The sequence below is a fragment of the Rattus norvegicus genome, chromosome X, assembly GCF_036323735.1.
Source record: "Rattus norvegicus strain BN/NHsdMcwi chromosome X, GRCr8, whole genome shotgun sequence".
NCBI classification, from domain to species: Eukaryota; Metazoa; Chordata; class Mammalia; order Rodentia; family Muridae; genus Rattus; species Rattus norvegicus.
The window spans coordinates 7,304,256-7,376,344 of record NC_086039.1 but is presented as its reverse complement, the minus strand read 5'-3'; the positions used below and the strand labels follow the sequence as shown (position 1 = coordinate 7,376,344).

The following is a 72,089-nucleotide window of genomic DNA, read 5'->3' as shown; positions in this document are numbered from 1 at the left end:
GGAAGAGTTAGAAAGGGGAAATATTAAGTGGACATGACCAAAATAGAGTGTAAAAGATGTATGAAATTCTCAAAGAATGAATTTAAAATTTTAAGAATAGAGAAAACTAAAGCACAAAATTTTGATCACTTTTAATAGAGAGTAAATAGAATTGGTTTTATACACCTTTGGGATATTATAAACCCCAGGTTAATGTTTCCCTCCTGCTATGAACTATCCAAAACTCATAGTCCAGAGTGCACTGCCATTACCACTGTTGCAAAGGAGCCATGCTAGTAGAATAACTATTGCTTATTTGTAGGGTTGTACTTGTTTAAAAAAGGGAAATAGAAAAAAAGGAAGGACACAACTGTTCCTAGATATGGTGGAGGAGGTTGATTCTAGATAAAGGGGGAAGCACAGCCAGAGGCAGAGACTTCTGCTCATGATCGTACTAAGTTGAGCCATGTGAGGAAACTGGGGAGGAGAGAGGAACAGAAGACCAAGAGGGGCAGACTGGGCCAAGAGGCTGGCACAGCCAAATGGCTGAGCGATATAGATACTAGGAAAGCTGTGGAGGGAGAATTCAGGGTATGGAGCAGGGTATGCCAGCCAGAAGGGCCTTGTAAAAGGTAGAGATAAGGATTCTGTGAGAATCTGGGTGCCAGCATCTACGTTGATATGTTAAGGGACACCTCAGTTAACCATTTGTCTTGGGTTTGAGACCTAAAAGTAGTTTAAATGTTAAATGTCCCCCATAGGTTTGTGGATTTGCACACTTATTCCCCAGCTGGTGGCACCAGTTTGGGAGGTTATAGAACATTTGGGAGGTAGATCCTCTCTGGAGGAAGTAGGTAGCTCATGTCAGGTTCTTGAGGTTTTATATTCTGGTCTGACTTCTTGTCAGCTCTGCTTCTTGACTCTGGATACAATATGACTAGCTCCCTTATGCTACTGATACCATGCCTTCTCCAACAGAATGGACTAGATCCTCTTGAGAGAGGATCTATAAGCTGAAATAAACCCATCTATCCTTAAGCTCCTTGTCAGGGTTTGGTCACAGCAAGAAGTTCATGGGATAAGTCAAGCTGCTACATAAATTGATTACTAAACTCTTAGCTGAAAAGAAAGAAAGAAAAAGGAAGAAAGTGGAGGCAAAGAGATTGCCTTGTGGTTTGTTAGTTTGGAGCTTTTTCTTTTTCTTATTTTAATGTTTTGTGCTGATCCTGAATCTATTATTGACTTTTTCCTCTTGGGAACATTTGGCGTGATAACTGGGCTAAAAAGGATGGCTCAGCAGATAAAGGCACATGCTGACAAGCCTGATAACCTGAGTATGATCCCTATCATTCTCAAATACAAGAAATACTGAGGTTTCTGAATCCACTCAACCTTCCCAGTTTGTGTCTGGTGACACAGTTCCACTTGACCCACACTCTAGCATGTCAATAAATATTTGAAAAGAAAGACAAGGAAAGCATATATTAAAAACATTAATTTGTCACCCAAATACCATATCCTATTTAACATTCCAATCTAATAGTTCTAGTTATTTTTTCACGGAAATTCTTGTAACTGATTCACTGGTTTGTCAAGGTAACTGAAGCTACAGTATTATTTCACCCTAGATATACTTCATTACTTTGGTTTTGGGTAAAGGAGGTGCTTAAAGGCAGCAATCATGGATTGATTTAAATAACAAAGACAAGAAGTACTTTGTCCAGCATGATAATGTTGGAAGCGCTGAGGACCCATCCCTAGAAATTTAAGAGTACACTGAGCTCCATGGAGACTGCCAGGGCAAGTCAGAGTTGGACAGGCACTGGGCGACTCTGTGCCTCGAGAAGGAAAATCAACTAAACATGGGCAAAGGAGATCCTAAGAAGCCAAGAGGCAAAATGTCCTCATATGCATTCTTTGTGCAAACCTACCGGGAGGAACACAAGAAGAAACACCTGGATGCTTTTGTCATCTTCTCAGAGTTCTCCAAGAAATACTCAGAGAGGTAGAAGACCATATCTGCTAAAGAAAAGAAGAAATTTGAAGATATGGCAAAGGCTGACAAGGCTCATTATGTAAGAGAAATGAAAACCTACATTTTCCCCAAAGCAGAGACCAAAAAGAAGTTCAGGGACCCCAATGTACCCAAGAGACCTCCTTCAGCCTTCGTCTTATTCTGTTTTGAGTACCGCCCAAAAATCAAAGGCAAGCATCCTGGTTTATCCATTGGTGATGTCTCGAAGAACTAGGAAAGATGTGGAACAACACTGCCAGGAATGACAAGCAGCTCTATGAGAAGGCTGCCAAGCTGATGGAGAAGCATGAGAAGGCTATTGCTGCCTACAGAACTAAAGGAAACAAATGAGGCAAAAAGGGGGGTGGGGTGGGTGATCAATACTGAAAAGGACAAGAAAAAGAAGGAAGAGGAAGACGATGAGGAGGATGAAGAGGATGAGGAAGAAGACAAAGATGAAGAAGAAGATGATGAATAAGTTGGTTCTAGCGCAGTTTTGTTTTCTTTTCTATAAAGCATTTAACTCTCCCCACCCCCGTACACAACTCACTCCTTTTAAAGAAAAAAATTGAAATGTAAGACTGTGTAAGATTTGTTTTAAAACTGTACAGGGTATTTTTTTTCATATAGTTAACACACTATCGAATGTGTCTTTAGATAGTCCTGTACTGGTGATATTTTCAATAGCCACTAACCTTACTTGTTTTTTGTTTTATGTTTTTTATTTTATGGTTTTTTATCTTTTTTTTCTTCTGATTTTTTTTTCTTTTGGTTTTATTTTTGGGGTTTTTTCATCTTTAGTTGTTTCTGATGCAGCTTATATGAAGAAAAATGTTGTTTTTCTAACTGAATACCACTCTGTAATTGCAAAAAAAAAAAAATTGTGGCTATTTTGTTGACATTTTAAATGCTTCTAAGTAAATACAATTTTTTTATTTTAAAAAAGAAAGAAATTAGAGTAACTGGCTTTGCAAAACCCTCTTGAAAGCCTTTGCCATGCCTGAAGGGCACATATATCAAGTAAACATATATTCTAAAATACCTTCTAAAACTAGGAAAGGACAAGATTTGCTCCCATCTCCCTTCTCAGTTCAGATCACTATGGTCAAGTACACAGAATCTCACTCTCCATAGCAACCAGTCATGGCCTAACTTCCTCGGAGGGGCAAGGTATGAATGTGTATGATTCAGTTTCTAATTATCTACTGCTGAAGATGAGTTCCTGGTAAGTGAAGTCAAAAGTCAGCCTCTTTCCTTACAGCAGCCTCCCTTTGTGGTATAGAGGTTTTGACACTGAGAGGACTGAGAAAGGATGACTGACTCCATGACAGGCTTCAAATTGGCAGTTTGGGAGACTAGGCCTAGATCTCTGTTTCTAAGATCTGGGCAAGTCTAGGCAAGTCAGTTACTGGAAAAATCCTAGGCCTAAGGCAGCCAATCAGAAACTGTGCATCATCAGTAGCTGCCCAGTCACCTGGCCTAAGGCAAGGTCAATGGGTCCGCAATAGTTTCCTGGCTTCCCCATTAACAGTTTCCAGCCTCTCACCCAAGCAGTGGTTCTGGAATGTCCCTAGATATACATCCAATCAGGCTAGATAAAGGTCACCTTTTCCAACTCTGGAATTCCCCTAATGTGCTTTAAATTGGGCCTGTGAACTCACTTGGAGGTCTCCATCTCAGTAATGGTAGACCCCAGCATGCTGGACTTCTGCAGAATAAAATGCTCTTTGCTTTTGCATACTGTGTCCAGGATGTCATCCTTCAGTGAATCATGGAGCTTCAAAGCACATCACTGAGAATATTGGGGCCATGATCCTCTTTTGCAATAGACCATGAGTCCTTGTATGTGTACATGCATGCATATAGAAAAAAGTAGAGAATAACCAAGGCTGCTGCTCTCCCACCTTAAGCTTCTAAAATGGGCATATATCAGTCTATATAGTACATTAGCATTCAGGGGAGAAATTTTGCCCTGGGAGGAGAGGTAGAAGACAAGCTATAAGTTAGGGTTAGGTACTTGGATAGAGCTTAGATCCCCAGAAACCATGTAAATGTGGTGATGAGGGGGTATGGTAACCCAACTATAATCCCAGCTTCAGAAGACAGAATTAGAGTATTGTTAAATCAAGATGGCTAATGTATCTATGATCTCTGGGTTTGACTGAGAAACTTTGCCTCAAAGGATAATGGCAGAAGAGCTGTAAAGATTCTTGACATCAACCTCAGGCTTTTGAATGCATGGTTGCATACATACATACATACATACATACATGCATACATATACACACAGACACACACACATACACACACATACACACACCACATACACTTGTGTCCACACAATACCAGCATGCACACATATACATACATTTAAATGTGGAAAAAGTCGTTCTTTATAAAAAGAGCAGAAAACACTCATCAGTAACAGCCTGGATCCTGGCAGGTCTTGAATCTATGTTTTCCCTATTCTCTTCTATCTTTTGTACCTCTCTATAACATGAGTACTGCAGAAATGGGTCATGCTTTTCTTGAAATCCTATTTAACCCCAAATTCTAAGTATATTTAAAGTTGTGTAAGACTATGCACAGGGTTCATAAGTATCTTTAATGTTAAAAAAATTACAGGGTGAGAGGGTAATGGCACTTGAAATGGTTTCCTAGAAATGATCTCATATGGTTGAATTCTTGGTCCCCAGTTACTGGGACTGTTTGAAAAGGATTAGTTGTGGCCTTATTGAAGGACATGTATAACATGGAAGGGCTTTGGGGTTTCAAAAGACTAGAAACATTCCTGTGTGCCCTTACTAGCTTTCTGTTGTGGTTTGTCATATGAGCTCTCAATATTCTGTTTCTGCTACTAAGCCTTCTCTCCTCAATCATGGACTCTAACCATGTTAAACCATAAGCCCAAAAAATTCTTTCTTTTATAAATTCCTTGATCATGGTGTTTTATAACAGAAATAGAAAAGTAACTAAGACATGAGAAAAGGTTTTTTTCCCAACTTCTAATTCCACATCACAGTCCATCATCCAAAGAAGTCATGGCAGGAACTCCAGGCAAGCACCTAGAGGTAAGAACTAAATCAGCCCATCACATAATAGTCAAAACACCAAATGCACAAAATAAAGAAATAATATTAAAAGGATTAAGGGGAAAAGGTCAAGTAACATATAAAGGCACAACTATCATAAACACACCAGACTTCTCACCAGAGACTATGAAAGCCAGAAGATCCTGGACAGATGTTTACAGAACCTAAGAGAACACAAATGCCAGTCCAGGTTACTGTATCCTGCAAAACTCTCAATTAACATAGATGGAGAAAACGAGATATTCCATGACAAAACCAAATTTACACAATATCTTTCTACAAATCCAGCACTACAAAGGATAATAAATGGTAAAGCCAAACATAAGGAGGCAAGCTACACCCTAGTAAAAGCAAGAAACCAATCATCTCAGCAACAAAACAAAGAGAAGGAAAGCACACAAACATAATCTCACATCCAAATATGAATATAAAAGGAAGCAATAATCACTATTCCTTAATATCCCTCAACAACAATGGTCTCAACTCTCCAATAAAAAGACATAGATTAACAAACTGAATATATAATAAGGACCCTGCATTCGGCCGCCTACAGGAAACACACCTCAAAGACAGACACTACCTCAGAGTGAAAGGCTGGAAAACAACTTTCCAAGCAAATGGTGTAAAGAGGAAAGCTGGAGTAGCCATTCTAATATCGAATAAAATCGATTTTCAAAAGTCATCAAAAAAGATGAGGAAGGACACTTCATATTCATCAAAGGAAAAATCCACCGATATGAATTCTCAATCCTAAATATCTATGCTCCAAATACAAGGGCAACAACATACAAAAAAGAAACCTTACTAAAGCTCAAAGCACACATTGCACCTCACACAATAATAGTAGGAGATTTCAACACCCCACTCTCATCAATGGACATATCATGGAAACAGAAATTAAACAGACTGAGAGAAGTCATGAACCAAATGGACTTAACAGATATTTATAGAACATTCTTTCCTAAAGCAAAAAAATATACATTCTTCTCACCACCTCATGGTACTTTCTACAAAATTGACCATATAATTGGTCATAAAACAGACCTCAACAGATACAGAAAGATAGAAATGATCGCATGCGTCCTATCAGACCACCATGGGCTAAAGCTGGTCTTCAACAACAGGAAGGGAAGAATGCCCACATGTACATGGAAGTTGAATAATGCTCTACGCAATGATAACCTGGTCAAGGAAGAAATAAAGAAAGAAATTAAAGACTTCTTAGAATTTAATGAAAATGAAGGTACAACATACCCAAACATATGGGACACAATGAAAGCTGTGCTAAGAGGAAAACTCATAGCTCTGAGTGCATAAAGATAGAAACAGGAGAGAGCATATGTCACCAGCTTCACAGCACACCTAAAAGCTCTAGAACAAAAAGAAGCAAATATACCCAGGAGGAGTAGAAGGCAGGAAATAATCAAACTCAGAGCTGAAATCAACGAAGTAGAAACAAAAAATTGGTTCTTTGAGAAAGTCAACAAGATAGATAAACCCTTACAAGACTAATGAGAGGAAACAGAGAGTATGTACAAATTAACAAAATCAGAAATGAAAATGGAGACATAACTACAGAATCAGAGGAAATTCAAAAAAATCATCAGATCCTACTACAAAAGCCTATATTCAAAAAAAACTTGAAAATCTGGAGGAAATGGACAATTTCCTAGATAGATACAAGGTACCGAAGTTACATCAGGAACAGATAAACCATTTAAACAACCCCAAAACTCCTAAGGAAATAGAAGCATTCATTAAAAGTCTCCCAACCAAAAGAGCCCAGGTCCAGACGGGTTTAGTGTAGAATTTTATCAGACCTTCATAGAAGACCTCATACCAATACTATCCAAACTATTCCACAAAATTGAAACAGATGGAGGGCTACCGAATTCCTTCTATGAAGCAACATTTACTCTTATACCTAAACCACACAAAGACCCAAGAAAGAAAGAGAACTTCAGACCAATTGCCCTTACAAATATCAATGCAACAATACTCAATAAAATTTGGGCAAACTGTATCCAAGAGCACATCAAAACACTCATCCATCATGATCATCCCATGGCTTCCATCACATGGCATCCATCATGGGCTTCATCCCATGCATGCAGGGATGGTTTAATATACAGAAAACCATCAACATATTCCATTATATAAACAAACTGAAAGAACAAAACCACATGATCATTTCATTAGATGCTGAGAAAGCATTTGACAAAATTCAACACCCCTTCATGATAAAAGTCCTGGAAAGAATAGGAATTCAAGGCCCATACCTAAACATAGTAAAAGCCATATACAGCAAACCAATACCAAATATTAAACTAAATGGAGAGAAACTTGAAGCAATCCCACTAAAACCAGGGACAGACAAGGCTACCCACTCTCTCCCTACTTATTCAATATAGTTCTTGAAGTTCTAGCTAGAGCAATCAGACAACAAAAGGAGATCAAGGGGATACAGATTGGAAAAGAAGAAGTCAAAATATCACTATTTGCAGATGATATGATAGTATATTTAAGTGATCCCAAAAGTTCCACCAGAGAACTACCAAACCTGATAAACACTTTCAGCAAAGTGACTGAGTATAAAATTAACTCAAATAAATCAGTAGTCTTCCTCTACACAAAAGAGAAAGAAGCCAAGAAAGAAATTAGGGAAACAACATCCTTCATAATAGTCCCAAATAATATAACATACCTCGGTGGGACTTTAACCAAGCAAGTAAAAGATCTGTATGATAAGAACTTCAAGCCTCTGAAGAAAGAAATTGAAGAAGACCTCAGAAGAAGGAAAGATCTCCCATGCTCATGGATGGGCAGGATTAACATAGCAAAAATGGCCATTTTACCAAAAGCGATCTACAGATTCAATGCAATCCCCATCAAAATACCAGTCCAATTCTTCAGAGAGTTAGACAGAACAATTTGCAAATTCATCTGGAATAACAAAAAACACAGGATAGATAAAACTATCCTCAACAATAAAAGGACTTTCAGGGGAATCACTATCCCTGAACTCAAGCAGTATTACAGACCAATAGTGATAAAAACTGCATGGTATTGGTACAGAGACAGACAGATAGACCAGAGGAATAGAATTGAAGACCCAGAATGAACACACACACACCTATGGTCACTTGATTTTTGACAAAGGAGCCAAAACCATACAATGGAAAAAAGATAGGATTTTCAGCAAATGGTGCTGGTTCAACGGGAGGTCAGCATGTAGAAGAATGTAGATTGATCCATGCTTATCACCCTGTACAAAGCTTAAGTCCGAGTGGATCAAGGACTTCCACATCAAACCAGACACACTCAAACTAATAGAAGAAAAACTAGGGCAGCATCTAGAACACATGGGCACTGGAAAAAAATTCCTGAACAAAACACCAATGGCTTGTGCTCTAAGATCAAGAATCGACAAATGGGATCTCATAAAACTGCAAAGCTTCTGTAAGGCAAAGGACACTGTGGTTAGGACAAAACGGCAACCAACAGATTGGGAAAAGATCTTTACCAATCCTAAAACAGATAATGGCCTTATATCCAAAATATACAAAGAACTCAAGAAGTTAGACCACAGGGAGACAAATAACTATATTAAAAAATGGGGTTCAGAGCTAAACAAAGAATTCACGATCCCGGCCCGCAGCAGCTCTCTGCTCCCAGACCCCGTGAGAGAGAGAGACCCAACTGCCTGGTCAGGTGGGCACTCCTGAGGCTGCAGAGCAGAAGAGACCACCAACGCTGCTCACCCCTGCCCACATCCCTGGCCCAAGAGGAAACTGTATAAGGCCTCTGGGCTCCCGTGGGGGAGGGCCCAGGAGCGGCAGGACCCCTGCCTGAGACACCACCAGAACCTGAAGGAAACAGACCGGATAAACAGTTCTCTGCACCCAAATCCCGTGGGAGGGAGAGCTAAACCTTCAGAGAGGCAGACAAGCCTGGGAAACCAGAAGAGACTGCTCTCTGCACACACATCTCGGACGCCAGAGGAAAAAGCCAAAGACCATCTGGAACCCTGGTGCACTGAGGCTCCCGGAAGGGGCGGCACAGGTCTTCCTGGTTGCTGCCGCTGCAGAGAGCCCGTGGGCAGCACCCCACGAGCGAACTTGAGCCTCGGGACCACAGGTAAGACCAACTTTTCTGCTGCAAGAAAGCTGCCTGGTGAACTCAAGACACAGGCCCAAAGGAACAGCTGAAGACCTGTAGAGAGGAAAAACTACACGCCCGAAAGCAGAACACTCTGTCCCCATAACTGACTGAAAGAGAGGAAAACAGGTCTACAGCACTCCTGACACACAGGCTTATAGGACAGTCTAGCCACTGTCAGAAATAGCAGAACAAAGTAACACTAGAGATAATCTGATGGTGAGAGCCAAGCGCAAGAACCCAAGCAACAGAAACCAAGACTACATGGCACCATCAGAGCCCAATTCTCCCATCAAAACAAACATGGAATATCCAAACACACCAGAAAAGCCAGACCTTGTTTCAAAATCATTTTTGATCATGATGCTGGAGGACTTCAAGAAAGACGTGAAGAACTCCCTTAGAGAACAAGTAGAAGCCTACAGAGAGGAATCGCAAAAATGCCTGAAAGAACTCCAGGAAAACATAAATAAACAAGTAGAAGCCCATAGAGAGGAGACACAAAAATCCCTGAAAGAATTCCAGGAAAACACAATCAAACAGTTGAAGGAATTAAAAATGGAAATAGAAGGAATCAAGAAAGAACACATGGAAACGACCCTGGATATAGAAAACCAAAAGAAGAGACAAGGAGCTGTAGATACAAGCTTCACCAACAGAATACAAGAGATGGAAGAGAGAATCTCAGGAGCAGAAGATTCCATAGAAATCATTGACTCAACTGTCAAAGATAATGTAAAGCGGAAAAAGCTACTGGTCCAAAACATACAGGAAATCCAGGACTCAATGAGAAGATCAAACCTAAGGATAATAGGTATAGAAGAGAGTGAAGACTCCCAGCTCAAAGGACCAGTAAATATCTTCAACAAAATCATAGAAGAAAACTTCCCTAACCTTAAAAAAGAGATACCTATAGACATACCAGAAGCCTACAGAACTCCAAATAGATTGGACCAGAAAAGAAACACCTCCCGTCACATAATTGTCAAAACACCAAACGCACAAAATAAAGAAAGAATATTAAAAGCAGTAAGGGAAAAAGGTCAAGTAACATATAAAGGCAGACCTATCAGAATCACACCAGACTTCTCCCAGAAACTATGAAGGCCAGAAGATCCTGGACTGATGTCATACAGACCCTAAGAGAACACAAATGCCAGCCCAGGTTACTGTATCCAGCAAAACTCTCAATTAACATTGATGGAGAAACCAAGATATTCCATGACAAAACCAAATTTACACAATATCTTTCTACAAATCCAGCACTACAAAGGATAATAAATGGTAAAGCCCAACATAAGGAGGCAAGCTATACCCTAGAAGAAGCAAGAAACTAATCGTCTTGGCAACAAAACAAAGAGAATGAAAGCACACAAACATAACCTCACATCCAAATATGAATATAACGGGAAGCAATAATCACTATTCCTTAATATCTCTCAATATCAATGGCCTCAACTCCCCAATAAAAAGACATAGATTAACAAACTGGATACGCAACGAGGACCCTGCATTCTGCTGCCTACAGGAAACACACCTCAGAGACAAAGACAGACACTACCTCAGAGTGAAAGGCTGGAAAACAACTTTCCAAGCAAATGGTCAGAAGAAGCAAGCTGGAGTAGCCATTCTAATATCAAATAAAATCAATTTCCAACTAAAAGTCATCAAAAAAGATAAGGAAGGACACTTCATATTCATCAAAGGAAAAATCCACCAAGATGAAGTCTCAATCCTAAATATCTATGCCCCAAATACAAGGGCAACTACATATGTAAAAGAAACCTTACTAAAGCTCAAAACACACATTGGGCCTCACACAATAATAGTGGGAGATTTCAACACCCCACTCTCATCAATGGACAGATCATGGAAACAGAAATTAAACAGAGATGTAGACAGACTAAGAGAAGTCATGAGCCAAATGGACTTAACGGATATTTATAGAACATTCTATCCTAAAGCAAAAGGATATACCTTCTTCTCAGCTCTTCATGGTACTTTCTCCAAAATTGACCATATAATTGGTCAAAAAACGGGCCTCAACAGGTACAGAAAGATAGAAATAATCCCATGCGTGCTATCAGACCACCACGGCCTAAAACTGGTCTTCAATAACAATAAGGGAAGAATGCCCACATATACGTGGAAATTGAACAATGCTCTACTCAATGATAACCTGGTCAAGGAAGAAATAAAGAAAGAAATTAAAAACTTTTTAGAATTTAATGAAAATGAAGGTACAACATACCCAAACTTATGGGACACAATGAAAGCTGTGCTAAGAGGAAAACTCATAGCGCTGAGTGCCTGCAGAAAGAAACAGGAAAGAGCATATGTCAGCAGCTTGACAGCACACCTAAAAGCTCTAGAACAAAAAGAAGCAAATACACCCAGGAGGACTAGAAGGCAGGAAATAATCAAACTCAGAGCTGAAATCAACCAAGTAGAAACAAAAAGGACCATAGAAAGAATCAACAGAACCAAAAGTTGGTTCTTTGAGAAAATCAACAAGATAGATAAACCCTTAGCCAGACTAACGAGAGGACACAGAGAGTGCGTCCAAATTAACAAAATCAGAAATGAAAAGGGAGACATAACTACAGATTCAGAGGAAATTCAAAAAATCATCAGATCTTACTATAAAAACCTATATTCAACAAAACTTGAAAATCTTCAGGAATTGGACAATTTCTTATACAGATACCAGGTATCGAAGTTAAATCAGGAACAGATAAACCAGTTAAACAACCCCATAACTCCTAAGGAAATAGAAGCAGTCATTAAAGATCTCCCAACCAAAAAGAGCCCAGGTCCAGACGGGTTTAGTGCAGAATTCTATCAAACCTTCATAGAAGACCTCATACCAATATTATCCAAACTATTCCACAAAATTGAAACAGATGGAGCCCTACCGAATTCCTTCTACGAAGCCACAATTACTCTTATACCTAAACCACACAAAGACACAACAAAGAAAGAGAACTTCAGACCAATTTCCCGTATGAATATCGACGCAAAAATACTCAATAAAATTCTGGCAAACCGAATTCAAGAGCACATCAAAACAATCATCCACCATGATCAAGTAGGCTTCATCCCAGGCATGCAGGGATGGTTTAATATACGGAAAACCATCAACGTGATCCATCATATAAACAAACTGAAAGAACAGAACCACATGATCATTTCATTAGATGCTGAGAAAGCATTTGACAAAATTCAACACCCCTTCATGATAAAAGTCCTGGAAAGAATAGGAATTCAAGGCCCATACCTAAACATAGTAAAAGCCATATACAGCAAACCAGTTGCTAACATTAAACTAAATGGAGAGAAACTTGAAGCAATACCACTAAAATCAGGGACTAGACAAGGCTGCCCACTCTCTCCCTACTTATTCAATATAGTTCTTGAAGTTCTAGCCAGAGCAATCAGACAACAAAAGGAGATCAAGGGGATACAGATCGGAAAAGAAGAGGTCAAAATATCACTATTTGCAGACGACATGATAGTATATTTAAGTGATCCCAAAAGTTCCACCAGAGAACTACTAAAGCTGATAAACAACTTCAGCAAAGTGGCTGGGTATAAAATTAACTCAAATAAATCAGTTGCCTTCCTGTATACAAAAGAGAAACAAGCCGAGAAAGAAATTAGGGAAACGACACCCTTCATAATAGACCCAAATAATGTAAAGTACCTCGGTGTGACTTTAACCAAGCAAGTAAAAGATCTGTACAATAAGAACTTCAAGACACTAAGGAAAGAAATTGAAGAAGACCTCAGAAGATGGAAAGATCTCCCATGCTCATGGATTGGCAGGATTAATATAGTAAAAATGGCCATTTTACCAAAAGCAATCTACAGATTCAATGCAATCCCCATCAAAATACCAATCCAATTCTTCAAAGAGTTAGACAGAACAATTTGCAAATTCATCTGGAATAACAAAAAACCCAGGATAGCTAAAGCTATCCTCAACAATAAAAGGACTTCAGGGGGAATCACTATCCCTGAACTCAAGCAGTATTACAGAGCAATAGTGATAAAAACTGCATGGTATTGGTACAGAGACAGACAGATAGACCAGAGGAATAGAATTGAAGACCCAGAATGAACACACACACACCTATGGTCACTTGATTTTTGACAAAGGAGCCAAAACCATCCAATGGAAAAAAGATATCATTTTCAGCAAATGGTGCTGGTTCAACTGGAGGGCAACATGTAGAAGAATGCAGATCGATCCATCCTTATCACCCTGTACAAAGCTTAAGTCCAAGTGGATCAAGGACCTCCACATCAAACCAGACACACTCAAACTAATAGAAGAAAAACTAGGGAAGCATCTGGAACACATGGGCACTGGAAAAAATTTCCTGAACAAAACACCAATGGCTTATGCTCTAAGATCAAGAATCGACAAATGGGATCTCATAAAACTGCAAAGCTTCTGTAAGGCAAAGGACACTGTGGTTAGGACAAAACGGCAACCAACAGATTGGGAAAAGATCTTTACCAATCCTACAACAGATAGAGGCCTTATATCCAAAATATACATAGAACTCAAGAAGTTAGACCGCAGGGAAACAAATAACCCTATTAAAAAATGGGGTTCAGAGCTAAACAAAGAATTCACAGCTGAGGAATGCCGAATGGCTGAGAAACACCTAAAGAAATGTTCAACATCTTTAGTCATAAGGGAAATGCAAATCAAAACAACCCTGAGATTTCACCTCACACCAGTGAGAATGACTAAGATCAAAAACTCAGGTGACAGCAGATGCTGGCGAGGATGTGGAGAAAGAGGAACACTCCTCCATTGTTGGTAGGATTGCAGACTGGTAAAACCATTCTGGAAATCAGTCTGGAGGTTCCTCAGAAAATTGGACATTGAACTGCCTGAGGATCCAGCTATACCTCTCTTGGGCATATATCCAAGAGATGCCTCAACATATAAAAAAGACACGTGCTCCACTATGTTCATCGCAGCCTTATTTATAATAGCCAGAAACTGGAAAGAACCCAGATGCCCTTCAACAGAGGAATGGATACAGAAAATGTGGTACATCTACAGAATGGAATATTATTCAGCTATCAAAAATAATGACTTTATGAAATTCATAGGCAAATGGATGGAACTGGAAAATATCATCCTGAGTGAGGTAACCCAATCACAGAGAAACACACATGGTATGCACTCATTGGTAAGTGACTATTAGCCCAAATGCTTGAATTACCCTAGATGCACAGAACACATGAAACTCAAGGATGACCAAAATCCTAATGCTTTACTCCTTCTTGAAAAGGGGAACAAGAATGCCCTTGGGAGGGAATAGGGAGGCAAAGTTGAGAACAGAGGCAGAAAGAACACCCATTCAGAGCCTGCCCCACATGTGGCCCATACATATATAGCCCCCAAACTAGATAAGATGGATGAAGCAAAGAAGTGTAGGCCAACAGGAACCGGATGTAGATCTCTCCTGAGAGACACAGCCAGAATACAGCAAATACATAGGCAAATGCCAGCAGCAGACCACTGAACTGAGAATGGGACCCCATTGAAGGAATCAGAGAAAGGACTGGAAAAGCTTAAAGGGGCTTGAGACCCCATATGAACAACAATGCCAACCAACCAAATCTTCCAAGGACTAAGGTACTACCCAAAGACTATACATAGACTTACCCTGGGTTCCAAACTCATAAGTAGCAATGAATAGCCTAGAAAGAGCACCAGTGGAAGGGGAAGCCCTTGGTCCTACTGAGACTGAACCCCCAGTGAATGTGATTGTTGGGGGGGAGGATGGGGAGGGGGACACCCATATAGAATGTGAGGGGGAGGGGTTATGGGGATGTTGGCCAGGAAACCGGGAAGGGGAATAACAACCGAAATGTAAATTAGAAATATTCATGTTAATAAAGATAAAAAACAAATAAAATGTAAATGAAATATATCTAATAAAAAAAAGAACTAAATCAGAAGCCTTACAGGAACACTGGCTTACTAACTATAGATTGTCCAGTTTACATTCTTATGTCATTCAGGACAACCAGGCCAGTGGTGTTAACACACACAGTGATTTGGGCTCTTCCCCATCAATCATTAATCAAGAACATGTTCTACAAACTTGCCCACAGGCAATCTGGAGGGAGGCATTTTTTTTTTAAATTTTGGTTTCTCTCCCAAGATAAATCTAGTTTATATCAAGTTGTCAAAATCTGACCAGGGCATCCACCAAGCACTAAGAGGTTGAAAATCTCCTACTATCTCTGGGGCTTCTGCTCAGCTTGGCCCTTATTGTTGATACAACATAATCAACTGCCACCTGCCTATTCTACTGGTTACCTGTCAGGAACTCTTGTTCCCTTGCCTGTACCCAATCCTGCCCTTTCATCTCTGCAATTGTACTGAACTCTGCAGCTTTGCCCTCAACCCTGTGGTCCACTGTAGTCTGACTCTACAGCAGCAGCTTCTTCTCTCATAGTAGTTTTGGATTTCTTTTCTTACCTTATTAATATATATTCTATGTACATTTCTATCGGGTTACTTCTGTGACTACTTGAAAGTCTATTGCAACCTCTTGAATATTTTTAAGTATTATGCTACTCCCATCCAGATAGATAGGTAGGTAAGTAGATAGATAGATAGATATATAGATAGATAGATAGATAGATAGATAGATAGATAGATAGATAGATAGATAGATAGACAGACAGATAGATACATTTTTTGTGTAATATATGGTACAAGAGTTAATATTAATAATTAAGGTTGGCAAGCTAGTGAAAGATCTGTATGATAAGAACTTCAAGCCTCTGAAGAAAGAAATTGAAGATCTCAGAAGATGGAAAGATCTCCCATGCTCATGGATTGGCAGGATTAATATAGTAAAAATGGCCATTTTACCAAAAGCGATCTACAGATTCAATGCAATCTCCATCAAAACTCCAACCCAATTCTTCATAGAGTAAGACAGAACAATATTCAAATTCATCTGGAATAACAAAAAACCCAGGATAGCTAAAACTAACCTCAACAATAAAAGGACTTCTGGGGGAATCACTATCCCTAAACTCAAGCAGTATTACAGAGCAATAGTGATAAAAACTGCATGGTATTGGTACAGAGACAGACAGATAGACCAGAGGAATAGAATTGAAGACCCAGAAATGAATCCACATACCATCCAATGGAAATAAGATAGCATTTTCAGCAAATGGTGCTGGTTCAACTGGGTAGAAGAATGCAGATCGATCCATTCTTATCACCCTGTACAAAGCTTAAGTCCAAGTGGATCAAGGACCTCCACATCAAACCAGATACACTCAAACTAATAGAAGAAAAACTAGGGAAACATCTGGAACACATGGGCACTGGAGAAAATTGCCTGAACAAAACACCAATGACTTATGCTCTAAGATCAAGAATCGACAAATGGGATCTCATAAAACTGCAAAGTTTCTGTAAGGCAAAGGACACTGTTGTTAGGGCAAAATGGCAAAAAACAGATTGGGAAAAGATCTTTACCAATCCTGCAACTGATAGAGGGCTTATATCCAAAATATACAAAGAACTCAAGAAGTTAGACCGCACGGAGACCACCCTATTAAAAAGATCTGTTAACACCTGTGTTCTGACATCTGTAGTGAATTTACAACAAACCTGTTTTGCCTACAGTCAAAATTGTACCAGCAATCTCTAAAGTGCGTCTATCTAGAATTTAGCCCTGAACATCAGCTATGTAGATGACTATAAATGAAAAACAAGTTGGGCAACATCGCAATGCTTGTCAAATAGAAAAGTCCTTATTTACACAATCCTACATTCATTTGATGAGCATATCTTGGTTTCTCTGTGCCTTGCTGGAAATAAGACACACCCAGACTTACAATTAGCCTTAGGGAGATAGAAAAAATTAACAGATTATGGGGATTACATTGGAATATTTTGTATTACTATGGCAAGATACAAGAGGCATGCTAACTTTAAAAAGAAAAGAGGTTTGTTTAGTTCACTGCTTTGGAAACTAAAAGACAAAGAATTGGGTGACCTCACTAGTTTAGCCTCTGGTGGGTGTCTTACTGACATTTTGACAGGAGTGCATATAGGAAGAATTATATCTGGGCAGGCAGTCTACCTGCCCATGGTCTCTTGCAATATTTAAAAATAAAACTATTTTGAGACAGGGAGCCAAAGAAAGGACTGGAGCTAACAGGATTATTCCTTTTATAACAATCTGCTCATGAGAACTATCTCTATTAATTCTAGAGCTGGGACTTCCAAGTCCTGAGACCTCCTACTAGACCCCTAACTTTTAAGGGACCACCACTTTAACCCTATACACGGACCTTTGAGGAAGAAAGTCTACCAGAATCCCATCAGTGATTCTCTGTTTTATTCATTACCCAAGCAAGCTTAAAGTGAAGTCATTACTGAAGTGTCCTGAATAAAGTCCTCAAAGATTAGAGTGTATGCCCAGTGCCTTGGCACCTTCCACATTGCTGTGACCAAATACCTGACAAGAAGCAACTTGGGAAGGGGGATGTACAGTCATGTCAGGAAAGGCTTCATCCTAGAGCATAAGGTTGATAGGTTGATGGTCACAGTGTACCCTCCTCAGTCAGGATCCAGAGTGGACAAAACCTCAAGACTTTTAGACAGGATCAACTCTGAGTCAGAGTTTTTGATGGTGGGATTCACTTGATGATGCCCTGTCTTTCTACTGGAGGTGGATTCTTCAAATTCCCTCTCCGCACTGTTGGGCATTTTATCTAAGGTCCCTTCCTTTGAGTCCTGAGTGTCTCTCACCTCCCAGATTTCTGGTACACTTTAGAGGGTCCCCCTACCTCCGACCTCCTGAGGTTGCCTGTTTCCATTCATTCTACTGGCTCTCAGGGCTTCACTCTCTGCCCCCCCCCCCGCATGCCTGATCATGTTCCCTTTTCTCCTCCCTACCCCCTCTTCCACCCAAATCCCTCCCTCCCTCTCCCCACTGTGATTGCTTTCTTTTCCCTCCCAAGTGGTCTTGAGGCATTTTGTCTCCTCAGCTTGTTAACCTTCTTGAGTTTCATGGATTGTATCCTAGGTATTCTAGGTATCCTAGGTATTTTTGGCTAATACAAACTGCAGGGACAAAAACGGAGAAGAGACTGACAGGAGGTTCAGTGACCGGTTCAAATTGGGATCCATCTTGAGGTCTCCCAAGGCCTGATACTATTACTGATGCTATGGTTAGTTTAGAGACAGGAGCCTAGCATGGCTGACCTCTGAGAGGCCCAACCAGCAGGTGACTGAGGCAGAAGCAGATACTCACACCCAACCAATGGACTGAAGTTGGAGACCCCCTGTGGTTGAATTAGGGAAAGGCCTGAAGAAGCTGAGGTGGAGGGCAACCCCATAGGAAAGCCAGCAGTCTCAGCTAATCTGGACACTGAGATCTCTCAGACACTGAGCCACCAACCAGGCAGCATACATGGTATGAGGCCGCTAACAGCAGGGGACTGTTTGGTCTGGCCTCAGTGAGAGAAGACACCCTGGAGAGACTTGAAACCCCAGTGAGCGTTGGATTCCTGCTGGGGTTGGGTGGAACATCCTCTTGAAGATAGGGGAGGAGAAATGGGATGAGGAACTGTCGGAGGGCAAGCTGGGAGGGGGATAGTGACTGGATTATAAAAACATATTAAAGATAATTTAAAAAATTAAAAATTAGAAAAAAAACAATGACTTTGTGAAATCCATAGGCAAATGGATGGAACTGGAACATATCATCCTGAGTGAGGTAACCCAATCACAGAAAAACACACATGGTATGCACTCAATGATGAGTGGATATTAGCCCAAATGTTTGAATTACCCTAGATGCACAGAACACATGAAACTCAAGAAGGACGGCCAAAATGAGAACGCTTCACTCCTTCTTTAAAAGGGGAACAAGAACACCCTTGGGAGGGAATAGGGAGGCAAAGTTTAGAACAGAGGGAGAAGGAACACCCATTCAAAGCCTGCCCCACATGTGGCCCATACATATACAGCTACCAAACTAGATAAGATGGATGAAGCAAAGAAGTGTAGGCCAACAGGAACCGGATGTAGATCTCTCATAGAGAGACAGCCAGAATATAGCAAATATATAGGCGAATGCCAGCAGTAAACCACTGAACGGATAACAGGACCCTCGTTGAAGGAATCCGAGAAAGGACTGAAAGAGCTTGAAGGGGCTCGAGACCCCATATGAACAACAATGCCAACCAACCAGAGCTTCCAGGGACTAAGACACTACCCAAAGACTATACATGAACTTACCCTGGGCTCCAACTGGGTAGCAATGGATAGCCTAGTAAGAGCACCAGTGGAAGGGGAAGCCCTTGGTCCTGCCAAGACTAAACCCCAGTGAGCGTGAGCGTGATTGTTGGGGGGAGGGCGGTAATGGGGGGAGGATGGGGAAGGGAACACCCATATAGAAGGGGAGTGGGAGGGGTTATGGGCATGTTGGCCAGGAAACCGGGAAGGGGAATAACAACCGAAATGTAAATAAGAAATAGCCAAGTTAATAAAGTTGGAAAAAATTAAAAAATATAATTAAGGTTGGAATAAAAGAACCTGTACCCCCACCTAGACCTGGCTACCAAAGAAGAGGGATCATTGGACAAATTTAAACCACCAGACCATGTGATTTTATCATTATTCAGTGTTTTCTGACATTGTAAAAACCAAAAATACATACATCTATGTTTCAGACATAATACATTTGTTACTCTATTGGATGTTCTCTTCTGGAACATACCTCCTATCTAACATATGCATACAACTGAGTTGTTAGTTCTATAATATATAAAAAGATTAAATTTATGCCAACAAAATCTGTATTAAAGACATGACTCTAGATAATGGGCTAGAATCCTTGAAATGAATGAAGAGAACCATAAACAGCAAATAAGATGTTTCATAAAAGAAATTCTATACATTTGTTCTCTGTTCTTCCTGTAGCTTCTTTAAAATATATGATAGTATATGAAATAATCTTGTAGAACTGAACATTGCTTTAGGAGTTATACTTGGCCAAGTTCTTTTTTGCCTCCCTTGCTTTTGTCCTTCTAAAAGGTTATTTGTGACTGTTAAAATATCTGTGTTTCTCTTGCCAACCATTCTGTATTCTGGAAGAGGTGTAACTAAATGATTAAGAAGTGAAGTGTTAGGGTTGGGGATTTAGCTCAGTGGTAGAGCGCTTGCCTAGGAAGCGCAAGGCCCTGGGTTCGGTCCCCAGCTCCGAAAAAAAAAAAAAAATGGGAAAAGAGAAAACTGAATAAGAAGTGAAGTGTTAAATTATCTTGGGTATTTTTTGTATTTGCAGAACGTCTGGTGGTTTTGATAACACCAGCATGTGTAATGTCACTCTTCATTCTTTAATCACCTGTATCTCTGACATAAAGCATGTGAATTGCTGTGAAGTTGAACTTGCAGAAGGGGAATACATCTCTAAAAAGAACTGTAAGATCTCTCCCAGAAATTGAGGTCCATTATATATGATCTGAGTAGAAAAGAAAGAATAAACAATCACCCTGGATGGCAAAGATATGTTATCTTTCAATTTCTCCCTTTCCATCCCTGTGAAAGCTCTCTGTGGTTATATGCCTGAGAGTCTACCAAAAGATGTAGGGACAAGTTGACTTTTCTACTTTCCAAAGTGCCAGTATTTGAATAAACCTGATTCAGTCCTATTAACTCTACATTCTTGAATATTGATTTTCTTCAGCCTGCAAACAGTCTAGAATTTAGTCTGATAACAATATTTGTATCCACTTGGGGAATATAACATATATATATATATATATATGAATGTAGTATGCATAAAAACAGTAATACCAAGGTAAGACACTGTCTCCTACCATATAACACTCCTTAAAGCCATCCAAACAGCACTCTCCCCCGAGCTCCATATTTCAGCCCACAACTCCTGAGACTTTTTGGGGACAAGGCTGGTACTAGGAACCTCAGCTAAGGTGTCACCCTGCTAACTCTCCTTAAAGCTCATCCAACAGTCCCAAACTGTGCCCCCTCCCCTGGGCTCCATATTCTCATGCACAACGCTAGCTGCTTTCCCAGATGGTACTAGGAATACCAGGTAAAACATTGTCCACTGACCCTAACACTTCTTAAGACCCACCAAACAGTTCCCAACAGGACCCCCCATATCATATTATGGCCCACAACTTTGACAGACGACTTCTGCTAACTGGAGGCCATGCTGTACTAGGATTGGGGGAACATAACAACAGATACAGGGGAAATCGAAAGACTCATCAGGTCTTACTTCAAAAGCACTTAGAGAACTGTTCAACATTCTTAGCCATCAGGGAATACAAATCAAAATGACTCTGAGATCCCATCTTATCTCTTTCAGAATAACTAAGTTCAAAAACGAAAGTTATAGCTCATGTTGCCAAGGATGTGGACAAAGGGGTACATTACTGCATTGCTGGTGTGAGTGCAAACTTGTACAGGTACTTTGTTAATATGTCAGTTTTCCAAGAAAATTGGGAATATTTTTACTTTAACCCAGTTATACTACTCCTGATGTGCCCAAAGGACACTCCACAATACCATAAGGATACTTGCAAAACTATGTTCATAGCCACTTTGTTATTAATAGCCAGAAACTAAAAATGACCTAGATGTCCCTCAACTAAAGAATGGATAAAGAAAATGGGGTATATTTATACAATGGAGTATTACTCAACTGTTAAAAACAATAACATCGTCAAATTTGTCAGCAAATGGATATAACTAGAAAGAAATCATATGAAGTGATATAACCCAGACCTGGAAAGACAAACATGCTATGTACTCACTTATAAGTGGATATTAGCTGTAAAGTAAAGGATAATTGTGCTACAATTCATAGAGCCAGAGTAGCTAAGTAATAATGAGGGCTCAAGGGTGTGTGTGTGTGTGTGCGTGAATCTGTGAAGGGGAAATAGAGTAGACACTGCAGATGGATGGGGATGGGGAGGGATCTGGATGGGAGATGCAGATGGGAACAGGAGAGATGAGGTTAGTGGAAGATAAAGCGAGAGAGTATTGGGAGAGACAAACAAAAGGGGGGGGGGGCAGAGGACCTCTCTGTAAAAGCTAGAAACCCAAGTACAATGGAAACTACCAAGGAATTTATGAGGGTGGCTCTAGCTAAGACTCTTAGCAATAACTATCTCTTATGACCAGGAAGACTTCCAATGGAGGGATTGGAACACCGATCCAGCCATAAAACCTTCAATGTACATTTTGTCCTGTCTACAATATATGCTGGGGTAAAGGTGTCTCAGAAATTCAATGACTGTTTTAGCTTGAGACCCTTGCCTCCTGACACTGCCAGAAAGGCCAGGAAACGAAGGCTGGATAGCCCAGAGACCTAGGATAGAACCAAATATGACTGGAAAAAAAGTGCTATCCTCACAGATTGGTGCCTAACCAATCAGAGAGGCTTCATCCAGGAACTGATAAAAATAGATGCAGAGACTCACAGCCAGTCATTAGGTGGAGCTTGGGGGGATCCTGCAGGATTTCTTTTTCCCTATTAGAGGAAAAGAAGTGCCTAGTCTTACTGCAGCTTGATATTCCATGGCTGGTTGACATTCATGGGGGCCTTTCTAAAAGAGAAATGGAGGAAGAGTGGATGGATAGAAAGAGGAAAAGTGGGGTAGGGGATTGGGAGGATAAAAGGGAAGGGAAACTAATTAGGATGTAAAAGAAAGAAAGAAAGAAAGAAAGAAAGAAAGAAAGAAAGAAAGAAAGAAAGAAAAGAAAGAAAGAAAGAGAGAGAGAAAGAAAGAGAGAAAGAAAAGAAAAGAAAAAATATTAATCCAAAAATGGAAATAGAGAATACATTTTTCTGTAGCTTTCTGGAATTAAGTTAATATAAATCTGATATAAATGGTGCTGGCCCACCACCATGGGCCACTATGATGAGCAAGTAAGTGGTGGAGAGATGAGAAAGAAAGAGGTGCAGAACAGTTTGAACACTGAAGAGAAGTGAAACTGGAGATGCAAAGGTAGTGAGAAACAGCCTGATGTGAGTATCCTGCCCTGCCACCTAAGGCCATGCCTGGGTCTACAGCCATATAGCAGCAAAGGTTTGTGTTAGTGTCAGTGGCCCAAGTCATATAGATGTTCCTGCCATGGTCTGCCACCTGGAACCATGTTGATATCCAAGACCTGTGCAGAGATCCCCCACCCCACTGTCTGGGACACTCAGGAGAGCTAGTGTTTGTGTAAAAATGCTGGACTCACATATGGACAAGGGAAAGATACTCCCTCCTCTTATCTTGCCCCCTCTGCCAGCCTGAGGTCATGAGAGCTAGTCCTGCCCCTTGATAACTGCAGCATTGGGCCAGCTAGCTAGGGCAGTGCCCAAGAACTCACCCTAATGGCATGAATGTGGAAGCTCTGGCAGGCTGACCAACTTAGCTACCACCTAGGCCCGGGCCCAGATTCAGGGCTTTTGAGTTGGCCCACCCTAATATCTACTCCATCTGTGAATTGATGGAGCATATGAAATGGCCAGTCGTGTAGATTCAAAGCTTCAGGGTCTCCCTAAAGCTTCAGGATCTCCATGGCACAGGGCAACAACAGGATATTTGAGAGAAGTCCCTGTAAGGATCTAGTATTGGTGTAGCAGAAGCCAGAGGCCTAGAACCAGACCAATGACTTATTGAAGTGAGCATTTGCAAGTAAAGATGTGTGGACAGAGAGGTACACTGTGGGACACACTGTGACACAGTACAGCTTCCATTGTGAGATTTTTTTTTTAATTTTTATTTTCTTTTGGGGGGAGGTATCAAGGGTGGGGAACAGATACAAAGGGACAGGGATGGGGAAATAAATGGGATTGTAGTTCATGATGTGAGATTAATTAAGAATCAATAAAGTTTTTCTTAAAAAATATGTAATATATATACATACACATATACATATATACACATATACATATATACATACACACATTCATATATATGACTGCTCTTGGTTATCTGATTACCTACCAGAACCAAATGGTCAGATCCTATTCCTGAAGATCCCACATACTTTGGTTGCAAGGCAGAGAGAAATTATGATAGAACTGACCTAGAATCTTCCTCTTTGATTTTTAACTTTCATGGAGGCTGAAGTTGTGATGTAGGCATCTAGAAGAGAAAAGTCAACTGTCAACGCTGCAAGGTATAATAGTAAACTTCCAGGCAAGAAAGGCCCACTGTGGCAATAGTGGCATGATTGTTATGGGAGTAGCCAACTGCTTTCAGATTGGATTTGAGGCCTAGTCTGTAGGAAGAAATGCCTATCTTGTACTATAGATCTGGTCAAAGGTACATGGCTGAGGAGGTTCTAGATCTTAAGGGTATAAACCTATCACTTTTGTTTTACAAAATTGACATGTTGTCTAAATACTTTCTAGGTATTTATGATTACATTAATAGACTAGTGCTTCTCTCTGTCTTGATCATCGAAGTTTTTTGTACTATAAACAGTGGCACTACAGAGATTGATGGCTGATCAAAAGCACTAAGACTTTCTCCAAGACTCATTTGAGATCCTGGAAGAGAGAGCAGGAAGAATGCAAGAACTGGATGATGGAAAGAACTGTGAGATGCTTCTTCTGTACAGGATGTGACTTGAGCACTTAGGACCTTACCTTACAGAAGTTGCAGTTGGAGCACTTAAGACCTTATAGAAGCTGCAGTTGCACGAGACTTACACAAGACAGGACTTGTCAACATTTAGTTAGTCATGGATGGGAGGGTTGGCTCAAGGAGTCCAGCCTCTCCTTAGACAGTTACTGGCAGTTGTTGACTACTTGTATGTGTGGAGAAGGGAGGGGGGAGGTCATCGTCTTCAATGTAGCCAGTCATTGGGGAATTACCCATGGTGCAATGGATATTTTCATAACTATATCTGTATAGGAGAACTTTGTTAAATTCAGTGGCTCACAAAACAAAAATAAAACAAAAAACATGACATTGGGAGGAGAGACTTGCTGGCAGGAGGTGAGGTTGGCACTGGTGTGAGAAGTCTGTGAAAAGGTAGGGTGATGAATGTGATAACAATGTATATATGCATATAATGAAAGTGTAAGGAAAGAAATTAAATGTTTTCAAATACATAAATTGGGCCTGTGAGATAGCTTACCAGGCTAAACTAACTACCAAACCTAACTACCTGAGTTCAATTCCCCAGAACCCATATAATGGAAGGAGAGAACCAATTCTGGCAAGTTGCCTTCTTACCTCCACACTCGTGTATGCTCCCTGCAATACAATAAATGATAATTTAACTTAAAAAATTTTATAAAAATTTATAAACATATAAGTGGTAACTCATAAAGCAAATACTAAGAAAATAAAATTATATCATGAAAAACAATTAAATAGGCCTGTTCCCAGAGCTAAACCAGTCTCAGAAGTGCTGACAATCCTGAGAGCTCAGGGGAGACTGCCACTTCTGCTCACATTCCTGGCCCAGGAAGAACCTGCCTAGTGCCCTCTGGATACAGGAACCTTGGAGCAGTCAGGGGCACGAAACTTCTGGTTTCTGCCCGCACCCAGAGCTGAAAGCCAGTCGCCAGGAGTGCCGACACATCTGAGAATACAGGTAAGACCCTGCTCCCAGCAACCCACCCAGTAGCCTCAGGACACAGAAAGGCAGAAGCAGTCTGGGACAGGACACTTCCAGTTTCTGCCTGCACCAGGAGCTGAACTGTTCCTACAGCTCTCTGTTCCCAGATCCAGGAGAAAGAAGACAGGTCTACAGGAGTGCTGACACACAGGCTTACAGGACGGTAAAGCCACTGTCAGAGACAGCAAGGCCAGCTAACACCAGAGACAACCTAATGGGGAGAGACAAGCGCAGGAAACTAAGCAACAGAATCCAAGACTACTTGGCATCATCAGAGACCAGTTTTCCCACCAAAGAAAATACTGGATATCCAAACACACTGGAAAACCAAGACTTGGATTTAAAAATCACATCTCATAATGATGATAGAGGACTTTAAGAAGGACATATATAACTACCTTAAAGATATACAGGACAATGTAGGTAAACAAGTAGAAGTCCTTAAAGAGGAAACACAAAAATCCCTTAAAGAATTACAGGAAAATGCAACCAAACAGGTGAAGGATTTCACAAAACCATCCAGGATTTAAAAATGGAAATAGATACAATAAAGAAATCACAAAAGGAGACAACCCTGGAGATAGAAAACCTAGGAAAGAGATTAGGAGTCATAGATACAAGCATCACCAATAGAATAAAAGAGATAGAAGAGAGAATCTCAGGGGGAGAAGATACCATAGAAAACATAAACACAACCATCAAAGATAATAGAAAACACAAAAAGTTCCTAATGTAAAATATCCAGGAAATCCGGGACACAATGAGAAGATCAACCTTAAGGATAATAGGTATAGAAAAGAGCAAAGAATCCCAACTTAAAAGGCCAGTAAATATCTTTTTAAAAAAATTATAGAGAAAAACTTCCATAACTTAAAGAAAGAGATGCCCATAAACATACAAGAAGCCTACAGAAGTCCAAATAGATTGGACCAGAAAAGAACAAAAAGAAGCAAATACACCCAAGAGGAGTAGATGTCAGAAAATAATCAAACTCAGGACTGAAATCAACCAAGTAGAAAAAAAAAAGAACTCTATAAAGAACATAACCAGGAGCTGGTTCTTTGAGAAAAATCAACAAGATAAATAAACCCTTAGCCAGATTAACCAGAGGGCACAGAAAGTGTATACAAATTAACAAAATCAGAAATGAAAAGGGAGACATAACAGCAGAATGTGAGGAAATTCAAAAATCACCAGATCCTACTACAAAAGCCTATATTCAACAAAACTGGAAAATTTGGATGAAACGGACAATTTTCTAGACAGATGCCAGATACCAAATTTAAATCAGGATTAGATAAACTATTTAAACTCCTAAGAAATAGAAGAAAAGGGATGGAACTAGAAAATATCATTCTGAGTATCTTTGTTGTATGTTGGAGCATCATTTGGGTTTTATTATAAAACTACATGCCACAAAACAACCCTGATTACAGGGACATGTTGGATACACCTAGATATGCACAGCCCAAATTCTGCCTCAATACCATTATCTATGTTTATAATGCAGCCCCCTTCATTCATATCCATTCTGTAACCATTATGCATGCATACAGATGTATTTACATATGCACTATGTGATTGGGTTAATATTAGTAATTAAGATGGGAATAATGAACATTATCTACGTTTATCTAGGCTGTGCTGAGCCTAGGTATCTGAGAAGTAGGCTACAGCACCATCTCTGACAACTTTGTCACCAAAGGTCACAAAAGATTTTAACAAGACACAGACATAACAAATGCTACAGGAAAGCAAATAAGGAAAAGAAGCAGAGGACATAGAGTATGAAGAGGATAAAGATGATAAAGAGGAGAACAAATAATGTACCATTGATGAAGCCAAGAAGCAGCTGTAAATGCCATGCTGGCTGCTTCCAGAGCTGAAGCTTCAATGCTGTCTTTGATGAAACTCAAGAACATTCAGGGGTTTTATCCAAGGGAGTTCAGATTTGGTGCAAATTGTAGTGAACCCCCTACACAAAATCATTCTAATGTGTGCATGGCCTTTGATTTCCTTTAGCCTGTTGGGAATCAGGCTATGTGCAGCCCTGAGTTTCTCTACATTGAATGACAATAAAAATTTTAGGCTCTACCTAGGAGGTTCCATTTTACAAGCAGCTGGCTATTTTAAGGGAGAAGTCCCTGGGTAGATTCAGAATCTGTACAGTCTATTAGGTAACCCTCATCTAGCATAGACTGACAAATATCCTATTCCTGGGAATAGAGGAGAACCCACTCTATTCATTTATTAGGTGAATTGAAACTGTGTGGCACATGTGCATTTAATTAAAACCCTATAAGGAAAACCAGGCCCTAAAACTTACCAGACATACCAGACCAAAAAAAGAATGGAACTCCTTCATCTGGAGCCCATAAAGTGATGGACACCTAACACTGTGTTGGCATGGCTCCCACACCAGTTTGATACCTGGTATGTAAGGAAGAACTGAGGATCTCCTTACTGTTCCTGGAGCTTCTGCTTGACTATGCTCCCTGCAGTTGACACTGCCTATTGGATCCCTTGCCTGTGCACCTATTTGCCTATGTGGACCTGGATCTTATCAGCCTTTCCCTGCCCCTCACCCATTTCCTACTTTTGATGGATCCAACCTTTCACCTGGCAGCTGAACTATCATCTTTACTCTCAAACCTGACTCCAGCAGCTCCAGCAGCAGTTCCCTTGAGGCACTGTCTGTTTCATTATCCCTACAGACTCCTTCTTAGTCCAACTTTACTGCAATCCCCTTCATTCATATCCATTCTGTAACTATTATGCATGCATACAGATGTATTTACTGTACTGTGTGATTGGGTTAATATTAGTAATTAAGATGGGAATAATGAACCTGCATTTGCCTCAGCCTAGCTACTACAAATTGCTGCCATGGAAACCTCTAAGCATTGTGACTTTATTGTTATTCAATAAATTATGACAGTATAGAAAGACAAAATCCTGTTTACCTTTGGTTCAGGAACTAACTGCAGGCAAATAGTATTCACCTATGGTTCTCTCTCTCTCTCTCTCTCTCTCTCTCTCTCTCTCTCTCTCTCTCTCTCTCTCTCACACACACACACACACACACACACACACACAAACACACGTTCTCCTCCCCTCATCGTCTTCTCATCCTCTTCCTCTCTTCCTTCCCCTCCTCCTTCCTCTTCCTTTTCTTCTTCCCTCCTTCTGCTCCTCTTCCCCTTTTCGTCAGATCCCTACTCATTCCTGTACTTCTTCATCCCTTCTTTTCTTCCTCCTCACCTCTGCCTTAAGATTGATATTGCTGTGAAGAGGCATCATGTCCAAGGCAACTCTTATAAAGGAAAACATTTAGTTGGGACTAGCTTATAGTTCAGAGTTTTTGGTCTATTATCAGCCATGGTAGGAAGCATGACAGCATTCAGGCAGACAAGGTACTGGAAGAGCTGAGAGTTCTACAACTTAATCAGAAGACAGCAGGAACACAATATGACATACTTCCTCCAAGAAAGCCACGCCTACTCCAAAAAGGCCAAACTTCCTAATAATGCCACTCCCTATGGTACTATGGGGGGCATTTTTATTCAAATCACCACACCCTCCTTTCCCTCTGCCTTTCCCTTCTTTTCCTCCTCCCCTCTCCCTCTTTCCTGCCTTCTTCCTCCTTGCTATCCCTCTTCATTCCTCCTCCCCTTCTTTTCCTCATCCTATTCTTCCTCCTCCTCAGTCGCTTCTCCATCCCTTCATTTCCTCCCTTCTTCTTCTTCCACTTGTCCTGCTTCCAACTTTCTTCTACGTGTCTTCTCCCCCTTCCTTGTCTTCCTCCTTCAGCTTTCCTTCTCCTCCCTGCCTTGCCCCTTCTCATCCTTCTAGTCTTCCCTCTCCTCACTCTCTCCTTCCTCTTTCCTTTCCATTACTTATTGTTCTCCTTTTACCCCTTCCTTTCTCCACTTTCCTTTTTCTTCCTCCTTTCCCTACTCCTCCACCTCCTCTTCTTGTCCTCCTTCTCCCCCTTCTCCTGCTCCCACTTTTTCTGTTTTTCCCCATCCATCTTTCTGTTTTTCTTCCTCTCCTCTTCTTTCTCCTATTCAACTTCTCCTCTCATCTTCCTTTTTCTCCATTCTACTTCCTTTCTTCTGATCTTTCTCCTCCTTTCCTTCTCTTGCCTACCTTGTCCCTTCTTGTCTTCCTTTTCTTCTTTCTCTCCTCCTCCACCATTTCTTCCATTCTTCTTAATATTCTTGCCCTATTTTCTCCCCTCATTTTTCTTCTTCTTGCACCTTCCTTCTCTGTCCTTTCTTTCCCTATCGTCTTGCTTCTTCTCCTCCTTGTCTTCTGTTTCTTTTCCTCCCCCTTCTCTTTTTCCCCTCCTTTTAATCCTCCTTCAGCTCTTCCTGTTCCTCCCCTTCCTCCCCTTCCTCCCTTCTTTTCTCTTTGCTCCCCTCTTCCTTCTCCCCTTTCCACCTTCTCTTCCTCCTCCCTACTACTCCACAACTTTTCCTCCCCTTCCTCTCCTTTCTCCCTTCCTTCTTGTCCATCTCTTCTTTTCTTCCTCCCCTCCGCCAAGTCTTCTCCCCTTCTTATTCTCCCTGTCTCTACACATCCCTCTTCTCTACCCCCTTTAGCTCCTCTTCTTCCCCTTCTTCCTTTTTCTTTATCATTCCTCTTCTTCCTCCTCTGCTTCTTCCTCTTCTTCTATCTAGGGAGTGAATTCATGGCCTTCTTAACTATATTTATAACCTTTTTACATTTTAAAAAGATTTCTACTTTTAATTATGTGTTTTATGTGTTTCGTGTATATCTATTATATTGAGCCTTTGGTACTGGAAATGAGGATATTTTATCACATAATATGAATACATAGTAGAAAATCATAATACAGAAGGGATAAAAGAACCCACATTCAAGCAATGTTGTCAAAATAAAGCAACAAAAATTTTTAGTGAACATTTATTTGTTGTTGAATGATGGTACATATAAAGAAGCACTTAAATTTTTTTCTGCTCACAACAATAATCAAATGGAAACATTAAGCCCTGTTAAACAATCTTCAAGAACATCAATTATACAATGCAAACAGCAAACAGAAATATTTGCTGATCCAGGATTAACTGAGTAGTCAGCTGACCCTCACAGGGCTTTGCAACAATATTCAGCAGAAGCTACTTTGTAATTGCTGACCTTAAACAGAGAAGTGGAATTCTCTGCAAGGTATTCAAGGAAATCATGCATATAGCTAGACACTAAGAGAAGACTCTGCCTATTAAGGGGTGAATTGGCCAATGCAGTACCAATTTTCACAAACAATCGCAGGAGGTGTGGAGCCCCATAAACCTGAGACATTGGAATATCAGGGTAAGCCAGGTGAATTTCAGCATACTGGGGCTTTTCAAACTGGCAGAGCAGTTGGGTTCCCAGCATCCTGTTGAAATACTCTCTTATTCCAGCTACAACTTCATCGACGGAGTATTCTCTATTATCAGCAAGTCCTTGTGACTTCACAAAAGTCACGTATTCTGCGAGAATGGTATCTACATTCTTCTCAGCAGGAAGTTGGAATAACTGCTTTTGCTTGTTGATCAAGTCCCAGTCCTCAACAAGACGAGACTTTAGTTCATCAGGCACCCTCAACTCAACTCCCATTTTTATCTTCACAGTAACAGGCAGGTTACAGTGAGGGACCTGGGCTACTTGGTTAGTATCACTGTCAATTCTCTTTTCTGGAGTACTCTGCAGGTTGTTTGGCTCTGTTACCCTAGACATGGATCCTGAAGAGGGTTTTACTTCAAGGAAGACTTTCTCCATGGAGGGATGACCATTCTCCACAGAGCACATATTGTCTACCACAGTCCCTTCTTCAGCTCTCTCCTCTGAAAGATCTGTCTCAACAGAGCAACCCTCCTCTGCCATGCTACCTTCCTCAGCAGAGAGCTGTCTCTCTGCCAGACAACTTCTCTTAGCAATGTGACCTCTCTCCATGGAGTGAACTCTTTCTGGAGAACGAACTCTCTTCACACAGACATTCTCTGCAGGTCGATGTTTTTTAGGAGGACAATATTTCATAGAGGCAGATAGATGCCTCTCTGCAGGGTGGCTTTTCTTCGAAGGGCGACCTCTCTTAGTATGGGGATCTTTCCCTGCAGAGGGTTTCCTCTCTTCATTACCCTTCTCAACTGAGTGCCCTACCTCTTCAGGGTGACTTTTCTTCCGAGGCTGACCTCTGTCTGTGGGGTGATCTTTTCCTGTAGACTGTCCCCTCTCTGCATGGTTACCCCTTTCTGCAGAGGAACTGTCCTTTTCAGGGCGGCTTTTCTTTGGAGGCTGACCTTTGCCAGTGGGGTGATCTTTCCCAGCAGAGGGCCCTCTTTTTGATTTACCCCTTCCAAATGAGCGAAATTCCTCTTCGTGTTGACTACTGTTGGGACGTCTCCCCGCATGGTGCTCTTTCCTTTTAGAGGGCCCTCTCTTGGCATAGCTTTCCTTCTCTTTTGAGGGACCCTCCTGGGCAAGCTGGTTTTTCTTTGAAGGTCCACTTCTGCTAGTGGAGCGATCTTTGCCTGCAGAGGGTCCTCTTGATATATTGCTACTATGCTCGACTGAGTGACTCTTCTTTGCAGAGCCACTTTTATTGGGGCGACCTCTTCCACAATGATCGTTCCCTGCAGAGGGTCCTCTTGGTACACAGATACCACTTTTGATTGAACAGCACCCCTCTGCAAGGCTACTTTTGTTGGAATGATATCTTCTTGCAGGACGCTCATTCCCTGCAGAGGGTTCTTTTGATGCACAGGTACTGCTCTCAACTGAGCGAATCTTCTCTGCAGGCCCACTTTTATTGGGGTGACCTCTTCCTCCAGGGCGATCTTTCCCTAAAGAGGGCCCTCTTGATGTATTGTGACTACCCTTGACAGAGGGATCCTCCCTTTCAGGGCCACTTTTATTAGAGTGACCTCTTCCTCCACGGCGATCTTTCCCTACAGAGGATCCTCTCGATGTACTGCGACTACCCTTGACAGAGGGACCCTCCTTTTCAGGCCCGCTTTTGTTGGAGTGACCTCTTCCTCCAGAGCGATCTTTCCCTACAGAGGGCCCTCTTGATGTACTGCGACTACCCTTGGCAGAAGGTCCCTCCTTTTCAGGGCCCCTTTCATTAGGGTGACCTCTTCCTCCAGAGTGATCTTTCCCTACAGAGGATCCTCTTGATATACTGAGACGACCCTTGACAGAGGGATCCCCCTTTTCAGGCCCGCTTTTGTTGGAGTGACCTCTTCCTCCAGAGCGATCTTTCCCTACAGAGGGCCTTCTTGATGTACTGCGACTACCCTTGAAAGAAGGTCCCTCCTCTTCAGGGCCCCTTTTACTGGGGTGACCTCTTTTTCCAGAGTGATCTTTCCCTACAGAGGGCCCTCTTGATGTACTGCGAATACCTTCAACTGAGCGACTCTCCTCTGTGGGGCTGCTTTTGCTGGAGCGACCTCTTCCTCCAGGGCGATCTTTCCCTGCAGAGGATCCTCTTGATGTACTGCGACTACACTTGACAGAGGGACCCTCCTTTTTAGGGATGTTTTTATTGGGGTAACCTCTTCTTCCAGGGCGATCTTTCCCTACAGAGGGCCCTCTTGATGTACTGCGAATACCTTCAACTGAGCGACTCTCCTCTGTGGGGCTGCTTTTGTTGGAGCGACCTCTTCCTCCAGGGCGATCTTTCCCTGCAGAGGATCCTCTTGATGTACTGCGACTACACTTGACAGAGGGACCCTCCTTTTTAGAGATGTTTTTATTGGGGTAACCTCTTCTTCCAGGGCGATCTTTCCCTGCAGAGGGCCCTCTTGATGTACTGCGACTACCCTTGACAGAGGGACCCTCCTTTTTAGGGCTGCTTTTATTGGGGTAACCTCTTCTTCCAGGGCGATCTTTCCCTGCAGAGGGCCCTCTTGATGTACTGCGACTACCCTTGACAGAGGGACCCTCCTTTTTAGGGCTGCTTTTATTGGGGTAACTTCTTCTTCCAGGGTGATCTTTCCCTGCAGAGGGCCCTCTTGATGTACTGCGACTACCCTTGACAGAGGGACCCTCCTTTTTAGGGCTGCTTTTATTGGGGTAACCTCTTCTTCCAGGGCGATCTTTCCCTGCAGAGGGCCCTCTTGATGTACTGCGACTACCTTCAACTGAGCGACTCTCCTCTGTGGGGCTGCTTTTGTTGGAGCGACCTCTTCTTCCAGGGCGATCTTTCCCTGCAGAGGGCCCTCTGGATGTACTGCGACTATCCTTGACAGAGGGACACTTTTTTTCAGGCCCACATTCATTAAGGTGACTTCTTCCTCCAGGGCGATCTTTCCCTGCAGAGGGCCCTCTTGATGTACTGCGACTACCCTTGACAGAGGGACCCTCCTTTTTAGGGCTGCTTTTATTGGGGTAACTTCTTCTTCCAGGGCGATCTTTCCCTGCAGAGGGCCCTCTTGATGTACTGCGACTACCCTTGACAGAGGAACCCTCCTTTTTAGGGCTGCTTTTATTGGGGTAACCTCTTCTTCCAGGGCGATCTTTCCCTGCAGAGGGCCCTCTTGATGTACTGCGACTACCTTCAACTGAGCGACTCTCCTCTGTGGGGCTGCTTTTGTTGGAGCGACCTCTTCCTCCAGGGCGATCTTTCCCTGCAGAGGATCCTCTTGATGTATTGCGACTACACTTGACAGAGGGACCCTCCTTTTTAGGGATGTTTTTATTGGGGTAACCTCTTCTTCCAGGGCGATCTTTCCCTGCAGAGGGCCCTCTTGATGTACTGCGACTACCCTTGACAGAGGGACCCTCCTTTTTAGGGCTGCTTTTATTGGGGTAACCTCTTCTTCCAGGGCGATCTTTCCCTGCAGAGGGCCCTCTTGATGTACTGCGACTACCCTTGACAGAGGGACCCTCCTTCTTAGGGCTGCTTTTATTGGGGTAACCTCTTCCTCCAGGGCGATCTTTCCCTGCAGAGGGCCCTCTTGATGTACTGCGACTACCCTTGACAGAGGGACCCTCCTTTTTAGGGCTGTTTTTATTGGGGTAACCTCTTCTTCCAGGGCGATCTTTCCCTGTAGAGGGCCCTCTTGATGTACTGCGACTACCCTTGACAGAGGGACCCTCCTTTTTAGGGCTGCTTTTATTGGGGTAACCTCTTCTTCCAGGGCGATCTTTCCCTGCAGAAGGCCCTCTTGATGTACTGCGACTACCTTCAACTGAGTGACTCTCCTCTGCAGACCCACTTTTGTTGGTGTGACCTCTTCCTCCAGAGCGATCTTTCCCTGCAGAGGGCCCTCTTGATGTACTGCGACTACCCTTGACAGAGGGACCCTCCTTTTTAGGGCTGCTTTTATTGGGGTAACCTCTTCTTCCAGGGCGATCTTTCCCTGCAGAGGGCCCTCTTGATGTACTGCGAATACCTTCAACTGAGCGACTCTCCTCTGCAGGCCCACTTTTGTTGGTGTGACGTCTTCTTCCAGAGCGATCTTTCCCTGCAGAGGGCCCTCTTGATGTACTGCGACTACCTTCAACTGAGCGACTTTCCTCTGCAGGCCCACTTTTGTTGGTGTGACCTCTTCCTCCAGAGCGATCTTTCCCTGCAGAGGGCCCTCTTGATGTACTGCGACCACCCTTGACAGAGGGATCCTCCTTTTTAGGGCTGTTTTTATTGGGGCAACCTCTTCCTCCAGGGCGATCTTTCCCTGCAGAGGGTACTTTTGGTGTACAGATCCCACATTTGACTGAGCAGCTTTCCTCTGCAGAGCCACTTTTGTTGGAGCAACTTCTTGCAGGGCGATCTCTGCCTACAGAAGGTCGTCTTGATGCAGAGATACTACTCTTGACTGAGCAACCCTCCTCTGCAGGGCTGCTTTTGTTAGGGCGACCCCTTCCTGCAGGGAGATCTTTCCCTGCAGAGGGCCCTCTTGGTGTAGAGACACCACTCTTGACTAAGTGACTCCCCACTTCAACACCACTTTCCTTGGAGCGACCTCTTTCTCTAGAGTGATCTTTTCTTGTAGAGAATTGTTTTAATGCACAGATACCACACTTGATTGAGCACCACTGCTCTGCAAGGCTATTTTTGTTGAGGCGACATTTTCTTGCTGGGCGCTCTTTCCCTGTAGAAGGTCCTCTTGATTCACAAATATCCCTCTCATCTGAGAGGCTCTCCTCTGTGGGGCCACTTTTGTTGGAGCTACTTCTTCTTGCAGAACGGTCTTTGCCTGCAGAAGGTCCTCTTGATGTACTGCGACTATCGTTGACTGAGGGACCCTCCTTTTCAGGACCACTTTTATTGGGGCGACCCCTTCCTCCAGAGCGATCTTTCCCTTCAGAGGGTCTTCCTGATGTACTGCGACTACCCTCAACTGACCAACCCTCCTTTGTAGGGCCGCTTTTGTTGGAGCGACTTCTTGCAGGACGATCTTTCCCTCCAGACGGTCGTCTTGATGCAGAGATATTCTTGAGTGAGCGATCCTCCTCTGCAGGAACTCTTTTGTTGGGGCGACCTCTTCGTTCAGAGCAATGTTTCCCTGCAGAAGGTCCTCTTGGTGTACAGATACCACACTGGATTGAGCACAACCGTTCTGCAAGGCTATTTTTGTTAAGGCGACATCTTCTTACAGGGCGCTCTTTCCCTGTAGTAGAGGGTCCTTTTGATGCACAGGTATCACTCTCAACTGAGCGACTCTCCTCTGTGGGGCCGCTTTTGTTGGGGTGACCTCTTCCTCCAGGGCGATCTTTCCCTGCAGAGGGTCCTCTTGGTGCACTGCTACCATACTCCATCGAGTGACCCTTCTCTGCCCTACGGATTTTATTGGGGCGCCCTCTTCCTGCAGGGCTATCTTTCCCTGCAGAGGGTCCTCTCGATGCAGAGATACCACTCTCGACTGATCGTCTGTCCTCTCCAGGGTTGCTTTTATCGGAGCGACTTCTTACAGGGCGATCCTTCCCTGCAGAGGGTACACTTGAGTCACAGATACTACACTTGACTGAGTGACCCTCCTCTGAAGGGTTGCTTCTTTTGCGGCGAACTCTTCCTGCCAGACCATCTTTTTCTGCAGAAATTACTCTTGATTCATAGCTACTTTTCTGGGAGTGGACTTTCTCTTCCAGATGACTTTTTTTGGCTGGCCGTCTTCTCCTTGAAGGGCAATCTTTCTCTGTAGAGAGTCCACTATCTGTAGCACCACCTCTCTCTATCTGGTGATCTCTCTCTGCAGAGCCAGGTGTCTTGGCTGAATAGCCCTTTTTTGCAGGGTGCCGATTCTCATTAGAGAGACCCTTCTTAGTAGGTTGACTTCTCTTGGTAGGGCGGCCTCTCTCAGTGGCAGGAGCATAGGAACTTCTCTCTGTCAACTGACCTTTCTCTGTGGATTGAGATTTTTCTGTAGGGCATCTTTTCTTGATAGGACGCCCTCTATCCTCAGGATGATCTTTCTCTAAAGAGCTATGCTTCACAGATGAATGATGGTTCTCTTTAATGTTGGATTTCTCAGGAAAGCGAAGGGTCTTCCCAGAGCGGTGCGACTCAGAGTGGTGCCTCCCAGCAGAAGCACTTTTCTGGGTCATCCGACCTTTTAAAGTTGGCGGGTGCTTCTCTGCAGAGGATCTCTTCTCTGTAGTAAGGCATTTTTCAGCATAGGCATGCTTCTCTGCTAACAGAAGCTTTTCGGTCGAGGAGCTTTTAACTATAGTGTGATGTTTCTTGGCGACAGAACGACGCTTCTCAGCCGAAGGATTTTTCTTTGTTGAGTAGGCTTTCTCAGTGGAGGGAATTTTCTCCACAGCACAGGTTTTCTCCTCAGAGTAACTTTTCTCCACTGAATGGCTTTTCTTCACAGAGCGGGCCCGCCGTCGTCTCTGAAGAGTTGATTGAAGACTCCTCAGCTCGGTTGACTTCTGTGGTGAGGAGACACTTCTTGCCTTTCGGACCCGCCTGTCGCTTGGCTTTAGCTTTGAAAAGTCGTCTCCTTCAGCAAACTGCTGGTCACAAAGGTAAGGACCTTTCTTTTTGGAACTCATTTAAGCAATATTCTTGCTTTATCTTCGAAGAACTAATCAATTCCCATATTTTCTGGACTGACTGGAAAAATGAACTGGGAACCGAACCCAGAACTCTGTAGTCCAAATGACTTCTACATTCAGGAGTAAATTCCCTGATTTTACATCAAATTTAGCTCTTTTTAAAGAGGGTGGAGGAGCGGCAGTGAAAAGCGTTACTGCTGCCTGTCCAACCCGCAGGGCAAATGCCGGTTTCTCTGGCAACAATTCGTAAACAAACGTCATCTTGGGGGCGGGCCTATGCCCGTCAACCAATCAGTAGTCTTATGTAAATTTATTATGTTCCATAGCCAAATGATTGGACCACCACTCTGATGTCACAATGATGGCCATGAGAAGGGAGGGCCTTCCTTTCCCTTCCTTTTTTTTTTTTTTTCTCCAAGTTTTCCCCAAGCTTGCAAAGATCCCAAAGTTTCTGCCTCCCTCCCACAGTACAGGCATTAAAGACATGTATGTGCTGTTCACCTTTCTTGATTAAAGCAATTTCGTTTCCGTGACTCTTTTTCTGCCTGAATCACTTGGTTCTTACCATTCAATCCTAGTTGAAAGGATATAAAGAAGCTCCAGGTTTGAGATTCCTACATCCCAGAGGGAGAAAAAGAAAGGGGTGTCACTTCTAGCCTTTAATCCCCTAGGAATAATAGGTCTATTTTCATCCTCCCTTTCTCCCTTGCATTCAGGATTGGGCCACTTCTGAGTGGGGTAATGAGTTCATTTCCATTCACCCTGAGAAAGCAAGACTAAGAAATGAGTCTGTTAAACTGAGTGTCTCAAAAAGTATATAGATAAATTGAAAGTTTAAAAAAATGGAAAAAGATACAAGACATAAATTGCAACCTTAAGAATGGTAGAGTGCCAATGTGAGTATCAGAAAGAAAAATAGATATTAAAACAAAAATATTACAGGATAAAGAAAGCTTTCTAATGATGAAAGGGTTAGACTATTAGGAAGTTATTCCAATAACGAACATCTAATCATCTAAGAATATAGAACAAAGTATATGAAACAAAAAGTCACAGAAATACAATAGACAATTCAAAAGTACTAATTGGAGAACTCAATAGCCACTTTCAGTAATGAATAGAACATTTGGTGGTTTTACTAGGTATGGCTTCCATAGACTCATGTATCTGAATGCTTAGCCTATAAGGAGTGACAATACTAGGGTGTGTGATCTTGTTGGAATGGATGTGGCCTTGCTGGAGAAAGTGTGTCTCTTTGTGTGGTGGAATGGAGGTCTTCCATGGTTAAGCTATACCCAGTGTGGCACAGAGTCTCCTCCTGCCTGTGGATCAAGATGTAGAACTCTCAGTACTAGTATGTTTGCTTGCATGTCACCATGTTTCCTGCTGTGATAATAATGGACTAAATCTCTGAATCTGCAATTAAATGTCCTTTATAAGAGTTACCATGATCATGGTGTTTCTTCACAGCAATAAAACCCCAACTAAGACAGAACACTAAAAAGAAGATAACAATAAAATAAAAGTATGGAACATCTCTATGAAGCAAATAATCTTAGAAATAAATCTATAAAATTCACCCAAGAAAAACAGAATAGACATTCTTCTCAAGTACTTTAAAGGATGCAATGCCTTATTCTGAGCTTTTTGAACACTCATACACATACATACAAAGAGCACATACACATTTTTTAAAGTTATCAACTCAATAATCTAACCCTCTTAAGACACTAGAAAAAGAAGGAAGTTAACAAACAAGAACAATAAAATAATGGAGATTTGGGTAAAAATTAATAAGATATAGAGTAGAAAAACAGTAGATAAAACTGATTATTCCATTTCCATAAAACATTGAGAAGCCTGGTGCCAGGTAGGCAAGCCTGAGAATTTACATCCTGATCCACAGGAAGGCAGACAGAGAGGATGACACTGGGCCTGGCATTGGCTTTTAAACAAGGCAACAACGTTCTAACCCTTCCAAGATAGCTCCACTAAGAACTAAGCATTCAAACTGATGAGCCTATAGGGACCATTCTCATTCAAAGCACCACAAACTGAATAAGCTTTTGATTAGGTTAAGCAAGAAAATGTATTGAGAGAAGAAGAGAATGTTCCAGTTGCAAGAATTAGAAATAATCCATAAGATGGATAGCAGTAGGGTCTGAGGTCACTTCCCACATATAAATCCTAGCTCCCTTACATCTTTCGCAAGGTTTAAAGCCAGAATATCTGTCTTTTCTGCTGGGCATCTAAACTTGTATCTTTATAAGACTCCTTTGCCATATGCCTCTTTGCCTTGTGTTTTGGACCTACTTAAGTTTCTGCCTCTCCAAACCTGAAACATTCTGCTGTGTCTTTCATGGCTAAGAGGTAAAGTGATTTGAAGTTCTCAGCTCCCATCTGCAGACACACGCAAACTGGTTATGGATATATAGATCACAGGTTCCATCTTATAGAGGTTCAGGTGTCTTTTGAACATGAATGCTACTGAAAAAATTTTTCATGTTGTTCTAGTCTACTGAGAAGGCAGCTCTGTAGTAGGATTTTGGCCCATCTGCTCCAGACCCAGGCATGTCTCTGTCCTGTGTCAGGCTGGTCACCTGACCCAGTTACAGAGAAAAAGAACAAACCAGAAGAGCAGAGGAAAAGACACTTTGTGCTTAAAATTAGATAAAATATAAACTATTTGCAATAGGGATACTGTTGTTTATCATATACTTCATTTCTTCCTTTTGTTTAAATTTCTGAATATCTTGTCTCCTCTTTTCCTTGTTTTTGTTTACTATCTTTAAAGCTTTTGTAAGACTTTAATTTTCTGTATTTTAGGATTTGCAAATTCATTGAATGTGAGCTTTAAAAAAATCTATGTATAAGTAATTTTAAGTTGCTATAACACACTGTGATGTACCTTGGATTCAACTCTTGATTACGAAAAATATATGTGCCTGATATACTCACCTTGGAGTTCCATGTAGCTTGCTGTCATCTTAAGTAATGACCTAGGCTCACTTTGGAGTCTATAACAGCCATGAGGCTTGCAATGTGACTTCACCACTATTATGGCTAAGGCAAACATGTAATATAAATAAATGCAGGTACTACCGACTGAGCTCTCTGCTTATCATTGTAATACCAGGCTTTCAAGGTGGTTTGTTTTGAAACTGAGTCATATAAAAAACTGGCATTTTGTAAAATCATATTATAAAAAGTTCAAGAAAATGAGTCTCCAGTCTCTTTGTGGAGGGTATTTATGATTTAAAGTTTCTTTTGATGCTAAATGATCTTTAATTCAAGAAATATAATTTTTTAAGCTTAAACTTAACATAAAATTATAAAATCTTAATCTTATAATAGAGTTACTAATTCATATAGCCTATTAAATATAATTAAGATATAGAACTTATTGGTCATTCATGCTTAATACAAATGTAATTCATTTATAGAAGCAAACTTGAAGAGAGAGTACAATTTTTATATCCCATCATAAAGTATTCTATGTATCTTGTCAACATTAAACCTAAAGCAAGTATAATAAGTTTAAAGTAAACTTGTAGTTTATTTGATATAAAATAATATTCAAAATCAGGTATATAAAATTGGCTATTCGGGGGGAGGGTGGTAATGGGGGAGGATGGGGAGGGGAACACCCCTAGAGAGGGGAATGGGGAGGGATTAGGGGGATATTGGCCCAGAAACTGGGAAGGGGAATAACAATTGAAATGTAACAATTGTAAATAAGAAATATTCAAGTTAATAAAGATGAAAAAATGGGGTTCAGAGCTAAACAAAGAATTCACAGCTGAGGAATGCCAAATGGCTGAGAAACACCTAAAGAAATGTTAAACATCTTTAGTCATAAGAGAAATGCAAATCAAAACAACCCTGAGATTTCACCTCACACCAGTGAGAATGGCTAAGATCAAACACTCAGGTGACAGCAGATGCTGGCCAGGATGTGGAGAAAGAGGAACACTCCTCCATTGTTGGTGGGATTGCAGACTGGTACAACCATTCTGGAAATCAGTCTGGAGGTTCCTCAGAAAATTGGACATTGCACTACCTGAGGACCCAGCTATACCTCTCTTGGGTATATACCCAAAAGATGCCCCAACATATAACAAAGACATGTGCTCCACTATGTTCATAGCAGCCTTATTTATAATAGCCAGATGCTGGAAAGAACCCAGATGCCCTTCAACAGAGGAATGGATACAAAAAATGTGGTACATCTACAGAATGGAATATTACTCAGCTATCAAAAACAATGACTTTATGAAATTCATAGGCAAATGGATGGAACTGGAAAATATCCTGAGTGAGGTAACCCAATCACAGAAAAACACACATGGTATGCATTCATTGATAAGTGGCTATTAGCCCAAATGCTCGAATTACCCTAGATGCACAGAACACATGAAACTCAAGAAGGATGACCAAAATGCAAATTATTCACTCCTCCTTTAAAAGGGGAACAAGAATACCCTTGGGGAGGAATAGGCAGGCAAAGTTTAGAACAGAGGCAGAAGGAACACCCATTCAGAGCCTGCCCCACATGTGGCCCATACATATACAGCCATCCAATTAGACAAGATGGATGAAGCAAAGAAGTGCAAGCCGAAGGAACCAGATGTTGTCCTGAGAGACACAGCCAGAATACAGCAAATACATAGGCGAATGCCAGCAGCAAACCACTGACCTGAGAATGGGACCCCCGTTGAAGGAATCAGAGAAAGGACTGGAAGAGCTTGAAGGGGCTCAAGACCCCATAAAACAACAATGCCAACCAACCAGAGTTTCCAGGGACTAAGACACTACCCAAAGACTATACATGGACTGACCCTGGGCTCCAACCTCATAGGTAGCAATGAATAGTCTAGTAAGAGCACCAGTGGAAGGGGAAGCCCTTGGTCCTGCCGAGACTGAACCCCCAGTGAACATGATTGTTGGGGGGAGGGCGATAATGGGGGGAGGATGGGGAGGGGAACACCCATATAGAAGGGGAGTGGGAGCGGTTAGGTGGATGTTGGCCTGGAAACTGGGAAAGGGAATAACAATCAAAATGTAAATAAGAAATACTCAAGTTAATAAAGTTGGAAGAAAAAAAAGATTAAATGCTTGAGTGAAATCAGTTAAATTTACTATACACTCAAATGTCAGGAAACCCACCCAGCTCAAGTCGTTTTCTTGGATGGAGCCTAAGTTCTCTTGGAAAGACCACCATCCTACCATAGTAAGTTGCATGCTAGCCTCATTGCACGATAAGGATGCATGGCAAATAAGACTTGCCAGAGGTCTACTGCTTCTGACTCCACCTGCTTAGGCCTTACCAGCTCTGGCAATGTAGGGCAAATCAGAAAAACAACAAAAACTTCTCTTTACCTTAAAGGTAAATTTCTCCTCATGTCTCACATGACAGGATTTGGGGGCCAGGGAATAGATTCTCTTACCCAGAGAAGGATCCCAGAGACTGCACCCTCATATCACCCAAGCATCTTAAATAACAGAGAAGCAAATAGCAATTACTCTGCCCTTAATGTCTCCTGAACTGACATATAATGATGCTATGACCAGGACAACTTTGTACCTTAGCCTACCATCTAATGGGTATGGGACCTGTAGGCTAGTTCAATGGACCTTGCTTTTTACTCTAGCACTCAATTCTTTCCTAAAAGTAAAAGCTAATTCCAGCATCTACACCCTCATGACCCATGTTTCCTCATTAAAGAAGGATACCAGATATTCTGTAATCAAACCCTCAGCTTTGGAAAGCTTTCTAGAATATCCAAATGGTGTTGTTGACAGTGGGTTTTATATCTGTAGACTCAGCAAATGATTCTATTATGTGATATCCTTAGCCCTTAGATTGCTTGGAAGGAGATGACTTAGACTAAGGGATTCTCTTCAACCTGGCTCACCTGTGGTGCTTTGAGAATATAATCTAATGTCTACCCAGATTGAGAGCTCTAGGGCCAGTACCTGTCCTTTCACCTTGAAGCCTACAAGGAGAAGAAGGGCTTTGGCACTGATGTTTCCTAAGAGACTCCAAAAGACAAAAGCTCATTTCATTTGTGTAGTACTGCATTCTGCCTCTCTGCTGGGGATGCCTGATTGCTGCCAGTACACTGCTGGGAGGAGGCAGGGAAAAGCCTGAAACAGAAAGTCCACAGTGGTTCCCAGCCTCCTTGATCAGTACCCAGGTGCCACCAGCTTACTGCCTAGAGAGGGAGTCAAGGAGCCTGGTAAAGGTCTATCTTTCCCCTCTGGGATCCTGCGCAACAGGCAGGAAGGGTAGGCGGGGTCCAGGACAAGCAGAATATGGTTTAACTGGGAGTGAATGCCAAGAGTACTGGAGGGGCTGGAGGGTAGAAAGCCTTCCCCACAGAGATCCTTAATGAAGCAGCTCTCTGAGAAACTCCTTGCTGGTTAATATGGCCTTATTTGATGGTAGTTAAGAGACAGAAAACAGCAGTACAGATTCCATCTTGTCCTCTAAACTTTATTTTAAGCTGCTATCCTTGGGAAACCTTGGGAAAGGCTGCTGTCTTCTGTCCTTGGAGAAAGAAGAAAGCTCCTGTCCTTGGAGTAATACGACCCCCACCCTTGAACAATGGGAAAGAGATCACCAAGTGTTCCCAGCAGACGAAAAGAACATAACAGCTGTGGCCAGCTTGTGACAACAGGAAAAACTGGTCACTGATAACAGGTCAAAGATGCCCCTTTTAAGATGTGTAGTCTCTCTTTGTAGTCTGGACAACTGCTATCAGTTTGAAGGTTAGCATTCCTTTACCCACTTACCCAATCATATGATGTCAAGGCTTAAAAACCTCAGCTTGCAAATTTTCCCTATATGAACTCTAAGCCCCTGGACCCGAGTGTCATTTTCCAAAGCTGTCATGCAGGATGGGTTGTGACCCAAGTCCGAAATTGAATACTCTGGTGTGCTTTCATCAGAGTTGTAGTCCCTGGTAGTATCTTGGGGTTTTTTTAAATGGGCATAACATTGTGGGGGCTTGTCTGGGATCCCCCAGATCCCCAGGATCCCCAACCTGGAGAGTCTAGTACTGGCTGGTGAGAGTTCAGTATTCTGTGAATTGTCTGTCTTTGTTCTTACTTTCAATTTGAGGAAGGCCTTGCAGTGTAAGCAGCAATGAGTAGCTAAGAGTAGACATGCTGGAAGGTCAGAGCCACAAGGGTTCCTGACCCCACAAAGGGTGAAACAGTCACCCCCTTGTGGGTAGGAATTTTTGGTAGAGGAAGAACATCACCATCAGTTACTTTCTTCCCCATGCCACTTTCAGTTTATGGGGCAGGAGTTTGTGAGTCCAAGATTTTGGATTCATTTCTGTTTTCAGTCAGGGCACAGCTAGTTTATGCATGTTTATTTGTCTACTGTGTTCTTTGTATTTTGTTTATATATTTTGTTTATATCTGTATTGGACTTTGATGGATGCTATGGAACAGACTAATTCTCACCCTCTCAATATCATTTTAGCCCATTTTAAGGAAGTTAGGGCCAGAGCTCACAACCTCTCAGTAGATTTGAAAAGGGGATAATGACCACAAACTTCATTTCAGAGTGGCCAATTTTTGATGTTGGCTAGCTGCCAGAGGTGACCTTCCATCTCTCCACAGTGTTAGTGGTAGAAGACCAGGTGTTTCAAAAGGCTCAAGAGGCACCCTGATCAAATCCCTAATATAGTAGTTTGGAAGGATTTGCTCACTAACCCACCACCTTGGTTAAGTCTTTCCTCTTTTCCCTTGTTAATATTTCCTCATCAAGAGGAGCAATGCCAGCCCTTGTGATGGGAGAATGGAAACAGGAAGCTCCCAAACCTACCACCCTGCTGTACAATATCTTACAGGATAGCACTCCTGAAGACATTGTTTTCCTCTGCCTTACACTCCACCGGTTGAAGAAGCCCCTGTGCAGCCTCCAGTTCCATGTCCAGCTGAGTGGTATTGACTTCAGGAATAGAAGTGGAGGCCTGCACAGGAAACAAGGACCAGGCATACATTGCCCCCCAATGCTATAGAGCCGGAGTATTGTTTTACTCCTAAGAGCAGTGGGACCAGTCAATTAACAAGGGAACTAGCTTCACCATTACTGGCCCTTTGCTACAGCTGATCTTTATAATTTGAAGAGGGAAAATGCCCAATTCTCTTGTAGCCCTGGGAAATGCACAGGTCTCTTTGACACTATCCTTTTCACTCATCAGCACACTTGGGGTAACTGTCTGCAGCTTTACAGATTGTTTTCACAATAAGGAAAAGGAACATCTTAGAATCTTGAAAGAATGTTCTGGGAGCTAATGGCACCCCAACCCAGAACCCAGCCGATATCAATGATGGATTCCCCCTCAGGAGACCTGGCTGGGACTACAACACAGGTGAAAGTAGGGAGCATCTTCGAGTCTACTGCCAGATTCTGATGGCAGGTCTCAGGGCCGCAGGTAGGCAGCCCACAAATTTGGCCAAGGTTTATGAAGCCAGGCAGGAGAGTAATAAAGGCCCAATAGTATTTCTTGAGTCGAACATGGAATCTTTCCACTATAATATGCACCTAGACCCTGAGGAGGCATAGAATTCTAACATAATGTCCCTGGCGTTTATCAATCAGTCAACATCAGACATTAGAAAAAGTTATAAAAATTAGAAAATTAGAAAGATTAAGAGAAAAGTTGTTGAGGGATTTAAAGGAAGTTACAGAGAAGGTATACCATAATAGAGAAACTAAAAATAAAAAGATTAAGACAAGAAAGATATTAAATAGAGATTTAGCCAAAGTCCTTATGGCTGATAATATTCCAGACCCAAGAGAGAAAGTTCCAGCTCCGATGTATTACTACCGAAGCCTAAAGGAGGCTGTCGACCAACATTAGATAATGTTGCCTTCTACAAGGACCCTGGGCTAAATAATGCCTAAAGAGAAAGCCAAAGGTTAAGACCATGGTCATGGAGGGAAAAGAAGATTGAGGGAGTCGAGGTTCGCACCCCCTCCCCAAACTCAGGGTGAAGCCTCTAGACTTCCTGGTAGATACTGGAGCTCAATATGCAGTGCTCTTAAACGCTAAAGGGCCACTGTCTTCCAAGAGGTCCTGGGTCCAGGGTGACACAGGAACCAAGCAATATTCATAGACTACCCAAAGAACAGTGGACTTAGGAATGGGACGGGTGACCCATTTGTTCACGGCCATTCCCAAATGTCCTTACCCGGTACTGGCGAGGGATTTCCTAACAAAAATGAGGGCCCAAATTAATTTTAAACCTGGAGAAATCTGGTTATTGGATCAGAACGGAATCCGATCCAAGTGTTGACTTTCAGCTTGGCTTCTGAGGCTGCATATAGACTGTAAGAGTCACCAACTGCCCCCAAACAAGACTTAGATATTTGCTTGAAAAAGATTCCCAAGGCTTAAAAACCTCAGCTTATAAAACTTCCCTATATAAACCCTAATCCCCTAGATGAGAGTGTCACTTTCATAACGTGTCACGTAGGGAGGGGTTTTGACCTGAGTCCAAACTCAAATACAGGCTATCAAGTGCTTACACTGGAGTTATGGTCCCTGATGGTCTCTTGGGGGTCTTGCAAAATAACACTAGATGTAAATTTGTATACTTTATTTGGGGTGAACCAAGGATTAAATACCTTTTGGGAGAAGGAATACCCAGGAAGGGAAGCTCATTAGTAAAATGCTCAAGGCTGTCTGGATACCTCATTAGCATAAAGAATAACTCCAGGTGTTATGCTACCTGACTGTATACCCACCTCTCAGTGGGGTTTTGTGGTTATGTATTCCAGAGCAGGTACATAGACAGAGGCAATGGCTCCACTCCTGCCATCAAATGTCTGAGATTCTGGATTTCAAGCTCATTCAACCTTACTGGTTCTTATGCCTGTCTGGTAGCAAGGCACCACATACCCTACAAATTTGATCATCTTGCTTTACAAATTATGCCTCTGCACAGCCAATTTTTTAAAGTAAGATTATGTAAGAAATATGGTTATTGCTGTCAGGATGTAGTGACTTAGAGATCTGTCCTTCTGCAGAAGGAATAGAGTTTGTTCTAGCCTTCATTGTCAATAAAGTTTATGTTCTATATAAATTATTTATTACATATGTGAAATGACTAACTGCTTTCATCTGTTGGGGGCATGGAATAAAAATGCTGTAGGAGATTTTTTAAAGCTTCTGTTACTAGGATTAATTTTAGAAAACTTTGTAAAGTGAATCATTTACTCTTGACAGTGCAGACACTGTCTCTGGGAGTATACTTTTTAAAATTGGAAATGATTTCTTTTGAGAGAATAAAACTTAGAATTAAATTGTTTCTTTATATAGCTTGACACTATAAAATATATTTGCTATGTAGTCTTGGAACATAAATATAACAATTTGATGTCAACAAAATATGTATTATGTCATCTATTCAAATTCTAGATATGGTCATTAAAGGTAATGGCCCAATTTTAACAATTTCACCTTATCAAGTTGTTTCTAATCAAAAATTGTGTTTTACTTGAGAGACTCTTTTTGCTATTTAAATAATAGCTAGTATTGTTAATGTTTGAATCAAATATACAAAGTTTATCATATGTGAAAGCAAGGACACTGCTGTTTAGATTCATTCCTTGGATGCTGACTTTAATGGACTTCCTCTCTAAGCTTCCATTTGCTTGTTCTTATATAAGAGTCTGATGTCTGATAAAAAAACAAACTAATTATAGTGATCTCATCCATCTGTAGCTCTCTGGTCATGGTCCAGCGAGTTGTAGCTCATGTTAACCTTGATGTAAAAGTTTTCCTCATGTAAGTTTGTCTCTTAATGTTCTCCACAAAGTGTGCAGCTCCTACCTCCTTGCTTATGTTCTGGATCCTTGCTAACTGTTCAGCATTATCCTAGCTCCTTGGGTTGACCCTCTTCTGAGGAACTCTAACTGCTGACCCTTCTGACAGTCTTGAGCAGTTACTGAGAGATTGAGGCTCCTAAACTCCTAAAACAGTTTGAGTAACCGCTAAAAGATGACTAATTGGCCATGGTCCATCCAACTCATCCCTCTTCTCGACACTCTGCACATTGTTTGAGAGGCTCAGGACTAAAACATCTAGACTGAAGCCTCCTTTGTTCAATTAGTCTCTATGTCTCAATAGCTCAGATCTGCCTAACATCCTTCAAGACTAGCTGGACTCTTTGATTGTTGCAGTGCTCTAAGACTGGAAAGGATTAGATCTACTTCTAAGGATGAGATTTGAGCCCTCCTCCACAAATTGATGTTATTAGAAGAGAGAACTTTGTGACTATTGTCTCAATAGTCAGAGATGATTCATCTTTGAAATACGAGAATAATTACTGTCATACCAGAGACAACATAGTGGAGGCTTGAAGGTAGGAGAGATAGGACCTGGTAATAGAAGAGAGGGCCTTCAAGTCCAGGCAGGGGCTACATTAGGAGAGAAAGTCATCATGCATAGCATGACAAGAGTCCTGAAGGAAAATCTTTAGATATATAAACAAAGGGAATTTCTAACTCTTACAAGTTTCCAAAAAGTGTGAAAAGGCTTCAAACCATGTGATTTAGCCTCACGTGGCCTATGTGGATCCTGGAATGGAGACTTGTGCTGGGTGTAAAATAATTCATAGTAGCCTTCATCCTGTGTAGTAGAGGGGGGAGGATTGGTTTTCTTCTGCCCATCAGACCTCCATTCTCCAAAAGTTAACTTCTTCTTTGTTTCAAAGAAGAGTCTACCTGGGGGTGGGGCTAACTTTTGGAAGAGATCGAGCCAGCTAATGAATCTGTATAACAATTATCCACTGACTTCCATATACCACATGCCAGCTGTGGCACTCACATTCATATAACATGCAAAAATAAATGAATAAATGAGTAAATAAATAAATAACAAGCAAATAAACAAACAGTAAAATATATTTTCCTAAAAAATAAGAAATAAAAAGTATGCATCAATGAGTAAATAAACCAAAAATGGAATACACACCAAAATGTTATTTAGCCTTAAGAATGAAAATGAGTTGAATGATTGTTATCAACTGATTAGGGTAGAGAGTAGAGGGATTAAGAAGACAGAGGCTGATCAACACTTATCAAGTTAGAAGAATACAGGAATAAAACTTGATTCTGGTATGCTATCGCACAGTAGAGTTGTTGTGGTAAAATTAAATAAAATGATTCGTTTACCCCACACTAGGTCTGGCATCGTAGTGCCCTAAGACATCTGTTAGATATCTTCATTTCAGTCAGTACAGCATCTCACCGGCTTTGCTCCATCCCATATCACACTGCTGATGGCTACTCTCTGAGCCCAGCAACAATCTCTTTATCCATCTAGTTCCCAAGGCAGGTTGCTACCATGCCAGACATACACATCCCAATTCTATGGTGGTCCAGTGTGTCCAGCCACTACATACTCTCTTGAACTCAATTAAATTGCCACGTGAAAGAACACACAACACAATAACCTCTGATCCAATTGATAAGATATAATTGCCCACCTAGATAAGACACAGTTGGCTCATCTAGATACACAAAATCCTGTACACATCCCTCCCTTAAGAATAGTCATAACAATCTGCAAATGTATAGAAAGGAATCTTAATACCCGCAGCCATATTCTCTTCCCCTCCCTTGCTCCAGTCTCCTCCCCCTTTCTAAATCTTTTCTCCCACCCATCCTTCCCTCTGGTCCAATGACAGGCCTCATTCTATCTTGTACCTACCTTCATCTACATAATGATATCATCCTACATAGAGTAATAAAGATACCAATAACATACTGAACACTTCAGGCATTTTAAAAAAGGATTCTGAGTGTTCTCCAATGAGGAAATAACATGTTTGAATATTTGAGATGATAGTTATGTTTAATTTAATTTAAACGTGGTACAATGTGTCAACATGGTGAAAGAGGGAGAGCTGAGCCCTGGATATTATCCTCTAACTTAGAGAGAGAGAGAGAGAGAGAGAGAGAGAGAGAGAGAGAGAGAGAGAGAGAGAACCTACTATACATGCTCACATTGGATTGTGTACCTAGAGACAAAGAGATATTTTTTTAAAAAGCATGTGATTGTGTATGTTCTTGCTGCAAATGTTTTTATTTGAGTGAGTATTGTAATTATAAAAAAATTATTATTAGGGACAGTGAGATAGATCAACAGGAAAGGCATTTGTACCCAACGCAGGCAACCTGAGTTCCATTCCTGGAACTCACATGAGATGAGGTGAGAGCTGAACTCACTCTGACCAGGTATCTTCTGAGCACCACAGGCACAGTGGCTTGCATGCCCTCCTTTCCTAGAAAGACACAAATAAATGTAATAAATGACTACTACCACAACAACTATTACTAGTAGTAGTGAGTAGTAGTAGTAGTTGTTGTAGTAGTAGTAGTAGTAGTAGTAGTAGTGTGTCTGTGTACACGCACGCATGTGTAATTTCCATGGCACATGTAGAAGTCCGAAGACATGGCTGAGGAATATGTTCTCTCCTTTCTACTTCACACTCAGCTTGTAAGGCTTCAATGGTAAATGTTTCTACCTGACTGCCAAAGAGTTTTTGGAAAGAAGTTTGTCAGTGTCTATCTAAATGTTAAGTGTAATAAAATAGACTCAGCAATTGTACATTTAAGAATTCTTTTTTATTTTAGTGAGTATATATAATAAAGATTGTTGTAGCATTGTTTATAAGAGCAAACTGCTGGGAACAATCTAAATGTCCATCAGTAGGTTACTGTTTAAATGCACTTTTAAATTTCTATGTGATTGAACAAGCATTCAGTTACTAAAAGGAAAAAAAAAGCTGCATTTGTACAAACTAATACAGAAAAGGTTTCAAGGTCTATGTTTACACAGTCGGGAAAAATAAAAACCTGTCATTTACCTTTCGAGAACTGTTCTAACTATTTAATAGTTTCACAACTATTAAACATTTCAAATAGTTATTATAATAAATACTAGTTTCTGAATATTCCACTCTATTTCAAAATGCACGTATACCCATGAGATGAGAAGTCTTTTACTCTGTCTGAAAGGAATTTAAAAAGGCTCTTGCCAGGTAGCAACCACAGAGGGAAGCATCCACATCAATTCTAAATGGAGAATGTAGCCATCTCTCAAAGTATCTTACATTAAGCCTTACTGGGTGACTTCTGATTCTTATCCTCTTATGGGGTGATGAAAAGCATTCATTTGGTTTACAAATGTACATTTGGTTTTCAAAAACTTATCAGTACCCCTTATTGGTCCAACCGAATCTGGAACTGTAGCCCCAAACTCAAAGTAGAATCAAGAGCCAGAGAATGTTCTTTTCCACGTTGAAACCTCAATATACTTATATACAAGAATATCTTCAACTAAACATTCATTGATTTAAAAAGCTAATGGTCCCAGGGTAGCATTACTACCCATCTCTATGTTCCTTCTTCTGCTCAGAAACTGGCCAATTATTATTATATAGGGCCAGATTGTAGTGATTTCCAAACAACTTAGAATACATTTTTGACAAGTGTAGCTAGATTTAACAAAAATCTTAGGAAGGCTTGGTTAGTCATTCTTGGTTTTGAAACTCAATAACCATAATATAATCTCATTGCTATGTTTGCATTTCAAATCTTAAATTATAGATTTCTAAAATGTGTTATTCTTTCTCAAATATATGAAGTTAGTAAGTTACATTTAGTTTTTTATTAACAAACCTATTTTGCTTTTAACCCAAAGTCTCCCTCTAAAGTTGATAATCCATATTCCCCTTCTTTTCTGTCAACAATTGAAAGTTCAAACACCTGAGACTTATAAGATTTGGCTTAGAAAAGTATCACTGCATTGTCCCTTGAAATAAATGAATGCACAAAAGAAATGGATTCTGTAAAATGTGGGACTCATGATTTTCTAAATGACTTAATGTGTGTGCTTGTTTATATGTACTTATATATTCCTCAGCAGTTGTTATGTAATCTCTCGATTTCAAATTTCTACATGAGTTTTGCTTATGTAAATTTAAACTTTTTCTTTATTTCCCAAGTGATCAGTAATGAGCATATAATTCCTATGTAACCAAATCAAAATGGATACTTGTTATTGAAAACTAAACGAAAATTACTCTGTTTTGAAATCAATTTCTTTGGAATCTTTGGTATCTGTATTAGTTACTTTTCTCTTGCTGTAAAATACCTTGAGCATGGCACTTGTAGAAGAAAGAGTTTATTTTAGCTTATGTCTACTAAATGAAAAGTCCATCATGGTAAGGAGACATGGCAGCAAGGAATAGGGAGCTGCAAGCTCCCATCTTAAACTACTAGCACAAAGCATGAACTACAAGTAGCATAAGGCTTTTCAAATTGAAGCCTACCCCTACTGCTGAACTACTCTGTGGTGGTTTGAATAAAAAATGGCCTCAATAGTTTGAATGCTTGGCCTATAGGGAGTGGCAGTACTAGGAGGTGTGGCCTTGTTGGAGTAGGGGTGGCCTTGCTGGAGGAAGTGTGTCACTGTGGGGTGGACTTTGAAGTCTCATATGGTCAAGCTATGCCCAGTGTAGCACAAAGTCTCCTTGCTGTCTGAGGATCAATATGTAGAACTTTGAGCTCTTTTCCCATCACCACATTTGCCTTCATGCTGCCGTGTTTCCTGCCATGGTGATAATGGACTAAACCTCTGAATCTGTAAGCCAGTCTTAATTAAATGTTTTTCTTTATGCAATGCTCATGGTCTCATCACAGTAATAAAAATCCTAAGATATCCCCCACAAATGGAGACCAAGTATTCAAATATCTAAGCCTATGAGGGACATTCTTATTCAATGCACCATAATATATTTCATTACCTTCCCCTCCCTTTACAAAAATTCAATCATTCTTGTAGTCTTCATTATCCCAACAAGAGATATTTTCCTCTGTTTTTTGCCTGTGACCCTGGCTTCTGACATACAGTTTGCTGTATACACTTTAACAATTTCAGATTGCTGAGCTTCTGTCCAATCGGACACATATTTCTTGGCTCCAACTACATTTGTCATGGCTTTCACCATTTCACCTTCACATTTTGCAATCCTTGTGCTGTTTAACATGAATGGATAAGCTTTTACTACAGTTTGTCTCCTTTCTTTCCAATGGTTCCTGGCATCATCAGTGTTCAGACACAGTTCTGTACCTTTAGACCTGCACTTTTAAGTATGATCCCATAGCCTGAATCAGACCAGGCCTACCTGCAGCTCTCCCTGAGACAGAGAATTAAGAGTCAGCCTGTGATATGAATTGGCAACTCTCAAAAGTATGATATCTGACTCCTGCTGGTTGTCATGTATGCTATATTGAACTGATACCATAATATGAAACTTCTACTATCCCTAAAACATTATAAAAAGTCAGGACTTTCGTTTGTTCTAGGAATTGGTTTGACTCCTTGGAGAGACTTCTAAGAGCTCTAATATGAAGATGAAGGTTGCTCTCTGAAGAGATTATTTGAACTTCTTTCACCATCATTGTGATAGAAGCACTATTCTTCTCTGCCTGTGTGTGTGTGTGTGTGTGTTTCTCTCTCTCTCTCTCTCTCTCTCTCTCTCTCTCTCTCTCTCTCTCTCTCTCTCTCTCTCTGTGTGTGTGTGTGTGTGTGTGTGTGTGTGTCTGTTTCTCTATCTCCATTCTCCTTCTCTCTGTCTGTCCCTCTCCCTTCCACCTCTCTCTTTCCTTTCCACTCTTAATGAAGCCACAATCCTCTCTTAATGAAGCTTTCTCCAGGCTTTAAAGGGAAGCCTCACCTTCCTTTTTCAGGTTCCATCATGATTCTCTGAACACTTTCTCATACTCTCACTCCCATTTCAAGACCCAATCATAGTTTTGAGACTGTCAACCCAATATCCCTCACAGAAGGGAACTCCTTTGCAGATAGATAGCTGCCCTTTTACTTAATCCTGACAATCAGTATACTACTTTGCTGAAGTACAAAGGGACACACAAAGTGAAAATCACACGAGAGATGCAATTTCTTTTTTGTAAAATGGGTGTGCCAAAGACCCAAATTAGCTGAAGTACACTGAGGCAAACATAGCTCCTATCTGTTATCCCTGAAATAGTTCATGACTGATTTTCATCCTATTTATGGGAGCTCAACTTCACAATCTGATGTAATTAGCTAATCAGTGCAAAAAAGAAGGCTCAGGGTTTTTAGGCTAAAACAATAGAGAACCCATGCCTCTTCACTACAGATAGGCATTACAGTTAAGTTGAACTGAAGCCTGAAGGCTCATATCTGGGCAGCAATTTTTATATCAAGAAGGAAATCAGTAGTGTCAAATAGTTCCAAAAAATCTTGTACAGCTAAATTTAAGTCTAATTTCTGAAAGAATGTGATCACTTGAATTGTTAAAATCAACATATCATTTGTGTGTGTGTGTGTGTGTGTGTGTGTGTGTGTGTGTGTGTGTACATTTGTCCTGTCAGGGAAAGTTGAGCATCTAATCATCAGGGTTTACCTGGGCTTAAGAGGAACGTCTGGCTCCTCTAGTCTCCATATAACCAGTTGTTCGATCTGGGTGAGGCTAAGTCAAGTCTTGCTTGACAGTGGCTTTGCCTGAAAACTTTGGGGAAAATTTTCCCATGTGTTAAACCATCTCATTCTAAGCTGGATACTGGATAGAATCCACTGATTGGGGTCTCCATGGACTCCCTAAGCAAGAAAAGAGGTGACTTGTCAAATTATAGAATACTTCAAGAGCTGTCCGTCCTATAGTCCCTAAGAACCTAGTTGGCCACACCTCCTAATCTTTCTAATTCTTTCAAAGAGTTTTCACTCCCTGATGACTAAGCATTCAAATATGTGAACCTGTAGGAACCATTCTCATTCAAACTACTACTATATTGTTAAAGTACAGGGGTTCTGTGGATTCCTAGGTGAATCTTACAGAAAACATAAGATAGTAAAAAACATTTTTTTGTACAAACTTGAGAATGTTCTACCATTACCATGCTTTTGGTTTTGAATGGGTATCAGTAGCAGATAGAAAGAAAACAGCAGATAAAAAGCAAAATATTATCAAATCTGCTTACAACCTTCCCCATAAAGCAGATAATGAAGCCCTGTTGAAACCATTACATTGGAGTTACTGATTGAAAGACTTCTAGGCAGAAAGTCCTCGCTCTTCTTTCCATAGATTGACTATTAACTGTCTTTTATTTCTCTTTTTGATGTTCCCTGTTGGTTAACTCACAAAATAGTTAAATAATTTTTGGTACCCAGTATGCATTTTTATTAGTCTGTTTTAGTTACCTTTTGTTGTTGTTGTTGTTGTTGTTGTTGTTGCTGTTGTTGTTGTTGTTGTTGTTGTTGTTGTGATAGAGTATTCCATTAGTTGTTTTTACTATAAGGTATTTTTCAAGATAAGTAATAGCAATGTTTGCTGGAAATTGTTTATCCACTATTAGGTAACAAAACAGGCCCCAAAATGGCAGTGCTGGCGACAGTATATTAAGATGGTGACCAGATGTCAGTTCTTCCCAGGAAACAGAAACCTAAAGCCATTTCTCAGAAACTACATAATTGAGACATTCCACTTATCAAAACAAACAAACAAACAAACAAACATTCAAAAGAAAAACTATTAAAGTGCATCTAGTTTGTAATTAACCTGGACAGCTCGTGTCAGCTCAAACCCCATCCTGTTGACTAGTTTATAAAATATGCCTGCCTCTTCCACTTACCTGCTACTCTCTGCTCCCATGACATGCCCAGAAGTTTGTTCCCAATAACCTCTTGCTACCCATGGAGTAGTCTTGTCTGGTGATTTTGATAAACACACATACATTTGATGGCAAAAGCTGGAGGGACACCTGGCTTGTTACATCCTTTTTTTTTTTCTTTCTTTTTTCGGAGCTGAGGACTGAACCCAGGGCCTTGCGCTTGCTAGGCAAGCGTTCTACCACTGAGCTAAATCCCCAACCCCTTGTTACATCCTTTTAACTGAACTAATATGCCTATTCATCCTTTCTGTGGTGAGGGTCATTTGCATCTCCTGGCTTCTGCCATTTACCATCTCTGTCTCTAGATACAGAGTCCATACCTTCAACTGCTTCTTCCTCTCTACTAGCCTACTTGCCTCTCTTTGATGGCAAGTAAATTATTTAACTATTTATTTAACTATTATACTTTTCTCAGAGCTGCCTGTTCACCTTTTCCTTTCTACAAAGTCATATCAGTATACCACACATTTCCCTATCCCCTTTTGAGTGTCATAATTTGGTTGGGCACACCTACTTAATTAACCTTGATTAACTTTGAACTTCTTGAATGCCTTTTGAATCAAGAGTTTGTCCAAGGGCCCATATCCTCGCCAGTCCATGGTTACAACCTGCTTTTCTTTCCCCTCTGGGGCCACCTTATCACTCATTACTTTTTTCATTAAATCCAGCTGCCCTTCCCTCTTTCTGGGTAGAGATATCTTAATTAAACTTCTCCTTTTCTTTTCATCAAATTCCTTCAGGACTTTTCCTCTGAAGAACTTCCTTTGACAAAGGATTATTCTAAAACTTTATCTTGTTGTCTTCCAGATTCCTTCATTGACCCCAAAGTACAGGACACACCCTCTACTTTAGTGTCCCACCATCATTACCCCATTAAGATGTTACTCTGGGACCCTACTTCTTAACTGTGTTGTTATCAATACTTTATCATCTTAGAACATAAGTCCTAAAACCTATTATACAATATCCTTTTATCAAAGGTATTTTCAAGGCCAATCACTTTCCCTATAACACCCCAATCCTGGCCATTCTAAAACCTGATGGCTCTTATGGCTTGGTCCAGGATCTCAGGATAATTAATGCAACAGTTCTTCCTGTCCATTAGGTGGTGCTTACTCTTTTGTGTGTGTGTGTGTGTGTGTGTTTGTGTGTGTGTGTGTGTGTCTGTCTGTCTGTCTGTCTGTCTGTCGGTGCTTACTCTTATACTCTGGTTTCTCAGAGATCTTCCTCAACTTCTCACTTTATCACTCTAGACCTTAAAAATGACCCTTTTACACCCACATATAAAGGATATACTTGAAGATAACTTGCTTGTCTTCACCTAGGAGGAACCTGATATCAGAACATTGTTTCAGCTTTTATAAAATGTCTCTTGGGAGTTCCAAGACACTCTTCTCTTTTTGTTATGACTTTTTTCTCTTTTTTAAAAAAATAATTAATTAATTTACTTACTTTATATCAGTCTGCAGTTTTTTTCTCCCTCCTCCCAATTCTTTCCACTCTTCTTGACTTTCTCTTCAGAAAAGGAGAGGTCTCCCATGGTGGTTTGAATATGCTTGGCTCATGGAAAGTGGCAAGAGTAGGAGGCATGGTCTTGTTGGAGGTGTGGCCTTTTTGGAAGATATACATCACTGTGGGGATGAGCTATGAAGTCCTATGCCTAGACTCTGCTCAGTTAGGAAAATACCTTTCTCTCAGCTGTCTACAGAGGACAGTCTTCCTGGTTGCCTTCCAATCAATATGTAAAACTCTCCGTTCCTACTTCAGCACCTTGTCTTCCTGGGCACTGACATCCTTCCCACCATGATGACAGTAGACTGAATCTCTGAAACTATAAGCCAGCCCCAATTAAATGTTGACCTTTATAAAAGTTGCCTTGGTCATGATGTCTCTTCACAGCAGTGGAAACCCTAACTAAAACACCTCCAATCACAGGCAAGACAATTAAGACAACTTCTCCTGGACGATGCTGATCATGTCCTCCCATAGCCTTCTACTGAGCCTAGCACCCAAACCATTTTTTCAAGGAGATTGAGTTTGTTTGAAAACCTCAATCCATGCTGCATGGACCCACACCAGGTCACGCTCATCAGATCAATGACAACCATACTTCAGGGAGTCACAACTTAGATCTATCTATCACAACTAAAATGAGCTCTAGATCACTCATCTGAGAAGTGCTCCCATTGGGTAAACAGGACCGCTAAGACTTAAATTCTCACCTGCCCCCATCCTTGAAGACACCTATCATGGGCTCTTTCTTCCCCAGTCCTACTGAGGTCTTCTTTGTCTTCAGAACTATTAAGTTGGCATGACGTGCTAAAAGTTCTAGGTATTTGCCCAGGGGAAAGATCTCCCCAAAATCCTTAACTTCACAAGATTGCTCACAATACCCACCTTACTTTTTAATATCCATGCTGCCTGTTCAGTTGACAGAGTACCTTCTAGGAAGAAGAGGGAGAGTCTGACAACAAACACCTATGCTTCATGCACAACCAGATAAAGCCTTACCATAAGAAAAAAACTTCTGACTACAGGGGATGCCTTAAAAAGTTATTAATAGCATTAATCAAGACCTGACTACAGCAACTTCCTCAAATAGTTAAAGGATATTGGTGGGTGGTAAGTCACCTTCACCATCAGAAATCCCTGAGATAACAAATACATTGAGGGCATTGATATCCATGCCTATATGGATACACAAGTAGACCCTGACCCAAGAGGAAAAGTTAAAAATTTCATATTGTAGAACAGGTACCACACACCCCTACCAGTGTTATAATCAAGGCTATTGAAGAATCAGCTATTAACCTACATTCAGAGCTTCTAAACTTAAAGATCTCTTCTTTATTTCCACTTCCTAGATGACTATTCTAAATGAATCATTGGACTCTTCCAACTATTACAGGAATTTTACCAGATCTCTAACTGGTGAGTCCTTTGAGCTCCCTTACAACAATCCCTGGTGGTAGCATTCCCCCTTATAAATGTGGCCTTAAGGGCTATACCCTATAGCTCTAAGGCTATTTCTTCCCCTTCATCCCTACCTGTTGCAAGGTATTTGATCACATTGTGAGCCCCAAAATTGTGGACTGTAAGAAAACTATTTCTAATTGTTATATGGCTCAGCCTTTGATCCTACAGCTATCTATTTGCTATAAGCAATAACCTGTGGTATGACTAAGCCATAGCATACACCTTTAATCCAAGAGCTAAATAAAGTCAATCCTAGGTCAAGGTGCAGAACAAGTAACCAGCCTACAGGAAGGAAACATAACAGAAAGGAGGAACATTGAGGAGAAGGGTATTTAAGACACTTTGGAGAAGAAAAAGGAGCTTTTTTTCTTCTGGGACATTGGAGGAGTGGGAAAGTCAGCTGGTGCTTTCTTGGCCTCTCTGAGCTATCAGGCTTTCACAAAAGCAAATAGTCTTCATTTGGTAAAAATAAAACAGCTTGGATTTAGTTTTTAAAAGAACACCCACCTGTAATTTGTTTATCACCTTGCCCTTTATCTACCCATGCTATTATCACAATCATATAATCTTTACTAGCCCTAGAGGGGACCCTTTTCTAGTGTCACTTTAAACTCAACCATTCATAACTAAATCCACTCATGGCCCCTGTTTCTTAACGTTGAACTTCCTCAGCTCACCCTCTACACAACGGAAGAATTGTACACACTCCTTGAGCTACTCATAGGACACAAAGAGCTGTGTGGCTCTTCCTTTCTTGATTGGAGTAAGTCTGGTAACTACCACTAACTAGGGGCTTGAGACACAGTTCATATTTATCCCAACAGAACTCCATCTAATGGACAGACACTATCCAGGTGTCAACTACTTTTCAAGTGCTACAAAAGTACATCACCTCTCTAGCCTCAGCAATCCTACAGAATCAGAGGGCCCTTGACTTATTTACCTGAAAATTTGTTTCTTTCTCATTGAAGAAACAAGTACGTAAACAAGTCAGTCAAAAGTTGAAAAAAGAATAATAAAAAACAAAAACAAACAAACAAACAAAAACTTCACAAACTAGCCTACAAACTTCAGCCACTGGAATCAGGTCCTGACACCAGGATCTCATTTTTATCTCCCTTGGGTCCCTGGCTCCTTCCTGTCCTTGGCCCATTAATATTCACACTTCATATAATAATGGTTACTCCCTGTCTCTTTAGTGTGGGACATAAAAACACACCAGGAATTTTGGTAAGGAAGAGCAGATTGAGGCCTAGACACTCAGGCACACACACCTGAGACTTAGGAGACTCCCTGCTCTCTGCCAGACTCTTGGACTAGAACATGTGCCATGCTCCTCACATAAAAGAAATGTGTTCTATGGTCACAGAGGCCCAAAACAGAGTTCTCTATGCTCATAATGTACCTAGAGACCCAGAGGGCTTAGTCAATAAGCTTCCCTTCCCAGACATTCCTCCCTGAAAAGGGTATTTAATCTCAGGTTCACCCTGAGAAGTGGGTATGTTGAGTTATGCATTCATTTTCTGCCATGAACAACCAATAAACTGTTTAGAACTATGGACTGTCTCTCTTTCTTCAAGATCTGTCATGGGAAGCCATGGAGAAGGTGTTAAACTACAAAGCCTCAGCTTAATTCTCCTGTAGAAGAATGCTCTGTGCTCCCAGCCACAACAGCTACCAAGTCTGCCTCTGCCAAGCTAAGGACAGTTACTGCTGGGACAAGCAGTAGATCCCCTTTCTATGAGCCCCTGGCTAGATGCTGTCCACAGCCTACAGGCCCTAAACTTTGTTCTTTCTTTCTTCTCAACACCCCTACTCACCAAAACTATGCAGAGAAAGATTGATGTCACCTTTTATAATCAACAAAAGGCTAGAATATTCGGTCAAAAAGTAGGCCTCAAAATGACAGTGCTGCAAAGTCCTAAGATTGCAGCTTGAGTCTCAACCTTACCGGTAAGCAAAAATGTAAAACCAGAATTTCTCAGAAACCATGTGATATTTAAGCTCCCACTTATCTGGAAAAAAAATTTTTTAAAGCTGCGTGGATAATGATTTGAATAAGAATGGTCCCTGTGGGGGTCATAGATTTGAATGGTATTAACAGTGTCCATGTTATTAAGAGTGTCACTGTTAGGAGGTGTGGCCTTGTTTCAGGAAGTATGTCACTAGAGGTAGGTTTCAAGGTTTCAAAGAAAATGCCAGGCTCAGTCTTAGTCTCTGCCCCATGCCCTCTTCCACTTTGCCTGCATACCAGGATACAGTTTTAAGCTACTATTCAAGAGCCATTCATGTTGCTATGTTCCCACCACAATGATAAAGGACTAAGCTTCTGAAACTGTAAGGAAATCCCCAATTAAATGCTTTTTGTATAGGACCTGCCTTGGTCATGGAGCCTCTTCATAGCTCTAGAACAGAGACCAAGACCTATTGCTATCTCACTGTTCTTCCCATAATGGTCAATTGCCTCCAGCAAGTATCTCTAACTTCTGATTAGCCTGACAGCTTTCAGGAAAACCTCTACACTGCAGAGTATTACATAAACCTGCTCCCAACTGAGCTACTGCTCTTTATTCCCAGGAGATAGTCCAGCAGTTTGTTCCCAAGAAACTGTTTCTACCTTGTTCAGTGATTTTGGTGCATTCACAATCAATAGCTGTTTTTAAAGGGAACAATGACTTTTGTTCCCTTTTTCTTTCTGTCATAGAGTCTGAGGACCAGACTGAATCAGGAAAGAGGGCTTTGGAGGCCATTTTGAAAACAGGGCTGAGTCTGGAGTGGGAGGAGCAAATTGCATTCCAGACTCAGCTTCTCTGTGAGCTTAGGTAGTATGTGAAAATTTACCAATATAACATATAAACAAAAGACATTTTTCCTCTGACATGTTGAACAGGAGTTTGCTGTCGAGTCTACTCATAAAATGCTAAACACAAAGACCTTGTTTTCCTTTTAGCCTGTATAGATTTGATAAAATAAGTATGATTCACTAGGTCTTCTAGAGACTGACCACAGAGAGAAAGCATTTTCTACCCTTTTCAAATACTATAAAAGACAGAACACTTGGTTTTGATAGGTAACCCTCTGATAGCTTTAAACTTTATAACATCATAGGTGTGTGGCTGTCTGCAGTCATGTCAAGCCAACAGAGCTATCTGCCTTTACTGGAGGTTCTCCTTGACTAGTCTTGGGGTGATTGCTGGACACTTTGTACCTACAATCACTTTTACTATACTAAAAAATGAAGGCAAACACCTTGAAAACCTTAACAAAGTACTTTCCCTCCTATAAAAAAAAAAAACAAATTGATACTTACTTCAGCAGCACATATGCTAAAATTGAAACAACACAGAGAAGATTAGCATGACCCATATATGACAATGATACACAAATTCATGAAGCATTTCATATTTTTAATACAAGGAAAACTCTAACACAAGGAGGGAAACTACACCATAGAAAAAGCAAGAAAGTAATCTTCTTTCAACAAACACAAAAGAAGATAGCCACACAAACATGATTCCACCTGTAACAACAAAAATAACAGGTAGCAACAATAACTTTTCCTTAATATCCTTTAACATCATGAACTAAATTCCCCAATAAAATGACGTAGACTAACTGACTGGATACATAAATGGTATCGAGCATTTTGCTGCATGCAGGAAACACACCTCAGTGACAAAGACAGACACTACCTAAGAATAAAAGCCTGGAAAAAATTTACAAGCAAATGGTCCAAGAAACAACTGGGACTAGTTATTCTATTATCAAATAAAATCTAATTTCAATCCAAAGTTATCAAAAAAGATAAGGAAGTACACTTCATATTCATCAAAGGAAAAATCCACTAGGATGAACTCTCAATCCTGAATATTTGTGCTCCAAATGCAAGGGCATCTATATCATAAAAGAAACCTTATTAAAGCTCAAAGTAAGGGGGAGGGGCTAGGGGGATGTTGGCCCAGAAACCCGGAAAGGGAGTAACAATCAAAATGTAAATAAGAAACACCCAAGTTAATAAAGATGAAAAAAGTAAATAAATAGCAGTCATTATCAGTGAGTATAAAACCCTGAATCATAGAGCCAAATCAGTAAGAATAGTCAGGTAGGTGCATTTTTGTGCAGGGGTTGAGTGAGGGAGAATGTCGACTTTTAAACACTTCAGTTATAATTGCTTATAAAGTTTAATTCCAAAACCAAACTTTGTAGTGAAAACAAGAAATAAATGGCCATTAATGCAAAACATCAAATTGATAAGCCAGGGATTCTTGTTGTCCTGTGGTGTCGTCCATATCCCCTCTTTGGCTGCTTGCTTCTGCCCTCCACTGCTGGCCTGTGTGGACTCATTAAGCAGTCAGAAACTGCCAAACTGCCAAATTTGAATGTGTTAAACTGTTTCTGCCAAACTGTTGAATGTGGGTGTTCAGAGGGAAGGAGAAAAGTGGCGGCAGAGCCATGATCCACTAGCCCCTCTCTGTAGGGTTGTCCCAGGCTAGCACATTTCAATTCTAGATCTTTGCTTTTGCCATCTCCTTTCAAGGTCGTAGTCGATCCTGTTTCAAGTCTCAGGTGATGGTTAGAACTTCTCTGTAGATGGATGCCTCATGTGTTAGACAAACCTCTCATTAATACCTCAAATATTTCCATTTGAATAAACTATCACCCCTGCCAAAGAACCTTGACCATGCAGAAGATGATGATCAGCATAGACAGAGACATCACCACTTTTCCACTTAGCAGCTATGAACAGGTGGGCAAACATCTTGGCATCTCAAAACCACAATTCTCTCGTGCTTCAGTGAAAAGGAACACCTGTATTTTCCTCAGTCAGCAAACAGATACTTAGAGGAATCAATTGCTAACCCTCAGAATTGTCAATCCAGGGGGTATTAAAGTAGGGGTTAAAGTTAAATATGCTGGCCAGCTGACTTGAAGTAAAGAATGCTTACTTCATTATTCACCTGAGTCTCATGCATTCACAAGCATCCCTGGATACTGGAAAGAAATGTAACATGGGAAACAGTTGATAGAGTGTTTCTTGTGTTGGCTGTTGAAAGAGGTGGCAAGGAAACACAATATTCTCTTGCAACTTCCAGATGGAGATCAACTTGGCGGCATTTTGAATTCAGCATGCTGAGAATCATTTTGGACTTCTGAACCCACAAATGAATTAGAAGGGTTTTTGTTGTTGTTGTTTGGTTTTTCTATTGTTGTTTGTTTGTTTTTGTGGTGGGTATAAGCTCCACTTGTGTGCTCTTTTGTCGTAGTGGCATTCAGTAACCAATGGGCTATTTTATTTGCTTGTTTGTTTGAGGTAACTGAATGAAGTGTTAGTATTTCAGAACATGGGTTCCAGAATTAGGTACACTTACACTTTATGCTCCTTTTTTTCTAAAATACTAATTGTTACTTTCCTTGAGTTAATATGATGCACATAATAATTGTAAACTGTATTTTATATTTGGGAATAAAGCTAATTTTAAAAATGGGGGGAAAAAGCTCAAAGTATACATTGCACCTCACACAGTACTAGTAGGGGACTTCAACACTCCACTCTCAGCAATGGACAGATCATAGAAACAGAAACTGAACAAAGACACAGTGAAACTAACAGAAGTTAAAAACCAAATGTATGCCTGTGGGGAAGGGAGCTGAACACCCACACATGCAGAACATCCTGAGGCCACAGGACAGACTGCCACTTCTGCCAACCCCTGATGACCTCCCTGGTAGAAGAGAAAATTGAATAGTGCCTCTGGACACAGGAATATGGAACAGTCATCTGACCGTACCTGCATTTCTGGTCTGTGACCAGAATTGAACTGAAATTAACCGGTGAAAAGGCTACCTGAACCCAAATCCTGTGGGGGAGAGAGCTGGAGCCTCAGAAGTGCAAATACTTCTGAGAAATCAGAGAAGACTACCTTCTGTCCACCTTCCTGATGCAAGAGGGAATTGCCTAGTATGAGCTGTGCCCCCTGGGTACAAGGACCAAAGAGTAGTCAGGGGCAGGACCCATTCGATTCCTGCCTGCACCAAGAGCTGAAAGACAGTAACCAGTAGCGCATACAGACCTGAAAGCACAGCACCTGTTACCAGAAAGGGCTGAGAGAAAACAGGAAAATAGTTCTACAGGAGTGCTGACACAGAGGCCTACAGGAGGGTCAAGCCACTGTCAGAAATAGCAAGATAAGCTAAGACCAGAGACAACCCAATGGCGAGAGGCAAGCACAAGAACATAAGCAACAGAAACCAAGACTAGTTGGCATCATCAGAGCCCAGGTCTCCCACCAAAGAAAATACTGGATATCCAAACACACCGGAATAGAAAGATTTAGATTTAAAATCACATTTTATGATAATTATGGAGGACATTAAGAAAGACATAAAGAACTCCCTTAAAGAAATGCAGGACAACACAAGTAAACAAGTAGAAGCCCTTAAAGAGGAAACACAAAATTCCCTGAAAAAATTACAGGAAAACACAACCAAACTGGTGAAGAAGTTGAACAAAACAGTCCAGAATTTAAACATAGAAATAGAAACAGTAAAGAAAGTACAAAAGGAGAAAACCCTGGAGATAGAAAACCTAAGAAAGAGACCAGAAGTCATAGATAGCAGCATCACCAACAGAATACAAGGGATAGAAGAGAGAAAATCAGGGGCAGAAGATACCATAGAAAACATCGACACAACCATCAAAGATAATAAATAATAAAGATCTTAGTCCAAAACATCTAAGAGATCCATGACAGAATGAGAAAATCAAACATAAGGACAATAGGTATAGAAGACAGTGAAGACTCTCAACTTAAAGGGCCATTAAATATATTCCACAAAATTATAGAAGAAAACTTCTATAACCTAAAGAAAGTGATGCCCATAAACATACAAGAAGCCTACAGAACTCCAAATAGGTTGGACCAGAAATGCACAAAACAAGGAAAGAATATTTAAAGCACTAAGGAAAAAAAAGTCAAGTTACATATACAGGCACACCTATAAGAATTACACCAGACTTCTCACCAGAGTCTATAAAGAGACAGAAGATCCTGAACAGATGTCATACAGATGCTAAGAGAACAAAATTGCCAGCCCAGGCTACTTTATCCAGCAAAACTCTCAATTAACATAGATGGAGAAAACAAGATATTCCATGACGCAACCATATTTATACAATATCTTTCTATAAATCCAGCCCTACAAAGGACAATAGATGGAAAACTCCAACACAAGGAGAGAAAATATGACATACAAAAATCAAGAATATAATCTCCTTGTAATAAAACCAAAAGAGAGAGACACAAACATAATTCCACCTCTAACAATGAAAATAACAGGAAGTGACAATTACTATTACTTAAAATCTCTCAATATCAACCGACTCAATTCCCCAATAAAAAGACATAGACTACCACACTGAATACGAAGAGAGCACCCAGCATATTGCTTCATATAGAAAACACACCTCAGAGACAAAGACTACCTCAGAGTAAAAGGCTGGAAAATAACTTTCCAAGCAAATGGTCTGAAGAAACAAACTGGAGCTGCCATTCTAATTTAAAATAAAATTGATTTTCAACGAAAAGTCATCAAAAAAGATAAGGAAGGAAACTTCATATTCGTTATAGGAAAAATCCACCAAAAGGAACTCTCAATCCTAAACAACAATGCTTCAAATGCAAGGGCACCTACGTTCATTAAAGAAACCTTACTAATGCTCAAAGCACATATTGCTCCTCACACAATAACAGTAGGAGATTTCAACACCCCACTCTTATCAATGGACAGATCATGGAAACAGAAATTAAACTGCGACACAGAGAAAATAACAGAAGTTATGAAACAAATGGATTTAACAGATATTTATACAACATTCAATCCTAAAACAAAAGGATATCTTCTCAGCACCTCATGGTACCTTCTCCAAAATTGATCATATAATCATACACAAAACAGGCTTCAACAGATACAGGAAGATAGACATAATCCCATGCATACTATCAGAACACCACAGAATGAGGCTGGTCTTCAATAAAAACAATAATGAGAGAAAGCCCACATATACATGGACGTTGAAAAATGATCTACTCAGTGACAACTTGGTCGAGGAAGAAATAAAGAAAGAAATTAAAGACTTCTTAGAATTTAATGAAAATGAAGATATAACATACCCAACCTTATGGGACACAATGAAAGCAGTACTAAGAGGAAAACTCATAGCTCTGAGTGCCTGCAAAACAAAAACAAAAACAATCAGGAGGCAGGATACATCAGCAGCTTGACAGCACACCTAAAAGTTCTAGAACAAAAAGAAACAAATACACCCAAGAGTAGTAGAAGGCAGGAAATAATCAAACTCAGGGCTGAAATCAACTAAGTAGAAATAAAAAGACTATACAAAGAATCAAAAAAAACAGGAGGTGGTTCTTTAAGAAAATGAACAAGATAGATAAACCCTTATCCAGACTAACAAGAGGACCCAGAGTGTGCATCCAAATTAACAAAATCAGAAATGAAAATGGGCCAGTACAATGTGAGGAAATTCAAAAAATCATAACATCCTTCTCTAAAAGCCTATATACAACAAAACTGGAAAATGTGGAGGAAATGGGTGATTTTCTAGACAGATACCAGGTACGAAAGTTAAATCAGGAACAAATAAACCATCTAAAGAACCCCAAAACTCCTAAAGAAATAGAAGCTGTTATTAAAAGTCTTCCAACAAAATAGAGCCCAGGACCAAATGGATTTAATCCTGAATTCTATCAGATCTTCATAGAAGACCTCATACCAATACTGTCCAAAATATTCCACAATATAGAACCAGACAGAGAACTGCCAATTTCTTCTATGAAGCCACAATTACTCTTACACCTAAACCACAAATAGACCCAACAAAGAAAGAGAATTTCAGACCAATTTCCCTTGTGAATATCGATGCAAAAATACACAATTAAATTCTTGCAAACCGAATCCAAGAACATATCAAAATGATCATCGAGCATGATCAAGTAGGCTTCATTCCAGGGATGCAGGGATGGTTTAATATATGGAAATCCATCAACCTAATCCACTATATGAACAAACTCAAAGATTAAAAACCACATGGTCATTTCATTAGATGCTAAGAAAGCATTTAACAAAATTCAACACCCCTTCCTGATAAAAGTCCTGGAAAGAATAGGAATTCAAGGCCCATACCTAAACATAATAAAAGGCATATACAAGCAATAGCTAGCATCAAACTAAATGGGGGGAAACTTTAAGCAATCCCACAAAAAGCCGGGACTAGACCAGGCTGCCCACTCTCTCCCTACTTATTCAATAAAGTACTTGAAATCCAAGCCAGATCAATCAGACAATGAAAAGAGTTCAAAGGGCTACAAATTGGAAGGGAAGAAGTCAAAATATCACTATTTGCAGATGATATGGTAGTGTACTTAAGGGACCCCAAAAGTTTCACCAGAGAACTAATTAACCTGATGAACAACTTCAGCAAAGTGTCAGGGTACAAAATTAACTCAAACAAATCAGTAGCCTTCCTCTACTCAAAGGATAAACAAGCTGAGAAAGAAATTTGGGAAATGAGATCCTTCATAATAGTCCCAAATAATATAACATATCTTGGTGTGACTTTAACCAAGCAAGTGAAAAATCTGCATGACAATAACTTCAAGTCTGTGAAGAAAGAAATTGAGGAAGATCTCAGAAGATGGAAAGATCTCCCATGCTCATGAACAGGCAGGATTAATACAATAAAAATGGCCATTTTGCCAAAAGCAATCTACAGATTCAATGCAATCTCCATCAAACGTCCTACTCAATTTTTATAGTGATAGAAAGAGCAATATGCAAATTCATTTAGAATAACAAAAAACCAGGACAGCAAAAACTATACTCAACAATTAAAGAACTTCCAGGGGAATTACTTTCCCTGACTTCAAGCAGTATTACAGAGCAACAGTCATAAAAACTATATGGTATTGGTACAGAGAAAGGCAGATAAATCAGTGGAACAGAACTGAAGACCCAGAAATGAACCCACACAAGAATGATCATTTGATCTTTGACAAAGGAACTAAAACCATCCAATGGAAAAGATAGCATTTTCAACAAATGGTGCTGGTTCAACTGGAGGTCAGCATGTAGAAGAATGCAGATCGATCCATTCCCATCACCCTGTACAAAGCTTAAGTCCAAGTGGATCAAGGACCTCTACATCAAACCAGATACACTCAAACTAATAGAAGAAAAAGTGGGGAAGAATTTTGAACACATGGGCACTGGAGAATATTTCCTGAACAAACACCAATGGCTTATTCTCTAAGATCAAGAATCGACAAATGGGATCTCATAAAACTACAAAGGTTCTGTAAGGCAAAGGACACTGTTGTTAGGACAAAATGGCAACCAACAGATTGGGAAAAGATCTTTACCAATCCTACAACAGATAGAGGGCTTATATCCAAAATATACAAAAAACCCATGAGGTTAGACTGCATGGAGACAAATAACCCTATTAAAATATGGGGTTCAGGGCTAAACAAAGAACTCATAGCTAAGAATGTCGAATGGCTGAGAAGTACCTAAAGAAATGTTCAACATTTTTAGTCATAAGGGAAATGCAAATCAAAACAACCCTGACATTCGACCTCACACCAGTCAGAATGGCTAAGATCAAAAACTCAGGTGACAGCAGATGCTGGCGAGGATGTGGAGAAAGAGGAACACTCCTCCACTGCTGGTGGGACTGCAAATTGTTACAACCATTCTGGAAATCAATCTGGAGGTTCCTCAGAAAATTGGAAATTGAACTCTCTGAGGATCCAGATATACCTCTCTTGGGCATATACCCAAAAGATGCCCCAACATATAACAATGACACATGCTCCTCTATATTCATAGCAGCCTTATTTATAATAGCCAGAAGCTGGAAAGAACCCAGATGCCTTTCAACAGAGGAATGGATATGGAAAATGTAGTACATCTACACAATGGAGTACCCCTCAGCTTTCAAAAACAATGACTTCATGAAACTCAAAGGCAAGTGTATGGAATTAGAAAATACCATCCTGAGTGAGGTAACCCAATCACAAAAAACATACATATTATGCACTCAGTTATAAGTTGATATCAGCCCCAAAGCTCAAATTGCCCAAGATACAATTCATAGACAACATGAAGCTCAAGAAGTAGTATGACCAAAGTGAAGATTCTTCAGTCCTTCTGAAAAGGGGGAACAAAAAAATTCATAGGAGGGGATATGGAGACAAAGTTTGGAGCAGAGACTGAAGGAATGGTCATTCTGAACCTGCCCACCTGAGTATCCAGCCCATATACATTCAGCCACCAAACGCAGACAATATTCCCGATGCCAAGAAGTGCATGCTGATAGGCCTGATATAGCTGTCTCCTGAGAAGCTTTGTCAAAGCATGACAAATACAGAGGTGAATGCTAGCAGCTAACCATTGAACTGAAAACGGGGTCCCCATTGGAGGAGTTAGAGAAAGAACTGAAGGAGCTGAAGGGACTTGCAAACCTATAAGAACAACAATACCAACCAACCAGTGCTCCCAGGGTCTAAACCACTACCCACATATTAGGCATGGAGACCCATGGCTCCAGCTGCATATGTAGCAGAAGATGGCCTTGTTGGGCACCAATGGGAGGAGAAGACTTTGGTCCTGCCGAGGCTTGACTCACCAGTGTAGGGGATTGTCGGGGGCAGGGAGATGAGAAGGTGTGAGTGGTTGGGGAAAAGGAACATCCTCATAGAAGAAGGGGGAGGAGAGGATGGTGGTTTATGGACAGGAAACCAGGAAAGGGAATAACATTTGAAATGTAAATAAAAAGTATCTAATAAAAAAAAACAAAGAAAGGAAAGGGCATAGGGATCTCAGCAAAGTTTATTTCTACAGAAGTATATGTTGTCATGCCAAATCAGCCAGGTAAGCATACCTCTCAGGGTCCTCAGAATTCTTACTACTAATGGAAAGAGATCCTGGAGCTTATTCTAAGTGGTCAGAGCTTTAGCCTTACAATCTTTCATGGTTGGCTAACTTAAAGTGAACACAGTTCATCAGCAAAGGGAAACTTGTGAGAATAGGATGCACGTCTAAGCAAAGGGATGAAAGAGATGAAAGCTTGTACTTTCATCTCAGAAAACTGGTTAATGTGGAAAGTATTTTTTTTTTGCAAAATTAGGTATCATAACAAATTTCTTTAAAGATGGAACTGTTTTGTCTCAGTTAACTCTTTGATAGAAAAGTCAGTGCATGTCTGTCACATTTCCCAGCTGGAAGTAAAATACAGGTACAATGGCAAAAGTTAGAGCTTTGTAGCATGGGAGAGGCTTAATCTGGCATTGCTAGGAATAGGACAGGAAACACCCAAGAGAGAATGCAGCCAAGCACTGAGAGTAACAATGAGCCCACAGCTGACAGAGAGCA

General features: G+C 40.9%; 1 protein-coding gene, 1 non-coding gene and 1 pseudogene across 4 annotated transcripts; 1 reads left to right on the top strand and 2 right to left on the bottom strand.

The window, feature by feature from the left end:
- Window positions 1–30,824: 30,824 nt before the first annotated feature.
- LOC134484144 (collagen alpha-1(VII) chain-like) lies at window positions 30,825–39,577 on the bottom strand. Of its 3 annotated transcripts, none has more exons than XM_063280527.1 (2): window positions 34,261–39,577; window positions 30,825–34,050 (listed from the first exon to the last, which is right to left on the bottom strand). In XM_063280527.1, the coding sequence occupies exons 1-2, from the start codon at window positions 37,913–37,915 to the stop codon at window positions 31,019–31,021; spliced, it is 6,687 nt and encodes a 2,228-aa protein (XP_063136597.1). In that variant the 5' UTR covers window positions 37,916–39,577; the 3' UTR covers window positions 30,825–31,018. The 3 variants fall into 3 exon arrangements, with proteins under 3 accessions (XP_063136597.1, XP_063136596.1, XP_063136595.1); XM_063280526.1 differs by having other exon boundaries at window positions 30,825–35,100; window positions 35,206–39,577; XM_063280525.1 differs by having other exon boundaries at window positions 30,825–39,576.
- Window positions 31,019–31,388, bottom strand: RGD1564748 (similar to Mortality factor 4-like protein 2 (MORF-related gene X protein); annotated as a pseudogene).
- A 23,368-nt stretch (window positions 39,578–62,945) lies between the features above and the next one.
- On the top strand, window positions 62,946–63,048 carry LOC120099406 (U6 spliceosomal RNA). Its single transcript, XR_005498596.1, has one exon. It is a non-coding gene; the product is annotated as a U6 spliceosomal RNA (small nuclear RNA).
- Window positions 63,049–72,089: the final 9,041 nt, after the last annotated feature.

Excerpts from the sequence above, each read along its gene's own strand:
- LOC134484144 (XM_063280525.1), bottom strand. The coding sequence starts at position 37,915 with ATGAGTTCCAAAAAGAAAGGTCCTTACCTTTGTGACCAGCAGTTTGCT.